General features: G+C 41.9%; 1 protein-coding gene across 1 annotated transcript; it reads right to left on the bottom strand.

Annotated features, from left to right (window-relative positions):
- Nucleotides 1–13183: 13183 nt before the first annotated feature.
- On the bottom strand, nucleotides 13184–62166 carry LOC129859632 (secreted frizzled-related protein 5-like). Its single transcript, XM_055929669.1, has 3 exons — nucleotides 61026–62166; nucleotides 44423–44500; nucleotides 13184–22430 (listed from the first exon to the last, which is right to left on the bottom strand). Exons 1-3 carry the CDS (start codon nucleotides 61612–61614, stop codon nucleotides 22102–22104), a joined length of 996 nt encoding a protein of 331 aa, XP_055785644.1. The 5' UTR covers nucleotides 61615–62166; the 3' UTR covers nucleotides 13184–22101.
- Nucleotides 62167–72089: the final 9923 nt, after the last annotated feature.

Genomic DNA, 72089 nt, shown 5'->3' with positions numbered 1-72089 from the left:
TGACTGAGAGGTAGCTCATTACTGAGGGGTAGCCCCGTGTACCCCCCCCAAGACATTTTTGGGGTTTCCTCTCAGGCTTCCTTGCCAGCCGTGTTCGCTCGTAACACCGGTTCCCTTTCGCAGCTGCCTCCGCTCTCCTAGCTGCCTCCACCTGTTCCCATGGAAGGCGATCCCTTCCAGCCAGGATCTCCTCCCATGTGTAGCAACCCTTTCCGTCCAACACGTCGTCCCAAGTCCATTCCTCCTGACATCGCTGCTGCTGCTGCTGCCGCTGCTGCCGCTGCTGCCCGTTACCACGCTGCTTGGTCCGAGTTTGGTGGGTGATTCTGTAACGGCTTTCATCCGTAGAAGGAGAGGAGGACCAAAGAGCAGCATGGTATGTATCCATATTTATTAGAATACTTCTTCAAGACGAACAAAACAATAGACAGACGAAAACCCAACGAAGCTACAGTCCCGAACTAGAGATCACAAAAACAGATGAACGCAAGAACAGGAACAATCACCCACAAACCAACAGTGAAAACAGGCTACCTTAATATGGTTCCCAATCAGAGACAACATAAAACACCTGCCTCTGATTGAGAACCATATCAGGCCAATAAGACAAACCTAAACAAAGAAACACATAACATAGACTACACCCACCCAGCTCACGTCCTGACCAACTAAACAAAGACTAAACAAAGGAAATAAGGTCAGGAATGTGACACATACCTAATCTCATGCTCTTCTACAAATTTTGCCACGAGGCAGAGAGAGAATTGTGCAGACTTAAAGCTAATTCACTGCAATTCTAAAATATTTGCCATGGTTTATGTGATCATATGATGTCTGGGTGGGAGTGGTACGCCAGTCCATACGTCCCCTGACCACACAGTCATAAAAAATCAGTTTCTGCTGAACAATTTATTTTCAAACTCTCCTTTACACAAGTCCTTTTCCTATGCCAAACATGTGTTGCTGTTTTATATTGTTGGATCATTAGGACCCATAAAAATATGTGAAAGATTGTATTCTTTAGTTTAAAGATGTATTGTAAGACCTTCAGTTTAGGGGGATTTTAAATATTTGATTCATAACAGAGGAAAACTGACAAGAGTCGTCGGCCAAAATCTGTCTGAAAGGACTCCTTAGTCTAATGTCATGTCTTCTGATAACACACAAACAACCCCCCCCCCCAACCCACCCCACACACACACAAAAATCCTCCCGTCCCCACGCACACAACACCACCAAACTCACCAAACCCTGGGGACGTTGGGTCTCGGAAACAATCAAATAAAATATATATGGTTCCTTACGTTCCCAACGATGCAGGTTTAATAATAATAATAAGAGTACAAATAAAAGAGTAACACAAGTGGCATAAAATAAAATACACAAGAGTGGAGCTGTATACAGGAAGTACCAGTACCAGAGGTACGAGGTATGTGAGGTAAATATGTACATGAAGGCATGGTAAAGTGACTAGGCATCAAGATAGATAATAATAAGATTAAAATAAACACAGTAGCCACAGAGTCATCACCAGTGGAAAATCTGAAGTATACAGAGGCCAGAGAGCATCTGTTGAGTCTATCAGTAAATTCCCAGTCCTGCTGTTCCTCTACAGAACAAACATGTCAGACAGGAGATTTACACTGGCATGGAAACCACACAGACATACCAGCTAGGTAGCTCAAGATCCGTTGTGAAATTAGACATCTGTCCAAGTAAGAAGGACGTTGGGAGATGACGTCAAAACCGGCCACTAGGGGCAAAGTTGAGTGCAATTACCATCAAGTAGGCTTGGGTTTTAATATGGCATTGTAGATGGGGATGGAGGATGGGTGTAAGCCGTGACCTCTGACTCCGAGGATTCCATGTTCAATCCCAATTAGAATTTTTTATTTGTTTACCCTATCCCAAACCTTAACTCTTAACTTAAGCGTTCGCAATTAATACCTCAATTTAACCTTAGAAATGTGATGTTTATGGATAGAGTTTGGACATTTGATTTTGCAGTGAGATCTGCACATCAAATCAAATTGTATTTATCACATGCTTAGTTAACATCAGGTGTAGGCTAACAGTGAAATGCTTACTGACAGGTCTTCCCCAATAAATGCAGAAAGAAAGAAAATAATAGAAAGTAATAACATGTAACAATAAATACACAATGAGTAACAGTAATTTGTCTATATACACGGTGTATACACCAGTGCCGAGTACCGAGTGCCGAGTCAATGTGCAGGGGTACAAGGTAGTTAGGGTAGATATGTACAGTTGAAGTCGGAAGTTTACATACACCTTAGCAAATACGTTTAAACTCAGTTTTCCCCAATTCCTGACATTTAATCCTAGTAAAAATTCCATGTCTTTGGTCAGTTAGGATCACCACTTTATTTTAAGAATGTGAAATGTCCGAATAATAGTAGAGAGAATGATTTATTCAGCTTTTATTTCTTTCATCACATTCCCAGTGGGTCAGAAGTTTACATACACTCAATTAGTGTTTGGTGGCATTCCCTTTAAATTATTTAACTTGGGTCAAACGTTTCAGGTAGCCTTCCACAGCTTCCCAAAATAAGTTGGCTGAATTTTGGCACATTACTCCTGACAGAGCTGGTGTAACAGAGTCAGGTTTGTAAGCCTCCTTCCTCGCACACGCTTTTTCAGCTATGTCCACACATTTTCTACAGGATTGAGGTCAGGGCTTTGTGATGGCCATTCCAATACCTTGACATTGTTGTCCTTAAGCCATTATGCCACAACTTTGGAAGTATGCTTGGGGAAATTGTCCATTTGGAAGACACATTTGCGACCAAGCTTTAACTTCCTGACTGATGTCTTGAAATGTTGCTTCAATATATCCACACCATTTTCCTGCCTCATGATGCCATCTATTTTATGAAGTGCACCAGTACCTCTTGCAGGAAAGCACCCCCACAACATGATGCTGCCACCCCCGTCCTTCACGGTTGGGATGGTGTTCTTCGGCTTGCAAGCCTCCCCCTTTTTCCTCCAAACATAACGATGGTCAATATGGCCAAAAATTTCATTTTTTGTTTCATCAGGCCAGAGGACATTTCTCCAAAAAATATGATCTTTGTCCCCATGTGCAGTTTCAAACCGTAGTCTGGCTTTTTATGGCGGTTTTGGAGCAGTGACTTCTTCCTTGCTGAGCGGTCTTTCAGGTTATGTCGATATAGGACTCGTTTTACTGTGGATATATATATTTTTATACCTGTTTCCTCCAGCATCTTCACAAGGTCCTTTGCTGTGGTTTTAGGATTGATTTGCACTTTTCGCACCAAAGTGCGTTCATCTCTAGGAGACAGAACGCATCTCCTTCCTGAGTGGTATGATGGCTGCGTGGTCCCATGGTGTTTATACTTGCATACTATTGTTTTTACAGATGAACGTGGTACCTTCAGGCATTTGGAAATTGCTCCTAGGGATGAACCACACTTGTGGAGTCTACAATTTTTTTTCTGAGGTCTTGGCTAATTTATTTTGATTTTCCTATATGGTCATGCACAGAGGCACTGAGTTTGTAGGCCTTGAAATACATCTGCAGGTACACCTCCAATTGACTCAAATTATGTAAATTAGCCTATCAGAAGCTTCTAAAGCCATGACATAATTTTCTGGATTTTCCAAGCTGTTTAAAGGTACAGTCAACTTAGTGTATGTAAACATCTGACCCACTGGAATTGTGATACAGTGAATTATAAGTGAAATAATCTGTCTGTAAACAATTGTTGAAAAGTGACACTTTGTGTCATGCACAAAGTAGATGTCCTAACCGGCTTGCCGAAACTATAGTTTGTTAACAAGACATTTGGGGAGTGGTTGAAAAACACTCCAACCTAAGTTCATGAAAACGTTCGACTTCACCTGTACATATCACCAGAAACAAAGTGACTAGGCAACAGAATAGACAATAAACAGTAGCAGCAGTGTATGTGATTAATCAAAAAAGTTAGTGCAAAAAGGTCAATCCAGACAGTCCCATTAGATATTTGGTTAAAACCTGTTTGGGATAGGAGGCAGCATTTTCACTTTTGCATGAAATGTGTGCCCAGAGTAAACTGCCTGCTACTCTGTCCCAGATGCTAATATATGCATATTATTAGTAGTATTGGATAAAAAACACTCTGAAGTTTCTAAAACTGTTTGAATGATGTCTGTGAGTATAACAGAACTCATATGGCAGGTGAAAACCTGAGAAAAATACAACCAAGAAGTGGAAAATCTGAGGTTTGTAGTTTTTCAAAGCTTGGCCTTCCGAATACACAGTGTCTATGGGGTTAATTTGCACTTCCTAAGGCTTCCACTCGATGTCAACCGTCTTTAGAAACTAGTTTCAGGCTTCTGCTATAAAGGAGGGGGGAATGGGAGCTGAATGAGTCATGGGTCTGGCAGAGTGTCTCAGGCTCGTGAAGTGCGCTCCCGACAGAGTTAGCTCTCGTTCCAATGCTTTGCTGCAGACAATGGAATTCTCCGTCTGGAAAATTATTGATGATTTATGATAAAAACATCCTAAAGATTGATTCCATACATCGTTTGATATGTTTCTACGACCTGTAACGGAACTTTTCGAGTTTTTGTCTGGACGCAGTGCTGTGTTCGCCTTAGCAATCTCACTAGGATAAAGACCTCCTCCATTCCTGCCATTATTGAAAGAGATCGTGATACCTCACATCTCAAAATAGGGCTACTTAATGTTAGATCCCTCACTTCAAAGGCAGTTATATGATCACTGATCATAATCTTGATGTGATTGCCCTGACTGAAACATGGCTTAAGCCTGATGAATTTACTGTGTTAAATGAGGCTTCACCTCCTGGTTACACTAGTGACCATATCTCCCGTGCATCCCGTAAAGGCGGAGGTGTTGCTAACATCTACGATAGCAAATTTCAATTTACAAAAAAAAAAAGAGGTTTTCGTCTTTTGAGCTTCTAGTCATGAAATCTATGCAGCCTACTCAATCACTTTTTATAGCTACTGTTTACAGGCCTCCTGGGACATATACAGCGTTCCTCACTGAGTTCCCTGAATTGTCTCTGGACCTACTAACTGTCATAGTCATACTCTGGACCTAGTTTTGTCACATGGAATAAATGTTGTAGATCTTAATGTTTTTCCTCATAATCCTGGACTATCGGACCACCATTTTATTATGTTTGCAATCGCAACAAATAAAATGCTCAGACCCCAATCAAGGAGCATCAAAAGTCGTGCTATAAATTCTCAGACAACACAAAGATTCCTTGATGCCCTTCCAGACGTCAGAGGATAAAAATCAGTTAAGAACCAGTGTATCTTTCATTTGCCATACAACAAGTATTTTTATGTAAAGTTTATGATGAGTTCTTTGGTCAGATTAGGTGAGTGCCCAAAATATCACCGGAGATTCTGGTGAATCGTTGCTACGTATTCACAATGTATAACTAGGATTTGTAGCTATAAATATGCACATTTTCGAACAAAACATAAATGTATTGTATAACATGATGTTATAAGACTGTCATCTGATGAAGTTGTCCAAAGGTTAGTGATTAATTTTATATCTTTTGCTGGTTTTTGCGAAAGTTACCTTTGCGGTGAATAAATGCGTTTGTGTGTTTGGCTATTGTGGTAAGCTAATATAATTCTATATTGGGTTTTCTCTGTAAAACACTTAAAAAATCGGAAATATTGGCTGGATTCACAAGATGTTTATCTTTCATTTGCTGTACACCATGTATTTTTCATAAATGTTTTATGATGAGTATTTATGTATTTCATATTGCTCTCTGTAATTATTCTGGCTGCTTTGGGGCTATTTTTGATGGTGGCTGCAATGTAAAACTATGATTTATACCTCAAATATGCACATTTTCGAACAAAACATAAATGTATTGTATAATATGCTATAAGACTGTCATCTGATGAAGTTGTTTCTTGGTTAGTGACTAATTTTATCTCTATTTTGTCGGTTTTGTGAAAGCGTCCTATGCGGTGGAAACATGGTGAAAATATGCGGTTGTGTGTTTGGCTATTGTGGTTAGCTAATAGAAATACATATTGTGTTTTCGCTGTAAAACGTTTTAAAAATCGGAAATGATGGCTGGATTCACAAGATGTTTATCTTTCATTTGCTGTATTGGACTTGTGATTTCATGAAAATTATATTATATGATATCCCTGTCCTGTTAGGCTAGGCTATGCTAGTTTGCTTTTTTGATGAGGAGGATCCTGGATCCGGGAGGGTGATGAAGTAGAGGTTAACCACCTAATTGAGGAACTCAATTTAACCTTGTGCAATACCCTAGATGCAGTTGCACCCCTAAAAACTAAAAACATTTGTTATAAGAAACTAGCTCCCTGGTATACAGAAAATACCCGAGCTCAGAAGCAAGCTTCCAGAAAATTGGAACGGAAATCGCGCCACACCAAACTAGAAGTATTCCGACTAGCTTGGAAAGACAGTACCGTGCAGTATCGAAGAGCCCTCACTGCTGCTCGATCATCCTATTTTTCCAACTTAATTGAGGAAAATAAGAACAATCCTACATTTATTTTTGATACGGTCGCAAAGCTAACTAAAAAGCAGCATTCCCCAAGTGAGGATGGCTTTCACTTCAGCAGTAATACATTCATGAACTTCTTTGAGGAAAAGATCATGATCATTAGAAAGCAAATTATGGACTCCTCTTTATATCTGCGTATCCCTCCTAGGATCGAGAGACAATTAAGTGTTTTAGTACTATATCTCTTGACACAATGATGAAAATAATCATGACCTCTAAACCTTCAAGCTGCATACTGGAACCTATTCGAACTAAACTACTGAAAGAGCTGCTTCCTGTGCTTGGCCTTCCTATGTTGAACATAATAAACGTCTGTCTATCCACCGGATGTGTACCAAACTCACTAAAAGTGGCAGTAATAAAGCCTCTCTTGAAAAAGCCAAACCTTGACCCAGAAAATGTAAAAAACTATCGGCCTATATTGAATCTCCCATTCCACTCAAGAAAAATGTGGAATGTTGTTGCGCAGCAACTCACTGCCTTTCTGAAGACAAACAATGTATACGAAATGCTTCAGTCTGGTTTTAGACCCCATCATAGCACTGAGACTGCACTTGTGAAGGTGGTAAATGACCTTTTAATGGCGTCAGACCGAGGCTCTGCATCCGTCCTCGTGCTCCTAGACCTTAGGGCTGCTTTTGATACCATCGATCACCACATTCTTTTGGAGAGATTGGAAACCCAAATTGGTCTACACGGACAAGTTCTGGCCTGGTTTAGATCTTATCTGTCGGAAAGATAGCGGTTTGTCTCTGTGAATGGTTTGTACTCTGACAAATCAACTGTACATTTCGGTGTTCCTCAAGGTTCCGTTTTAGGACCACTACTGTTTTCACTATATATTTTACCTCTTGAGGATGTCATTCGAAAACATAATGTTAACTTTCACTGCTATGCGGATGACACACAGCTGTACCTTTCAATGAAACATGGTGAAGCCCCAAAATTGCCCTCGCTAGAAGCCCGTGATTCAGACATAAGGAAGTGGATGGCTGCAAACATTCTGCTTTTAAACTCAGACAAAACAGAGATGCTTGTTCTAGGTCCCAAGAAACAAAGAGATCTTCTGTTGAATCTGAGAATGAATCTTGATGGTTGTAAAGTCGTCTCAAATAAAACTGTGAAGGACCTCAGTGTTACCCTGGACCCTGATCTCTCTTTTGACGAACATATCAAGACTGTTTCAAGGACAGCTTTTTTCCATCTACGTAACATTGCAAAAATCAGAAACTTTCTGTCCAAAAATGATGCAGAAAAATGTATCCATGCTTTTGGTACTTCTAGGTTAGACTACTGCAATGCTCTACTTTCCGGCTACCCGGATAAAGCACTAAATAAACTTCAGTTAGTGCTAAATACGGCTGCTAGAACCAAAAAATTTGATCATATTACTCCAGTGCTAGCCTCCCTACACTGGCTTCCTGTTAAGGCAAGGGCTGATTTCAAGGTTTTACTGCTAACCTACAAAGCATTACATGGGTTTGCTCCTACCTATCTTTACGATTTGGTCCTGCCGTACATACCTACACGTACGCTACGGTCACAAGACGCAGGCCTCCTAACTGTCCTTAGAATTTCTAAGAAAACAGCAAACAGCTGGAGGCAGGGCTTTCCCCTATAGAGCTCAATTTTTCTGGAATGGTCTGCCTACCCATGTGAGAGACGCAGACTCGGTCTCAACTTTTAAGTCTTTACTGAAGACTCATCTCTTCAGTGGGTCATATGATTGAGTGTATTCTGGCCCAGGAGTGTGAAGGTGAACGGAAAGGCTCTGGAGCAACGAACCGCCCTTTCTATCTCTGCCTGGCCGGTTCCTTTCTCTCCGCTGTGATTCTCTGCCTCTAACCCTATTACAGGGGCTGGCTTACTGGTGCTCTTTCATGCCGTCCCTAGGAGGGGTGCGTCACTTGAGTGGGTTGAGTCACAGACGTGATCTTCCTGTCTGGGTTGGCACCCCCTTGGGTTGTGCCGTGGCGGAGATCTTTGTGGGCTATATTCGGCCTTGTCTCAGGATGGTAAGTTGGTGGTTGAAGATATCCCTCTAGTGGTGTGGGGGCTGTGTTTTGGCAAAGTGGGTGGGGTTATATCCTTCCTGTTTGGCCCTGTCTGGGGGTATCATCGGATGGGGCCACAGTGTCTCCTGACCCCTCCTGTCTCAGCCTCCAGTATTTATGCTGCAGAAGTTTATGTGTCGGGGGGCTAGGGTCAGTTTGTTATATCTGGAGTACTTCTCCTGTCTTATCCGGTGTCCTGCGTGAATTTAAGTATGCTCTCTCTAATTCCCTCTTTCTCTCTTTTTTTTCTCTCTCTCGGAGGACCTGAGCCCTTGGACCATGCCGCAGGACTACCTGGCATGATGACTCCTTGCTGTCCCCAGTCCACCTGGCCGTGCTGTTGCTCCAGTTTCAACTGTTCAGCCTGCGGCTACGGAACCCTGACCTGTTCACCGGACATGCTACCTGTCCCAGACCTGCTGTTTTCAACTCTCTAGAGACAGCAGGAGCGGTAGAGATACTCCTAATGATTGGCTAAAAGCCAACTGACATTTACTCTTGAGGTGCTGACTTGCTGCACCCTCGACAACTACTGTGATTATTATTATTTGACCATGCTGGTCATTTATTTGAACATCTTGGCCATGTTCTGTTATAATCTCCACCCGGCACAGCCAGAAGAGGACTGGCCACCCCTCATAGCCTGGTTCCCCTCTAGGTTTATTCCTAGGTTTTGGCCTTTCTAGGGAGTTTTTCCAAGCCACTTGCTTCTACACCTGCATTGCTTGCTGTTTGGGGTTTTAGTGTGGTTTTCTGTACAGCACTTTGAGATATCAGCTGATGTAAGAAGGGCTATTTAAATACATTTGATTGAGTGTGGTCTTAGTGTCAGCATCTTTTTCTGGTGTTAAATAAACAGCTATGAAAAATATAGAAGAAAATACATGCATGCACACACATGCACACACATGCACACACATGCACACACATATAAACATGCACATGTGCACACACGCACATACACACACATAGACGGACACATCCACAGACGGACGTACGCACAAACACACACGGAAAATGACATATACACACACTAACATGTAGACAGATACACACACACACTCTCTCTCTCTCTCTCTCTCTCTCTCTCTCTCTCTCTCTCTCTCCATCTCTTTCTCTCCCCATCTCCATTGATTAGGGACTGAAAAGGGCCTGACAGGAAAGAGTACAGGCATTATATCAATTAGTGTTCTCACAGTGACACAACACCCCTTATGCTGTCATGGCCTTACGGGTCAAAGTTGACGACAATCACAGAGGTCACTCCTAATGACCTCCCACTGTGTTTCTTTGTGTGTTTGTGGGTGCATGTGTTTATTTGTGTGTGTGTGCGTGCGTTTGTGTGTGTGTGTTTGTTTCTGTGTGTGTTTATTTGTTTGTGTGTATATGTGTTTGTTTGTGTGTGTGTGTTTACAGCTTTTAACAATCACTTTGGCACTAATTTCAGAATCTTGCAGTCATCTTTCAAAACTCTAGACACAAAACTCAAAACGGTCATCCCTTGTAACACAGGCTGTCCAATGTTCAAAACATTGCATTGTGCATTCATATCTTTAAAGAAACCTTGCATTTGCAGATTCATTGGTTCAAATAACTCATTTATCATGAAATACCATAGGAACATTCATTTAGATCACCCACACACAAGATACCGATAGTTTCACTGTGTAAATGTTCATACAATCATTTAATATTGTAGTACAAAATATGTGATACATTTTTCATTATGCTACTACACGTAAATGCATCACTGTAAAATAACTAGTACAGAGAATACTACAGACACAGTGGAATCATTGAACAAAATATGAAATTTATTGATGAAATACAATAAAATCACAACATAGGTTTCTTTGAATCAAAGCAAAATGTATTAGCTACAAAAAAGACAAAACAGTTAAAGGTCAACTGCAGTGTTCCTCACCTGGCTTACTGTAAAACATCAACTGCAGTGTTCCTCACCTGGCTTACTGTAAAAAGCTGAACAAAAGATTGATTACTGTACTTCTATATTTCCATCAACCCTGTCTTGTGGACTTGGCCACAGGTTCTCATCCACATCACAATGGATGTTTTCATTAGCCAAACATCTTGGCAAGAATCTTCGGGCATGGCGAATCCAGGCCTGACACTGGTCTGCCGAGATGTCATTGCATGCGTCATCAATGGTCTGGAGAAGGGTGGCTTTTTTGCGAGGGCGCCTATCATATGCCTTCCACTTCCATGTGGATAAAAATGCCTCAATCGGGTTAAGGAAAGGAGAGTATGGGGGCAAGTACAGGGTGGTAAATTGTGGATGGGCCTGAAACCATGCTTGCACCATTTGAGCATGGTGGAACCTGACATTATCCCACACAATGACATAGGTCATGCCATCAGCTCTACAGACCTGATTTAGCTGATCAAGGAAGGTTACATTCGAACAGCGAATCATGTAATTGCCTGCAACTCAATATATAGAGTATATAGAGAAGAGAGTTTTAGTTGTTGTTCGACCAAACATTAGAACGGGCAAGATGCGTAATCTAAGCAACTTTGACTGTGATATGATTGTTGATGCCACACATGGTGATTCCAGCATCTCAGAAACAGCTGCCTTCCTGGGATTGTTATGCACTACAGTCTCTAGAGTTTACAGAGAATGGTGCGATAAACAAAAGACATTCAGTGAGCGGCAGTTCTGTGGGCAAAAAAAACCTTGTTAATGAGAGAGGTCAGAGGAGAATGTCCAGACTCATTCAAGCTAACAGAAAGGCCACAAATGCTCAAATAACAGCTGTTTAAAACAGTGGTGTGCAGAAGGAATCTCTTAACGTACAACACCGTGAATAATTCAGGCTGTTGTGGAGGCAAAAGGGGGTCTTACCCAGTACCAGATAGTTGTACCTAATAAAGTGGCCGGTGAGTGTACAGTAATGTCAAATCTGAAAACATGGTCTGGAAAAGTGGTACATGGGACCATAGAAACAGTGTCTGATAAAGAATGATGATGAAATATTACATCCATAGATAATGTAGTCCAATTGGTTCATGTTCCACGGTAATTGGTGTAAAAGGATCTCGTTATCCTGAAACTTTCATGATCTAAACATGGAATATTGTTTGTCAGTTTCCATAAAACTATGCATTAAGAGTAACGCAACAGTTACTTATCATTTTGAGCAGTTGTATCAATTGATAGTTAGATCATTGAAATTAAATTAATAGACAGTCATTTCAGATGTAATGAGTGAATTGCATTTTGAAATGGTAATACTTTGATGTTAAGTTGAATCATTTTGAACAGGTGATTTTAGTTCAATGAACAACTGATCTTAGCTTTTTGTGTATTGTATCCAAGCAATTGGAAAAAGTGTTGATCATTGGTTGTGAGTTTTGTGTCTAGAGTTTTGAAAAATGACATCAAGGTTCCCGAAATTAGTGCCAAAGTGATTGTATTTTTTTTTATTTGTGTGTGTGTGTGTGTGTGTTTATTTGTGAGTATTTCTCTCTCTAGATTGGACCTTTCAATCTCCCTTCTCTTCCTATCCACCTTGACATGGAATACGACTGTGTCTGCAGCCAGTGGCCCAAGCAGCAACCAAGCAGGAACATACCTGTGTGTGTGTGTTAGTGTATGTGTGTGTATACATGCGTGTGTGCTTGTTTTCTGACTCTTGTGTCTGGATTGGAATATATTACTATCCTTTCCCTAGGCCTTTCAAATTGGCTTTGTTATACATCCAGGACTCTATGCAATCACAGTCATCTCTCTCTAGATCAAGATGTAATACAAGTTTGCTGTGTGTGTGTGTGTGTGTGTGTGTGTGTGTGTGTGTGTGTGTGTGTGTGTGTGTGTGTGTGTGTGTGTGTGTGTGTGTGTGTGTGTGTGTGTGTGTGTGTGTGTGTGTGTGTGTGTGTGTGCGTGTGTGTGTATGTGTGCGTGAGGATTTGCGTGTGTGCGTGTATGTGTATCTGTGTGTGTGAGTGTGAGTGTCTGTGTGTGTGTGTGTGTGTGTGTGTGTGTGTGTGTGTGTGTGTGTGTGTGTGTGTGTGTGTGTGTGTGTGTGTGTGTGTGTGCGTGTGTGTGTGCATGTGTGTGTGTGTGTGTGTGTGTGTGTGTGTGTGTGTGTGTGTGTGTGTGTGTGTGTGTGTGTGTGTGTGTGCATGTGTGTGTGTGTGTGTGTCTGTGTGTGTGTGTGTGTGTGTGTGTGTTTGTAAACAGAGACAAGCAGACAGAAAGACTCTAATCAACTGTGAAAAATGTTACCCTTATCACTACACATCAATAAATAGACCTATTCTCATGCTGTGTGTATGTGTTTGTTTGTGTGGGTAGGTGTGTGCGTGCACATGTGTGTGTGTATGTGTTTGTTTGTGTGGGTAGGTGTGTGCGTGCACATGTGTGTGTGTGAGTTTGCGTGTGCTTCAGACCTGGGTAGAAAATATTTGTATTTTGTAGTTTATTTGAAAACATCACATTTTCAAATACTCAAGGTAGTCAAAGGGTAGTGGAACATGTAGAGAATCCACTGAAGGCAAGTATTTCCTTTGATATTCATAAACAGGTCTCAGAAAAAACAATAATATTTTAAAGCACAAATAATGGCATTTTAATGAATTTGTCCTCTTTTCTTTAAAATATTTGAACGTATTTTGAATACCTCTCTGAAAAAAAATTATATATTTATTTGATGGCTGCGAAATATTTGATGAAGAACCCAAAAACTACAACAATTAGTTTAGGTATTCTAGATACATGATCATTATTACATGGTTTGTACGTCTTTCAGGTATGAATCTTAATATATAGCCTATAATTAAATAGTTCATGATTGAATCAAATAAAACATGGCAAACATTCACATTTATCAATCTAAATAATAGAAAGGGATACAAATGTAAATCAATCAGGCATTTAGGTACATCTAGGCAATTGTTCGTGAGGGACATGGACTCATCTCAACATTGGAGTTGGAACGGTTGTCTAAAATATATTTTCTTAATGAGTTAAACATAAGGTACAGTAACACTTGACATCAAGTTCATATTACGTACATATACAATATACCATATATGTAGTAACCTTGTAATTACTACAATAGCAACATGGTTATTAAATAAGACTTTAGATATTGGTTTATAATTTAAAAAAAAGGGAGTTATTACACAAGTGGAATAAGGTACAATCACTAATCTTGTGCACAGTAATTTCAAAATCTCTCGGCTCATTGCTATGCAATTTAATTACCCAAGTATTATGTAACAACATACTAATAAAATTGTGCTCTAAAAGTAATTACAGTGTTATTTCACAGGCACAATAACTGTTATTGAGAATGTTAACAGTAACGGTTAAAATATAGCTATTAAGTGTCTAAGGGAACTAAATATAAAAAACTTGACAGCCAAGGTGGGTGGAAAATCATGTTAATAGCTTATTATACCATCCCTTTAAATATGGTTTACTGTGTGTTTGAAATAAGAACACTCAGATAGACAAAGAGGTTCTAAAATGTTTTTGTCTAGCATCCAACTCCCTGTCTGCAATGTTTTCACATTTCTTTGAATTTCTCTGCAGTATTTTCAGGTATCATAACATGTATTACAGCTTTCAACCTTTTCAGTGGCATGTTGAAAGTGGTATACTGTAGTTTAGTGTCACAACTAATTTATAGTTATCTGTAAAAATATCATTGGTTGATTGGTTTGACTTGATTATCTACACATGGGTTCTGTTCAGGAGAAAGGAAATATACAGAATAATCAGATAGAAATGTATTGTGTAGATCAAATTTGATCTCCTGTCAGATAGATTGGAATAGTACAGGAGATTGTGTTTGGTCTAGTCATTATATCTGCAACATGCAGTTCCTGAGTTTTTTGTTATGTTTGTTTTAACCCTATCCGAAACCTCAACCCTTATCGTAACCATTCAGAATTAATACCTAAACTTAACCGTCAAAATTGGATGATTATCCCCCGTCTGAACAAACGTTGAATACTGAAGTCAAACCATGTCAGTGTGAGATCTTGTTGGGAAAGCAGGGTGGAGGACACCAGCCAGGCTTGACAGTCTGACAGAAGCTGATGGAGGATCTGAATTAGTTTGATATTGGCCGTGTCTGTGTGTGTGTGCGTGTTTGTGTGTCTACGTGCGTGTGGATATGCATCCTTGTGAGTGTCTTTGTGTGTCTTTGTGTGTATACACGTGCACATGTGCTGGTGTGCATGTGTGTGTCAAGAGGACCAGGGGACAAAGCTGGCTCCTGTCTGTGTCCTGGGTCCCTCATCAGGCCCTCATTAGTCACGCTAAGTGACCTTTGAGGAGGTGAAGATAGACAGGAGATGGGACACAGCCAGAAAGTCTATCTCCCTCTCCTTCTCCTTCTCTCTCTTGTCCCTCTCCCTTGCTAGCTCTCTGTCTGTATGTCTGTCCCTCTCTCTCTCTTTCCCTTCTCTCTCTCTTTTCTCTATCCTGTCTGTCTGTCTCTCTCTCACTCTCACTCTTTCTCTCTCTCCCTCCCCCCTTCTCTCTCTTTATCGCTCTCTCCTCCTTCACTCTGTCTCTTCCTCCCCTCCTGGGTGGTTCAGTGGTTCCAGAGACGGTTCAACAGAGGAAGGTTTTTATATCTCATACAAATACAGTACAGCATTGTCTAAGAATGTATTTGGAGAAAGTGTGAACTATCAACTCATTTGAATGTTTGTTATTGGATGTTTATTTGTGTGTGTTCATTTTAGTGTGTCAGAAATGCAGCCTCTGTCTGTTGGAATCATCTTACTATTTTTATCCATCTTTCTTTCTCTTCTCTCTCTCTCTCTCTCTCTCTCTCTCTCTCTCTCTCTCTCTCTTCATCTCTCCCTTTTTTCTTTCCCTTGCTTTCCCTCTCTCTCTTTATTTATTTATTTCTCTCTCTCTATCTCGCTCTCTGTATCTCTCTCTCTCTGTCTCTCTCTCTCCCTCTCTCCCCTTGACCCGGGTAGCAGCTTCAGCCCGGGGGGACTAGTCTGTGTGTAGCCTGATTAGAGGCAGTGTGGGCTGGGGACAGCTGGGCGTTGTGCTGGGCTGTCTGGAGCTCCTCCAGACATATTCAGACCTGCTACTGAGGAGACAGGCTGGAACGTGGGAGGAAACGCACACACATACACACACACATACAAGGACCAGAGAAGGAGGACACCCACATAATCGCTAGTGCTGCCTGGAGAAAAGGCACTTAGAAAAGGTGACTTAGCCCTCTGAGACAGAGGCTGTTGTGTGTGCGCTCGTGTGTGTGGTCCCTTGTTTTACTATCTTATCCCTTCTTAGACTTGAGTTAGTATTAGAAATGTAGAAAGAGAAGCAAACAAAAATGCCTAAAAGTTCCATAAAGTAAACAACGTTAGATAGTGAATGACAAAATCACATATATCTTTTGGTTTGAAAATAAATGGCACCATTAAGATAGTTATCTTTATAAAAATGTCAACTATATTTGATTTATTTACTTTTGCAAAACAATAAAAAGTGTTTCAGTAACAGAACTACTTAAAGTTTTAAAGGGTTAAAAACATAACTGCGTAAGTTAAATTCATCTTTTCATGAATTCAGGTGCTATGTCTGTATTTATGATTACTGGTGTACCATACCATAAAGTATAATTCAAGCAAATTATAACAAATTCATTTTTTTCATTTTAAAGTTGAACGCTGTCACTTTACAGCCCTTTTACTACTGGAATTGTCATCTGGTATGTAATGTGACATTTCTTCTAACAAAAGGTACTCTCTGGTCTATATTACACTCAATTCCCAAATGAACCGATATGTTCTCACAATATATTTTAATACATAGGTAAATACCTGGTAACTAGAGAAATCAAGCGTTACTAAAAAGTGACATATTTCAATAGTGTTAGTGAAACATAGTGAGAACCAGAGAGTTCACCACCCAATGGGTAGTTTTATTCCATAATATGAGTCTCTCTCTGGCCTCTCCTCTTTTTCTTTCTGTTGTCAGATTTAGTATCCTTCTCTCTCTATCTCTTTCTGAGGAGTAGGCCTGTGGTCCCAATGCAGGCTGCTCTGTACGATAGTCAGTGGCAGCATCAATCCATCCATACATCCATCCATATCTTCTTCTTTCTACGAATCCATCCATCCATATCTTCTTCTTTCTAGGAATTCATACATCCATCTTCTTTTTGATATTTCTGATATCAACAACCAATTATTATAATTTTTTCATTTAATTAACTTGTTCATTCTTATCTACATAAAATGAGAAACATAACAAGGAATGGAAACACGTTATTTGAATATTCCATAATGTTTCTGTGTCGGCCTGAAAAATTCTGAAAAAGTTTTCTAGAAATCCTGGTTGAAATACTCCTGGAATCGGGAGGGAATAGAGAGGACATGTGGATATTCTCCAATAAGGTTTTCTGAAAAACCTTGGAATTTTGCATCGTCTGTGTTTTCAGGAAATACCTGATCCAGCTCATTCATGATTTTGAGCGTATGACAGAACATTCAAATAAGGTGTCATCAGTAGCTACCTAACTTTCTATATCCACTCTGGACAGACAGTTAACTTGTCTATTTCAGTGTCTACTGAACACACAAACGGCTTTGACAAGGGCACAACCTTTAACTCAAACTTTACACATGCATTTTCTCTTACCCCTTTTTCTCAAAAGCATAAACTCTCCCTTTTGACTATTAATAAATCTTGAAGCTTGCTTTACTCCAATGTCTGCATTCTTTCAAAGAATTATAAAATCATTCAAAGCACCAAAAGCACTGTCCTTACCGCAATCTGTGCAAGTCTTACCATACATTTTACTAACCCCCTCTGCTATCGTCATAATGATAAGGGGACATCTGTAAAATATACATGTGATTGTTTTATTTATAGGATCTAACAATCTAATAGTGTCTTGGAGGATCCCGTCACCTTGTGTCTGTGATAAACGTTGACTCCAAAATGGCAGGTTAGTAACACCACCACCTCTGTATCAAAAATCTGTAGTAACCATCTCAAACCCAGGACAGTCTGGGTTTCTTTGGGGCTCTCAGGTCAGGTATAAAATAGTGCTACTGTATGGTAGGGGCTAGGGTAGGGGCTAGAGAAAGTGCTACTGTAGGGTAGGGGCTAGGGAGTGAGTTATCAGAATAGTCTACAGGGGGTGGGTGGGTAGCAGAAAGGAGATTGGGCCACAAAAAGGTTAAATGTTTGGACTAGTGGTCTGGAGGGTCTGGAGGGTCTGGAGGGGTCTGGAGGGCTCTGGAGGGGTCTAGAGGGTCTGGAGGGGTCTAGAGGGGTCTGGAGGGGTCTAGAGGGTCTGGAGGGTCTGGAGGGGTCTGGAGGGGTCTAGAGGGGTCTGGATGGGTCTAGAGGGTCTGGAGGGGTCTAGAGGGTCTGGAGGGGTTTAGAGGGGTCTAGAGGGTCTGGAGGGGTCTGGAGGGTCTGGAGGGGTCTTGAGGGTCTGGAATGCTCTACAGGGGTCTGGAGGGGTCTAGAGGGTCTGGAGGGTCTGGAGGGGTCTGGAGGGGTCTAGAGGGGTCTGGATGGGTCTAGAGGGTCTGGAGGGGTCTAGAGGGTCTGGAGGGGTCTGGAGGGGTCTGGAGGGGTCTGGAGGGTCTGGAGGGGTCTAGAGGGTCTGGAGGGGTCTACAGGGGTCTAAAGGGGTCTGGAGGGTCTGGAGGGGTCTGGAGGGGTCTAGAGGGTCTGGAGGGGTCTAGAGGGGTCTGGAGGGTCTGGAGGGGTCTGGATGGGTCTAGAGGGTCTGGAGGGTCTGGAGGGGTCTGGAGGGGTCTAGAGGGGTCTGGATGGGTCTAGAGGGTCTGGAGGGGTCTAGAGGGTCTGGAGGGGTCTGGAGGGGTCTGGAGGGGTCTAGAGGGTCTGGAGGGGTCTAGAGGGTCTGGCGGGGTCTGGATGGGTCTAGAGGGGTCTGGATGGGTCTAGAGGGTCTGGAGGGTCTGGAGGGGTCTAGAGGGTCTGGATGGGTCTAGAGGGTCTGGAGTGGTCTAGAGGGGTCTAGAGGGTCTGGAGGGGTCTGGAGGGTCTGGAGGGGTCTGGAGGGTCTGGAGGGGTCTAGAGGGTCTGGAGGGGTCTACAGGGGTCTAAAGGGGTCTGGAGGGTCTGGATGGGTCTGGAGGGGTCTGGAGGGTCTAGAGGGTCTGGAGGGGTCTGGAGGGGTCTGGAGCCGAGGGGCATGGAGGGTGTTTTCTAGAGCATGGTGGGATATGTGGGAGACTGGTGTGAGACTGGGCGAGACTTGGGAGAGAGACTGGGGAGACTTGGGTGAGACTGAGGGATAGATAGCCAGGTGAGAACTAGCCCGAGTGCCAGTCTGTATGTGCTATCATACCCAACTCCCTGTCACTCATTGTCATTTTGGCTTGACAAGGACAGAAATGGAGTTCGCAAGAGCACAAAGAGATCTGCGACCAGACTAGATGGGAATACTAATCCGATACTAATAGGATATGAGAGGTATTTGTGAGATATGAACAGTGGCTTAGTGGAGAGTATACCCAGGTATACGCCGTATACCCCAAAAAATGTAAGTGGAAGTATACTCACTTCTTAATCCCCCGTGAGCACTGCATACCCTCACTTCTTTTTTTTACCCCTTTTTTCACCCCAATTTCATGGTATCCAATTGGTAGTAGTTACAGTCCTGTCTCATCGCTGCAACTCCTGTACCAACTCGGGAGAGGCAAAGGTTAAGAGCCATGTGTCCTCAACCATACTGCTTCTTGACACAACGCACATCCAACCCGGAAGCCAGCCGCACCAATGTGTCAGAGGAAACACCATACACCTGGCAACCTGGTCAGCGTGCACTGTACCCAGCCCGCCACAGGAGTCGCTAGTGCACAATGAGACAAGGATATCTCTGCCAGCCAAACCCTCCCTAACCCGGACAATTGTGCGTCACCCCATGGACCTCCCGGTCGCGGCCGGCTGCGACAGAGCCTGGGCTTGTACCCAGAATCTCTGGTGGCACAGCTAGCACTGCGATGCAGTGCCTTAGACCACTGCTCCACCCGGGAGGCCTCTACCTTCATTTCTTAATGAGTGTACTTCTAGCGCAATGGCGGTATACATCGGATCAATTATGTAGTACAATAAAGAAATAATGCACAAAGTATCCTACACAAATGCAAGGCACGTGAAATACATTACATTACCAAAAGTATGTGGACACCTGCTCGTCGAACATCTCATTCCAAAATCATGAGCATTAATATGGAGTTGATCCCCCTTTGCTGCTATAACAGCCACCACTCTTCTGGGAAGGCTTTCCACTAGATGTTGGAACATTGCTGCTGGGACTTCCCAGGGCACTGATGTTGGATGTTTAGGCCTGGCTCACAGCCATTCCAATTCCTCCCAAAGGTGTTTGATGGGGTTGAGGTCAGGGCTCTGTGCAGGCCAGTCAAGTTCTTCCACACCGATCTCGACAAACCATTTGCGTATGGACCTCGCTTTGTGCGTGGGGGCATAGTCATGTTGAAACAGAGAAGGGCTTTCCCCAAACTGTTGCCACAAAGTTGGAAGCACAGAGACGTCTAGAATGTCATTGTATGTTGTAGTGTTAAGATTTCCCTTCACTGGAACTAAGGGGCCTAGACCGAACCATGAAAAACAGCTTTAGACCTTTATTCATCCTCCACCAAAAATTACAGTTGGCACTATGCATTGGGGCAAGTAGCGTTCTCCTGGCATCCACCAAACCAAGATTAGTCCGTCGGACTGCCAGCTGGTGAAGCATGATTCATCACTCCAGAGAACGCATTCCCACTGCTCCAGAGCCCAATGGCTTCGAGCTTTACACCACTTTATTTATTTATTTATTTTATTCACTTCAGTCGACACTTGGAGCTTAGTCTTGTGTGCGGCTGCTGGGCCATGGAAACCCATTTCATGAAGCTCCCGAAGAACAATTATTGCGCTGATGTTGCTTCCAGAGGCAGTTTGGAACTCGGTAGTGAGTGTAGCAACAGAGGACAGACATTTTTTTAATGTGCTACACGCTTCAGCACTCAGCAGTCCCATTATGTGAGCTTGTGTGGCCACCACTTCGCGGCTGAGCCATTGTTGCTCCTAGATGTTTGCACTTCACAATTACAGCACTTACAGTTGACCAGGTTAGCTCGAGCAGGGCAGACATTTGACCAACTGACTTGTTGGAAAGGTAGCACCCTATGACCGTGCCACGTTGAAAGTCACTGAGCTCTTCAGTAAGGCCATTCTACTGCCAATGTTTGTCTATGGAGATTGCGTGGCTGTGTGCTCGATTTTATACACCTGTCAGCAATGGGTGTGGTTGAAATACCCAAATCCACTCATTTGAAGGGGTGTCCAAATACTTTTATAAATATGGTGTATATTCACATGCGAGCTGCACACATAGCCTAGTTTCAGAGTAGACAGCAAGAGCGCGCAGCTATCAACTGGCTGTTTCATGGAGCAGCTCACAGAAGAACGACATAGATTAGTAGGGTAGGTAGGAAAGACGTTTTAACTTTTGATATCTACCAGTAAATGCTAACTAAGGCAACAATGGGTATGCAAACCAGGTATTGAAAAAGTGTGGTCCGAAATCGGTGTGCAATTCAGTCATCATGGGCTGTTTGAATGAAAATGTCTGGCAAAAAACCTTTCCAATTAAATGTTGACTACAAAGTAGGCCTACCTGGTAATATGATATCATGATGATCCGTATCAATTGGGAGGGCATTTGTTTTACAAACTCTGCCATCACAAGTAGGACATTGTACAGTACAAAAACACCACTAGCCAAATTCCGCCCTACAAAGGCAAAATGCAGTAACTACGGATTTGTTCAAAAGTCTTTGGTCCATTCTAATGGCTAAGTATATTATCTGATTAATGTGGAATTAAGTTTCCTGACACAATAACAAACCAGTTGATCAGAGGATATCATTGAGTATCAGAGAATGTTGTCTGTCTAGACAGAAAAATACTTTGAAGACAGATCATGCAGTCAAAAAATATGTAGTTATTGTATTTTGCATTTGTAGTGCATAAATGGTATCTTGCTAGGTGCACAACTGAATTAATGGGCAACTACTACCTGCCAAAAATGTTTTATTACGATTTTTCCCAGGCCTCAAAAATGGTCCCCTGATGTGGTTTGAGCGTTATTGTGGACTTAGAACATACATTTGTTATCGTTTTTCTATATATAAAAAAGTGTGATTCTGAGAGTGAAAACCTGAAAAATCTATAGGAAAATACATAAAAACTATAGGAAAATATATATATTTTTTGCCTTTCCTTTGATGGGCGGGCCATTTGAGATTATTTTGGGCAGAATTAGAGTATACCCACTTCTACAGGCATCACAACACCACTGGATATGAAGGATACATCTCCACTGTGTCAAAGCAAAACAGTATGATAGGTAGGACAATGGAAGGATAGACGGGAGAGGGAGGGACAACTGGGGAAGACTGGGAGTAGGGTTGTGATTGTTGTATCACTAAGGTCACTGGAAGACAGTATGATAGGTGGGACACTGATGACTCTTCATGTACTTGATGGCGAACTTCAACTCCTTGCTCTTCTTCTCCCATTTATGGATGGACATGAGCAGCAGCTGCTGGTCCACCTTACGACCCATGATGAGGAAGTTACTGCCAAGACTGTCGAGCTGAGCACAGGGGCAGTTGGCTCCATTCTTTATGTACAGTGTCAGCTTCTTCAAGTCCTTCTTACGCAGGACACCCATCTTGAGCACCTTCTTCTTCTTCTGGGCAGCGATGAGTTTACGGTCGCCCTTCTCTTTCTTCACTTCTTTGATCTTCATCTTGATAGCTATGGGAGAAGGGAGAGAGAGAGAGGACGTAGAGAGGGAGTGAGGAGAGAAGCGGAGAGGGAGGGAGGAGGGAGAGAGAAAGCAGAGAGCGAGAAGGGAAAGTGACAGAGAGAGAGAGATGGAGAGGGAGGAAATATGGAGAGATATACAAAATTGGATCAATGACATCAATTTTATTTCAGATGATCATCCTAATGATTGTGTTGCCTTTAAACAACATATTTAACTTATTTGAATCTATGGTAGGGTAAACAGAGACAACTTAAATCCATGAGCTAAACAAACAAAACATACAATCCATTATTTTGCAAATCAAATCAGCCTAACATTGGACTTGATCATTCAAAGACTACAGTATATGAAAGCTAATCATGTGTTTTAGGTTGTGACTTGGCCATTGCTTTGACAGCACACAAATGCACGCACGCACACACACAGATGCACACACACACGGTTAGATCCCGCCCCAGGCACACCTTTACACCTCTCTAGATCAGGGTTTCCCAGTCCTGGGGCCCCTCCCATGGGTGCCTACACAGCTGATTCAAATAATCAAAGCTTGATGATGAGTTGCTTATGTTCTGAATTAGCTGTGTAGTGCTAGGGCAAAAACCAAAAGGTGCACCCACCGGGGGCCCCAGGACCGAGTTTGGGAAACCCTGCTCTAGAGGGTCATCATTTACCCCTGACACAACTAATCGCTATTACCTTGGGACTGCCTCAAGACTACATCCTCTGTGTGTGTGTGTGTGTGTGTGTGTGTGTGTGTGTGTGTGTGTGTGTGTGTGTGTGTGTGTGTGTGTGTGTGTGTGTGTGTGTGTGTGTGTGTGTGTGTGTGTGTGTGTGTGTGTGTGTGTGTGTGTGTGTGTGTTTGTGTCCGCCCTAATCGTTGTCCCTCTATTGAGCACCTAAACACTACAATGGAAAGTTACACTGGCGGATGTGTCCCAAAATGGCATACAAAGTAACATACTATAAAAGGAAAATGATGCCATTTGAAACGCAGCCCATGACAAACGTTTTTATTCTCTTACTTACTGAAACCCAGTTATAAAGCATTTATAATGTAAATATTCCTACATGTGGCACTGTATATTCCTCTATATGGTTGTTTACATTTTGGTGAATCACAAATAGAAAGCAACAGCGTAGATACGTATATGCTATGACAAACAGAGTATTAAGCTAGTGACTCCAATACATTCATTTATACAGCGTAATGTATACACGTGAAGGCGGGTTAAATGGGACTGCTCTGTGTGTGTGTGTGTGTGTGTGTGTGTGTGTGTGTGTGTGTGTGTGTGTGTGTGTGTGTGTGTGTGTGTGTGTGTGTGTGTGTGTGTGTGTGTGTGTGTGTGTGTGTGTGTGTGTGTGTGTAACAGAGAGGAATTCTCCATGCGAACACACCCTGACAGGCAAAATTAATCATGTTGAGGGTAAGGACCAATGTTGGTATGAAACATTGCTATGTTTCCAAACCGCCTGGAAGATTGCCATTTCACTTCTCGCCTGCTCTTTTATAAACATACATTTCATAAGTTTCATACACACATATACACACATGGTCTTAGTATGTTCAGGGGAATATGTGTCTGTTTAGTGTTTGTGTGTCCCACTGACTAGGATTTGACCTGAGACATTGCACAAAATAATGCAAGTAACATACAATAAAATGGCCATGGAAAGAGTTGTCTCTGCAGGTTGGATGGCTAGGTGGGCCTAGTTCACACACACACACACACACACACACACACACACACACACACACACACACACACACACACACACACACACACACACACACACACACACACACACACACACACACACACACACACACACACACACACACACACACACAATGATGAAAGCTTCAAAGGGGTCAGCTGTAAGTAAAATGCCCTGTGTGCCCACCTAGAGATATGTCATAAGTAATGTTCTCAGAGTCTGTGTGTGAGTGAGTCTGGCCTATGTCCTGATGACAAGCTCAACCTGCTTTATACAATGAAAATGAAAGGAGCGAGAGAACGAGGGGGACAGACATACAGAGACCTAGAGAGACCGAGAGAGACCGAGAGAGACCGAGAGAGACCGAGAGAGACCGAAAGAGACCGAGAGAGACCGAGAGAAACCAAGAGAGAGGCAAAGGAGGAGAAAGTGACGGAGAGAGAGAGAGAGAGAGAAAGAGAGGGCCTGTCATTTTGAGCAGAAACAGCACTTCCTGGGGCGAGAGCACGTCAGCCTCACTAACACACAGGTGTTGGGTATTTACAGGACCACACCTAAGAGGGTTATACCTAGCAGGTCCACAGCCAGGTCTCTCTGGGACTGCTTTGCTTGGTCAGCAGTTTAGTGCTAGTGACTGACCGAATATCCAGCTGCCCAGTGGGTAAAAACCTGACAACATCAAATCAACGTCCAATTTTGGTTGCCTGATTGACAAAAAACTTTCATTCAACTTGAAATCATGTCGAAGTTACTTTCTACGCAATAGCCGGAAGACGGCTAGTTTTCATCCTCCTCTGGGTAAATTAAATGCAATACCGGAACTAGGAGGTTCGTGGTTCTCACGCCCTTCCATAGACTTACACAGTAATTATTACAACTGCAAGAGCCAGACAATCTGACTGAGGCAAGACGCCTGTTGATCCTGCTGCAGCAATGGAGCCCAAAGATCCAGTGGAGAGTGACGTGGGATGGGAAGCCGCCGAGCCAACAGAGGCAAGGAAACCTCTCGAGCCAGCCAGGACGTGAAAGCCTGACGGGCTGGCTTAGGCACCCCCAGTTCCATCGGTTGCGGAATCCACCCCGACATCACCAACAAAACAAAAAACAAAACAAAAAAACTCCTGGACCGGTTAGGCGAACAAGACCTGATGATCCGGCTGAGGCCTGACGTGAGATGGGTGCCTTCCAAGTCAACCGGGGCAAGGAAACCTCTCAAGCCAGCTAGAGTGTGGAAGCCCAACAAGCTGGCTAGGCACCCCCGGTTCCATCGACGGCGACCCAGAGCCGACATCACAACCAACCGGAACGCCAGTACTCCCAGATGCTTCGTATGTCGGCAGATGCATTCTGTCACATGAATTGAAGCTGGAGAGATGAAGCAGGTATCGGGAGTAAAATATTTAATAAATAACGGACATGGAATGAGACAGTAACAGCGTCAGCAAACAGGTAACAGAGAGCGGGAGCAGACGTGACAGAGAAAGACAATAGTTGAACAGTTTTGAATAAATTAATTTCATAAAAAATTAAGGAGAGGAGAGAGAGAGATAGCTATAATTGATGTAATTTCTTTCTTTTTCACTTTCACTTAGTTAGGTAGCGAATGCAGCTAGTTAATTTAGCCTACTCAAACACCCGGCTCAAACAGAGAGGGATGCTATGTTAGCTAGCTGGCTATAACTATCCAACACGGGAACTCTTCCAAGTCAAGTTAAGCTTTTGGTTTTATTAATTTATTTCCACTGAGGCCGGTGTAACTGCCAAACTGCTTGCTGCTTGTTGCTGACTGTACACTGTACTTGTAACGGGTTTACTAACACGTTAGTTCTAGTATTTATGTTGACTATGCTGTTAACATGGTGACAATGATGTATGTTGTGTGTAGCAGTTAGCATTTATGATACGAAGGTTGGCTTGGAAAAGTTTTTTTGCCTGGTCACAGGAAGCTGATGTGTTGTGGCCAGGCACAACTCCAACACCATCATTAAGTTTGCTGATGACACAACAGTGGTAGGCTTGATCACCGACAACGATGAGACAGCCTATAAGGAGGTCAGAGACCTGGCCGTGTGTTGCCAGGACAACAACTTCTCCCTCAACGTGATCAAGACAAATGAAGATGATTGTGGACAACAGGAAAAGGAGGACCGAGCACGCCCCCATTCTCATCGACGGGGCTGTAGTGGAGCAGGTTGAGAGCTTCAAGTTCCTTGGTGTCCACTCCACCAACAAACTATCATGGTCCAAGCACACCAAGACAGTCGTGAAGAGGGCACGACAAAACTTATAGCTGCACCATCGAGAGAATCCTGACTGGTTGCATCACTGCCTGGTATGGAAACTGCTCGGCCTCTGACCGCAAGGGACTATAGAGAGTAATGCATACGGCCCAGTACATCACTGGAGCCAAGCTTCCTGCCATCCAGGACCTCTATGCCAGGCGGTGTCAAGCCCTAAAATTTGTCAAAAATTCCAGCCACCCAAGTCATAGACTGTTCTCTCTTCTACCGCACGGCAAGCGGTACCGGAGCGCCAAGTCTCGGTCCAAAAGGCTTCTCAACAGCTTCTACCCCCAAGCCATAAGACTCCTGAACAGCTAATCAAATGGCTACCCAGACTATTTGCATTGCCCCCCCCCTCTTTTACGCTGCTGCTATTCTCTGTTTATTAACTATGCATAGTCACTTCAACTCTACCTACATGTACATGTTACCTCAATTACCTCGACTAACCGGTCCCCCTGCACACTGACTCTGTACTGATGCCCCCTGTATATCAACTCGCTATTGTTATTTTACTGCTGCTCTACTTTTATTTCTTCTTTTTTACGTATCTATTTTTTTACTTAACACATATTTCTCTTAAAACTGCATTGTTGGTTAAAGGCTTGTAAGTAAGCATTGCACTCACTGTAAGGTCTACACCTGTTGTATTCGACGCATGGGACAAATAACATTTGATTTGTGGCAGTGAAGTCCACAAGCAAATGGAAGAGGTGAGAGGAGGAAAATGCATAGATGTGAGTAGGAATTATACAACAATCAATGCGATCATGCTGTTGTATGTTGGCTGCTATGAAAGTGAATTGTGTTTGTGTGTGTTCAGCGGTGTATTCATTCCGCCGATTCTGTTGAAAAACATTTCTTAAACTGAAGCAAACGGAATGAAACTGGGATAAACATACTTGAATTTGTCTAGTTTGCAAATGTTGCACTACTGATTACACCCTAGATCTGCTAGATGCAGGCAAGAGTGTGCAAGGTGGTATTGAATGTGTCAATGTCTGTCACCTTGATGACTCAAATTTCTCTTGACCTGTGCACCTAGGTTGTACACTTTCATTCACAGGTTAGGTTGTAGTTCTATTTGGGAAACCTCATGATGCTTATAGGGAAAATGTTAGTATCATGTAGTAGCCTAAACCTATTGATGTTACATTGAGCTGGGTGAATGGAATATGAATGACAGTCATCCAATATGCTGTAATTAAAATAAGGCCATGCTCATAAAAAAAGTATTGTCCTCCCTCATCTTAAACGGCACCGACCGCACCTTGTGTGTGTGCATTTGCATGTGTGTTTCTGTGTGTCTTCAAATTGCTATCTGCCATCATACGCAATCATATTACATTCTAATAAGAGAGTTATTGCGTCATGCTTTTTCAAGCTAACCCTATTATTCTCCTTCATTCCCCCTGGACTCCACAATTTACCATTATTCAATCTCACAAATAAAACAGACAAATAAATATATCTAGATGAGTTGCTGACCTCATGTTAGATGACAAGAGATGTGTGTGTGTGTGTGTGTGTGTGTGTGTGTGTGTGTGTGTGTGTGTGTGTGTGTGTGTGTGTGTGTGTGTGTGTGTGTGTGTGTGTGTGTGTGTGTGTGTGTGTGTGTGTGTGTGTGTGTGTGTGTGTGTGTGTGACCTCCTGCTAGATGACAGAGAATAGGACAGCAGTGTTGGCTGCTTCTCTAAATGGGAAAATTAAGACATTCGATGTGTCCTAAATTGCATCCTATTCCCTATATGTGACTGACCGCCTTAATTCGGTCTTATATAGCAACATTTGAAATTGTGTTTTTTACATTGGATAAAAGCAGAGACACAGAACTACAAAATGGTATATCATACACTACATTTGAGGAACAATGGGAAGTAATTCTGCTTTGAAAGTTGATAAGCTTGTAACCTCACTTTTGAGATAATTGCCTTTGAATCTTTTTGTACCCACTGGAGAGCTCTTCCTTGTCTACACCCATTCCGCATTGTTCACACCCTCTTAAGCTGTAGCCCCATCCATCTCTTTAAGGGTTGATCCGTTCTGTCCTAACAACAGCAGTCAAGCACCCAAGTTAACAGGCTAAGGTTGGCTAGCTTGCTTGCTACTTCCAGACACAAAGGAAAGAACAGCTCACTGACCATTTTACTCGCCCTAGCAGAGCTGGACTGGCTGTTTTTATGTTATCCAGAGCGTTGGTGACTACAACTGTGCTGCTGGCAATGCTTTGTTCGTCATCAGATACGTCATCAGAGCGCACAATAGAACACTGTACTGTCTACACTCGGTTTGTTGTTAATATAATTTTTTTTCTTCATTAAATCAATTTTAAACAGAACTAAAGTTTTGTTGCTAAGGATTTCACAACGTGGATAGCCTTTACAGCTGGGACTGCACATTTCTGTTCCATTTTTTCCCCCCGTGGATTCCGCGAGTGCTAGCTGGCTGTACTACGGACACCTGTCATCGTCATGGGAAAGACTCATTGTTATCTTTTCGTAGAACAACTGGTTGCAGTAAAGAGCCAGCCGGGATACTAAGGAGATCCTGAGGGAAATCGATGAGTACCAACAGCTTTACATTATGGAAGAACAACATACTCCATCATGGAAAGACTACCTCACAAAAGAACTTCAACCCGCCAAAGAAAAGAAAGACAGTGTCTACAGACACAAACGATTTACTTACCGTTGAAGTAGAGGCTAGTGCTCTGGCTGGAATCCATGCAACACTGGAAAAGTTGTGTGAGGAGGTAGCAGGGCTGAGGGGGAGTTTGGAGTTTAGCCAGAGTGAAATTCCCACTCTCCAAGGAGAAAACAAGGAACTCACAGCCAAGGTAAAAATCCACGATTTCAAAATGGATTGTCTACTCAGGAAAAACAGGGTGATGGAGGAGTCGCTACTAGACATACAAAGTTGTAGCATGCTTGAAAATCTATTTTTTTCTGGGATTCCTGAGGACACATCCAATAATCCAGACTTCGCGATCAGAGAATTCATGCAATCCGTCTTGAAACTTCCTCTAGAGACTGTAAACAAGGTGGCTTTCCACTGAGTACACAGACTTGGAGCTCAGAGCGACAAGACCAAGGGTCCCCGACCGATCATCGCAAAATTTGAATACTACCAACAAAAGGAGCTGATCAAAAGCAGGGAAAGGGAGCTAAAGGGACCAAATGTTTAGTCTCAATGACCAATTTCCAAGGGAGATAAACAAACGTCATAAGAGGCTGTATCCGGTACAAAGACAAAGGAAAGTATGGGAACTGTAAAAATATCTGAACATCATGAAGTAGATATGAACACACAAGTACTCAATTGCATGCTCGCTTACACATACGGACTTATACATGCAGTACACATACACACCTGATCTCGCTGTCTTCTCTCACGCTCTCTCTTTTCTCTTCTCTTCTCTCCCTCTCTCTATTGTCGAGAACTGTTTTATAATTTAATGTGTTTATTGTTGTCTATCTTTTTTTATGTATTTGTCTACAAGTTTATATATGTTTACAACAAGCAACGGGAAGATATCAGAATAGGGGTATTGGGGAATAATAACATATTGTACGGAATACATTTGTACTATAGTGAAGCTGTCTCTAGAGTAATGCAAGGTCTCTTTCATGATCATGTGAAACGTCAATTGCTATGGAAATGCTGGAATGTGTTGTTCAATGATGTTATAGGTAATTATGATGCAACTATGAGGGTGATACGTATGGATTACAATTATCATCATGAATATTAAGGCTATACGCACTACATGTCACACAAATAGACACTCAACCATGCAAATTGGTGGAGTTATTATTTATTTGGACATCACACATTATAATCTTACTCTTATACAGACATCGTACACACTCACTAAATCACATCCAATATCATACACATCAACCTACTCAGATTTACTACACACATAATATCTTGTCTCAATTTTCTAACATCTGTGGCATTGGCTCACAGGCAAACAGGCAAGGGAATAAAACAAATATTGCTAGAATCTATTTCTTGAATTCTAAATATCAGACATTTGAAAGCTCTAGTTTTGACCGTCATATAATACCTCTGATGGCAGTAACTTTACAAGCATTAATTATGGTCAATATAGACTGAGAATAGTATCTAGTTATGGTAAGGGGTGAAATAAGTATAGCCATTTATAATTGTAACGGTTCAGCAGATTATAAAAAAGATGATCAGTCTTTACATGGCTTAAAGAAAAGTAATATAACATATACTGTTCAAAGGAAACTCAAATATCAAAAGAGATCTGGCTCATTAATCTATATGGTCCAAATCAGAATGATCCATACTTCTTCTAAAACAATTATACCAATTTACTGAACTTACAGGCAACAAATGATCAAATCATTATAACACAGTGTTAAGTTCCTCAATGGGCCGTAAAGGTAATCACTCTACAAACTATCATCACCGTGCCCTTAAGGAAATCCCAAATATTATGGACACATTAGAAATAGTGGATATTTGGAGACTAAAAAAACCCGACCTAGTCAGATATACTGTACATGGAGGAGACTTAATCAAGCTAGTCGTCTTGACTACTTTGTTGTCTCTTTCTCGCTTGCATCAAAGATGAAAAAAGTTATAAAAGGGGACAGAATGTGATCGGATCATCATCTAATTGGCATTCACATAACTCTTGTAGATTTTCCACGTGGACGGGGAAATTGGAAATTTAATCAAAATTTACTGGAGGACAACTTATTTTTAACTAAGACAAAATAATTTATAACTGAATTTTTCCAGTATAATATAGGTTCATCAAATCCCCTTATTGTTTGGGATACCTTTAAATGTACCTTCAGGGGTCATTCACTTCAATATTCATCAATAATGAAAAAGAAGTTTCTGGCTAAAGAAACCAGACTAACAAGGGAAATCCATGAACTAATAGTACAGGTAGATAGCAAAAAAAACTATGTTACATAGACACAAAATAAGTTAGAGGAAAAACAAAAAGAACTTGAGGAACTTATTCAAGAATCTAATGTAATCTATTACAAAAATAAAGCAACCTGGATGGAATATGGAGAAAAATGCACAAAATTCTTCCTGATTCTCCAACACAGGAACGCTGACAATTTTTTTTTGCAGAAACCCATTACTGAAGAAGGAGTCATCTATGATTCTCCGAATTATATTTTAAAAGAGGAAGCTAATAATTTTTGTCAGACGTTCTCTTTTCCGTCTCATCCTGTCACGAATACTACCGAAGGTGGCTCCCCTTTCTGTTCGGGCGGTGCTCGGCGGTCGTCGTCGCCGGTCTACTAGCTGCCACCGATCCCTTTTTCCTTTTCGTTTATGTCTGTCTAATTGTTTTCACCTGTTCCTTGTTGGGGTTTTGGGATGGGTACTATTTACGTTCGTTTTGCCCGCTAGTGCTAGTGCGGGCTTATTAGTTGTTACGTGTGGTGATGTTGTCTGTTTTTTGTTTTTTTCCGCTGTCCAGTATTTGTAACAAGGTTTGGGGTTTGTGTAGCGCCAGTGTTTTGGGCATTCACCCATGTTTGGACCTGTTACGTTTTCGAAGGACATTAAAGCGTTTTCCCGTACATTTCGCTCTCTGCAGTTGACTCCTCATTCATTCCACTCACCCGCCGTTACACATCCTCTCCCACTGAATGAAGATTACGGTAAGGAATTCTTTCCAAATAACATAAAAAATGGAAAATTATTACATGTACAGAAAGATCAGTGTGAAGGCCAAATTACAGAGGGATAACTTTTTGAGGCTATTAAATCCTTTCAGTCTGGAAGGATACCGGTAGAGGTATATCAAGCCTTTTTTGATATACTAAAAGCTCCATTGTTAGATTGTTTTAACTACTCCTATAGAAATGGTAGTCTGTCCGGTACTCAGCAGGAAGGTCTGATTATTATTAAAACAAGACCCAGATGGCAAATATAAAGACACAGTCTATCTAATTAACTGGCGGCCCCTTACACTTCAATGTTGTGATGGAAAAATACTCGCGAAATTCATAGCATTCAGAATTAAAAGGGTTTTACCAGGTATTGTTCATCCTGATCAGACAGGTTTTTTACATGGACAATACATTGGAGATAATATACAACACTACTAGAAATAATAGCACATTATGAAACATCTAAGAAGCCAGGCCTGGTATTTATAGCGGATTTGGAATAGGCATTTTATAAAGTAAGACTGGATTTTATTTATAAATGCCAGAATTTTTTTCAATTTCGGTAATTCTCTTATAAAATGGATAAAAATTATGTATTACAACCCCGGGTGTTAAATAGTATATAACGGCTACTTCTCAGAGAGTTTTGAATTGTCAAGAGGAGTTAAACAAGGGTGTCCGCTTTCACCATATCTCTTCGTTATGGCCATCGAAATGCTAGTTATTAAAATCAAATCCAATAACAACAGTAGAGGATTAGAAATCCAAGGCTTAAAAACAAAGGTGTCCATGTATGCCGATGACTCAAGTTTTATATTAAGTCCACAAGCTAGATCCCTGCAATGTCTCATTGAAGATCTAGATAACTTTTGTGTACTCTCTGGACTAAAACCTAATTATGATATGTGTACAATTTTACAAATTGATTCTTAAAAAAATACAACTTTTACTTTACCCTGCAGTTTACCTACAGTCGTATGAAAAAGTTTGGGCACCTCTCTGAGGCTGCATAATAATTTACTCTGTCGTCACAGAAAATGATCACAGTGGCATGCCATTCATTTTCTAATAATAGCTGAGTACTGGGGTATCGTCCAGACAAAGATTTTTAGTGTAGCAATATTAAGTTGTATGAATTAAATCAGATGTGAAAAATAGGCTATGCAAAAATGTGGGGCCCCTTGTCATTCTGTTGATTTGAATACTTGTAAGCACTTAGCACTGATTAATTGGAACACACAATTGTTTTGGTGAGCTCATTAAGCCTTGAACTTCATAGACAAGTGCATCCAATGATGAGAAAAGGTATTTAAGGTGGCCAATTGCAAGTTGTTGTTCTCTTTGACTCTCCTCTGAAGAGTGGCAACATGGGGGCCTCAAAACAACTCTCAAATGACCTGAAAACAAAGATTGTTCAACATTATGGTTTAGAGGAAGGCTACAAAAAGCTATCGCAGAGATTTAAGCTGTCAGTGTCCACTGTGAGGAACATAGTGAGGAAATGGAAGACCACAGGCACAGTTCTTGTTAAGGCCAAGTAGAATATCGGAGAGGCAAAGGCGAAGGATGGTGAGAACGGTCAAAAACAGCCCACAGACCACCTCCAAAGACCTACAACATCATCTTGCTGCAGATGGTGTCACTGTTCATCGTTCAACAATTCAGCGCACTTTGCACAAGGAGAAGCTGTATGGGAAAGTGATGCGGAAGAAGCCTTTTCTGCACACACACCACAAACAGAGTCGCTTGAGGTATGCAAACGCACATTTGGACAAGCCAGCTTCATTTTGGAATAAGGTGCTGTGGACTGATGAAACAAGATTGAGGTATTTGGTCATAACAAGGGACGTTATGCATGGCGGCAAAAGAACACAGCGTTCCAAGAAAAACACTTGCTACCCACAGTAAAATTTGGTGGGGGTTCCATCATGCTGTGGGGCTGTGTGGCCAGTGTCGGTACTGGGAATCTTGTTAAAGTTGAGGGTCGCATGGATTCCACTCAATATCAGCAGATTCTTGGGAATAATGTTGAAGAATCAGTCACAAAGTTGAAGTTAGGCCGGCGCTGAATATTTCAACAAGACAACGACCTGCTCAAAATCTACCCGGGCATTTATGCAGAGGAACAAGTACAATGTCCTGGAATGGCCATTCCAGTCCCCAGACCTGAATATCATTGAGAATCTGTGGGACGATTTGAAGCGGGCTGTCCATGCTCGGCAACCATCAAACCTAACTGAACTGGAGATGTTTTGTAAGGAAGAGTGGTCCAAAATACCTTTATCCAGAATCCAGACACTCATTAGAGGCTATGGGAAGCGTCTAGGGGCTGTTATTTTAGCAAAAGGAGGCACTACTAAATATTGATGTGATTTTTCTATTGGGGTGCCCAAAATTATGCACCTGTCTAATTTTGTTTTGATGCATATTGCACATTTTCTGTTAATCCAATAAACCTCATTTCACTACTGAAATATTACTGTGTCCATCAGTTATTTGATAGCTCAAAATTAAATTGCTGATCCAAACACCAAATTATTTATGAATGGAAATCATGGAAATTGTCAGGGGTGCCCAAACCTTTTCATACGACTGTATAACATGGGCTGATGGTGAAGTAGACATACTTGGTATTCATATCACAAAATATATAAATAAGCTCTCCACAATGAATTTCAATAGGAAACTTGTAAAAATAGACAAGATCCTGCAAACATGGAGAAATAAATAACTGTCTATTTACGGAAATATAGCCCTGGTTAACTCCCTAGTCATAGCTCAGTTTATTTAGCTTTATCTGGGATGGTAAACCAGACAAAATAAAATGTGCCTATATATACACTGCTCAAAAAAATAAAGGGAACACTTAAACAACACAATGTAACTCCAAGTCAATCACACTTCTGTGAAATCAAACTGTCCACTTAGGAAGCAACACTGATTGACAATAAATGTCACATGCTGTTGTGCAAATGGAATAGACAAAAGGTGGAAATTATAGGCAATTAGCAAGACACCCCCAATAAAGGAGTGGTTCTGCAGGTGGTGACCACAGACCATTCTCAGTTCCTATGCTTCCTGGCTGATGTTTTGGTCCATTTTGAATGCTGGCGGTACTTTCACTCTAGTGGTAGCATGAGACGGAGTCTACAACCCACACAAGTGGCTCAGGTAGTGCAGCTCATCCAGGATGGCACATCAATGCGAGCTGTGGCAAGATGGTTTGCTGTGTCTGTCAGCGTAGTGTCCAGAGCATGGAGGCACTACCAGGAGACAGGCCAGTACATCAGGAGACGGGGAGGAGGCTGTAGGAGGGCAACAACCCAGCAGCAGGACCACTACCTCTGCCTTTGTGCAAGGAGGAGCACTGCCAGAGCCCTACAAAATGACCTCCAGCAGGCTACAAATGTGCATGTGTCTGCTCAAACGGCCAGAAACAAACTCCATTAGGGTGGTATGAGGGCCCGACGTCCACAGGTGGGGGTTGTGCTTACAGCCCAACACCGTGCAGGACGTTTGGCATTTGCCAGAGAACACCAAGATTGGCAAATTCGCCACTGGGGCCCTGTGCTCTTCACAGATGAAAGCAGGTTCACACGCACATGTGACAGACGTGACAGAGTCTGGAGACGCCGCGGAGAACGTTCGGCTGCCTGCAACATCCTCCAGCATGACCGGTTTGGCGGTGGGTCAGTCATGGTGTGGGGTGGCATTTCTTTGGGGGGCCGCACAGCCCTCCATGTGCTCGCCAGAGGTAGCCTGACTGCCATTAGGTACCGAGATGAGATCCTCAGACCCCTTGTGAGACCATATGCTGGTGCGGTTGGCCCTGGGTTCCTCCTAATGCAAGACAATGCTAGACCTCATGTGGCTGGAGTGTGTCAGCAGTTCCTGCAAGAGGAAGGCATTGATGCTATGGACTGGCCCGCCCATTCCCCAGACCTGAATCCAATTGAGCACATCTGGGACAACATGTCTCGCTCCATCCACCAACGCCACGTTGCACCACAGACTGTCCAGGAGTTGGCGGATGCTTTAGTCCAGGTCTGGGAGGAGATCCCTCAGGAGACCATCCGCCACCTCATCAGGAGCATGCCCAGGCATTGTAGAGAGGTCATACAGGCACGTGGAGGCCACACACACTACTGAGCCTCATTTTGACTTGTTTTAAGGACATTACATAAAAGTTGGATCAGCCTGTAGTGTGGTATTCCACTTTAATTTTGAGTGTGACTCCAAATCCAGACCTCCATGGGTTGATAAATTTGATTTCCATTGATAATTTTTGTGTGATTTTGTTGTCAGCACATTCAACTATGTAAAGAAAAAAGTATTTAATAAGAATCTTTCATTCATTCAGATCTAGGATGTGTTATTTTAGTGTTCCCTTTATTTTTTTAGCAGTGTATAATGAATATGAACTGAGTGGGTTGAGATGATTAATTATTAAAGCACTAAACCTCTCTCTAAAAGCTTCACTTATTCAAAGTTTTTTTTAACCCTAAATGGTTCTCAAGTAGATTACTAAGAAAAGCTCATCCATTGTTTAAAAATGGCCTATTTGCCTTTGTACATATTGCCATGTCACAATTTCGAATAATTGAAAATGATACCCTTTTCAAAGATTCTCTCTTTTTCAAACAAGCATTGCAGAGCTGGCTACAATTTCAACTTCATCCCCCTGAAAAGAAAGAACAAATATTATGGCTGAACTCAAATGTGCTTGTTGATAAAATACCTGTATTTGTGGGAAAGATGTTTGAAAAGGGTATTTTGTTCTTAAATTATATTGTAAATTGGAATGGTAGCGTTATGTCCTTCATGGAATTATCAGAATTATATGGGAAGGTCTGCTCAATCCAAGAGTACAACCAATTGATTACATTATTACCCCAAAAATGGAGGAGGCAGGTGGCAGCGAGAGGAGGTAGGGAACTGGTCTGTCTGCCCAATATAAAGGATCAAAACTGGCAGAGGAATACAAATAGCATAAATAGGAATGTATACCAGTTTCATTTGAGGACCAGGATGTTGACCACTGTAATCCATACAGATTGCAAAATAGTTGGGAAGAGATTTTTGATGTACCGATTCCATGGTATGAGTTGAAATATAAGACAACGCAAGATTCAAGACTTTGCAGCTAAAATTATTATATAAAATTCTTGCCACCAACAAAATTTTGAATATTTGGGGCATAAAATCATTGAATCTCTGCAGATTTTGTTGTGAGGATACAGAATCAATAGACCATTTATTTTTGTATTGCCCTGCATAGCATTGATCTAAAATTGACCCTAGAAATAGAACTGTTTGGAGATCTGGAGAGACTGGTCAGTCAGTTACTAATATACTAATACTCTTAATAAAAGTATTTATCTTCAACTCGAAATCTGTGGATTCTATTCAATTAGATAGATTGAAATTGTACGTTAAACATCACAGCATAGTTCAAAGATATGTGTTGCGTAGAAACCCGAAGTGGGTGGCCAGCAGAGATAGATGGGATGGGCTGAGGGAAGCTGAGGGTTGGGATGTGTAATAGGAGTCAAGTGGGAGTGGAGTTGCTGTGCGGGATATAGAATGATTATTAAAGATAAAAGTTGTTAAAAAGTACAAATAAACATAATAAAAAGTATGTTTGAATGACACAGAGGGGCAGTGTTTTTACAACTAATGCCGGTCTGCCTGAGGCTGAGTGCTCTGACATTGGCGTAGATAGCCAGAGCGAATTTAACCTGTCTAGGATCAGCGTGGCGCTAGCGGCACCCCCCCCCCCCCCCCACTGAAAAACCAGTGCCGCGAAATTCAAAAAAACTATTTTTTTAAAATATTTAACTTTCACACATTAAAGTCCAATACAGCTAATGAAAGACACAGATCTTGTGAATCCAGTCAACATGTCCGATTTTTTAAATGTTTTACAGGGAAGACATAATATGTAAAGATGTACATCTATTACCTAAAAACACATTAGCATAATCCACCATCTTTTATTTGTCCACCAACACCAGTAGCCATCACCAATTCGGCTAAACTAAGATATTTATAGCCCCTAACCAACAAAAAAACTCATCAGATGACAGTCTGATAACATATTTATGGTATGGGATAGGTTTTGTTAGAAAAAAGTGCATATTTCAGGTAGATGGCATAGGTTACAATTGCACCCACCGTCACAAATGGAATAGAAAAACTACATTGAGCAACGTGTTTACCTACTTACTAATCATCAAACATTTCGTAAAAATACACAGCATACACGAATCGAAAGACACAGATCCTGTGAATACAGACAATATTTCAGATTTTCTAAGTGTCTTACAGCGAAAACACAATAAATCGTTATATTAGCATAGCACATAGCAATTAGCAGCCCAGCATTGATTCTAGCCAAAGTGAGCGATAACGTCAACATCGCCAAAAATATATTAATTTTTTCACTAACCTTCTCAGAATTCTTCAGATGACACTCCTGTAACATCATATTACACAATCCATATAGAGTTTGATCGAAAACGTTTATATTTAGCCACCAAAATCATGGTTAGACAATGTGAAATGTAACTCAGCTGGTCAGAATATGTCCTTGCGCCACTTAGACAGTGATCTAGTCTTATACATAAATACTCATAAACTTGACTAAAAAATATAGGGTGGACAGGGATTGATAGACAATTTAATTCTTAATACAATCGCGGAATTACATTTTTTAATTTATCCTTACTTTTCAATACAGTTTGCGCCAAGCGAAGCTACGTCAAAAAACATGGCGTCCTAAGCCACTAACATTTTTCGAGAGAAACACGATTTATCATAATAAAAATGTCCTACTTTGAGCTGTTCTTCCATCAGTATCTTGGGCAAAGGATCCTTTCTTGGGAGTAATCGTCTTTTGGTGGAAAGCTGTCCTCTTGCCATGTGGAAATGCCAACTGCGTTCGGGATGAACTGGAAGCGTGCCCAGCAATTCACAGCGTTTCAGAAATAAATGTCCCAAAATCGCACTAAACGGATATAAATTGCTATAAAACGCTTTAAATTAACTACCTTATGATGTTTTTAACTCCCATAACGGGTAGAAACATGACCCGAGTAATATTACTCCCTCCACTAATGCTTGGAACAGGTGCGGGTCGGTGTCCTCTAGGCGCATGACGCAGCTCCAAAAGAGTGACTAGCCTCAGGGTTTTTTAATTTGTAGTGCCTGTGAACGCGCAATCGACCCCATTGGAATCGTCATCACGTAAAGGCATCCAGGGGAAGACGTAAGCAGTGTCCGTATACTCATAGCAATAACAGTGCCCTTTTAACTGACTCCAGATCAGGGGCCAAAATTTCTGAAATCTGACTCCATGTCAGGGAAATTGCTGTAGAATGGGCTCTGTTCCACTTAGAGACAAAGTTTCAACTCCTATAGAAACTATAGACTGTTTTCTATCCAACAATAATAATAATATGCATATTGTACGATCAAGGATTTTGTGGGAAGCCGTTTCAAAAATTACACGATTAGCATAAATAGTCACAACAGCGCCCCCATCCTCACCAGGTTAATGTTGTAAATGACTATTGTAGCTGGAAACTGATGATTTTTAATGGAATATCTACATATGCGTACAGAGGCCTATTATCAGCAACCATCACTCCTGTGTTCCAATGGCACGTTGTGTTAGCTAATCCAAGTTTATAATTTTAAAAGGCTAATTGATCATTAGAAAACCCTTTTGCAATTACGTTTGCACAGCTGAAAACTGTTGTCCTGATTAAAGAAGCAAAAAAACTGGCCTTCTTTAGACTAGTTGAGTATCTGGAGCATCAGCATTTGTGGATTCGATTACAGGCTCAAAATGGTCAGAAACAAAGACCTTTCTTCTGAAACTCGTCAGTCTTTTATTGTTCTGAGAAATTAAGGCTATTCCATGCGAGAAATTGTCAAGAAACTGAAGATCTCCTACAACGCTGTGTACTCCTCCCTTCACAGAACAGCGCAAACTGGCTCTAACCAGAATGGAAAGAGGAGTGGCCCCGATGCAAAACTGAGCAAGAGGACAAGTACATTAGAGTGTCTGGCAGCTTTATTAAATAGTACCCAGAAAACACCAGTCTCAACGTCAACAGTGAAGAGGCGACTCCGGGATGCTGGCCTTCTAGGCATAGTTGCAATGAAAAAGCACTATCTCAGACAGGCCTATAAAAATAAAAGATTAAGATGGGCAAAATAACACAGACACTGGACAGAGGAAGATTGGAAAAAAGTGTTATGGACAAACTAATCTAAGTTTGAGGTGTTCGAATCACAAAGAAGAACATTCGCGATATGCCGAAAAATTGAAAAGATGCTGGAGGAGTGCTTGACGCCATCTGTCAAGCATGGTGGAGGCAATGTGATTGTCTGGGGGTGCTTTGGTGGTGGTAAAGTGGGAGATTTGTACAGGGTAAAAGGGATCATAAAGAAGGAAGGCTATCACTCTATTATGCAATGCCATGCCATACCCTGTGGACGGCGCTAAATTGGAGCCAATTTCCTCCTACAACAGAACAATGACCCAAAGCACAGCTTCAAACTATGCAAGATCTATTTAGGGAAGAAGCAGTCAGCTGGTATTCTGTCTGTAATGGAGTGGCCAGGACAGTCACCGGATCTCCACCCTATTGAGCTGTTGTGGGAGCAGCTTTACCGTATGGTACGTAAGAACATCAAGCCAATCGAATTTGTGGGAGGTGCTTAGGAAGCATGGGGTGAAATCTCTTCAGATTACCTCAACAAATTGACAACTAGAATGCCAAAAGGTCTGTAAGGCACTAATTGCTGCAAATGGAGGATTCTTTGACGAAAGCAAAGACACAATTATTATTTCAATTAAAAATCACTATTTATAACCTTGTCAACGTCTTGACTATATTTCCTTTCATTTTGCAACTAATTTCATATATCGTTTCATGGATAACAAGGACATTTCTAAGTGACCCCTAACTTTTGAACGGTAGTGTATATGGATGTTACTATCAGGACATTGCCTGAAATGTACCATTTAAAATATGAAACGGATCAAAATGAGTAGATTCAATTGTTTCACAATTCACATTAAATTGTTGGGGAGGATCTGATTACATGTACAGTACCAGTCAAAGGTTTGCACACACCTACTCATTCAAGGGTTTTTCATTATTTGTGATAACATCAAAACTTTGAAATAACACATATGGAATTATGGAATAATGAAAAAAGTGTTATTTTAAATTTTAGATTCTTCAAAGTAGCCACCCTCGCCATGATGACATCTTTGCACACTCTTGGCATTCTCTCAACCAGATTCACCTGGAATGCTTTTCCAACAGTCTTGAAGGAGTTCCCACATATGCTGAGCACGTGTTGGCTGATTTTCCTTCACTCTGCAGTCCAACTCATCCCAAACCATCTCAATTGGGTTGAGGTCGGGTGATTGTGGAGGCCAGATAATCTGATGAAGCACTCCACACCTCTCCTTCTTGGTAAAATAGCCCTTACACAGCCTGGAGGCGTGTTGGGTCATTGTCCTGTTGAAACACAAATGATAGTCCCAGTAAGCGCAAACCAGATGGGTTGGCGTATCACTGCAGAATGCTGTGGTAGCCATGCTGGTTAAGTGTGCCTTGAATTCTGAAAAACTAATTGACAGTGTCACCAGGAAAGCACCCCCACACCATCACACCTCCTCCTCCATGCTTCACTGTGGGGACCACACATGCAGAGATAATCCGTTCATCTACTCTGCGTCTCACAAAGACATGGCGGTTGGAACCAAAAATATCAAATTTAGACTCATCAGACCAAAGGATAGATTTCCACTGGTCTAATGTCCATTGCTTGTGTTTCTTGGCCCAAGCAAGTCTCTTCTTGTTATTGGTGTCCTTTAGTCATGGTTTCTTTGCAGCAATTCGACCATGAAGGCCTGATTCATGCAGTCTCCTCTGAAGAGTTGATGTTGAGATATGTCTGTTACTTGAACTCTGTGAAGCATTTATTTGGGCTGCAATTTCTGAGGCTGGTAACTCTAATAAACGTATCCTCTGCAGCAGAGGTAACTCTGGGTCTTCCTGTCCTGTGGCGGTCCTCATGAGAGACAGTTTCATCGTAGCACTTCATGGTTTTTGTGACTGCACTTGAAGAAACGTTCAAAGTTCTTGAAATTTTCCAGATTGCCTGACCGTCATGTCTTAAAGTAATGATGTACTGTTGTTTCTCCTTGCTTATTTGAGCTGTTCTTGGACTTGGTCTTTTACCAAATAGGGAGTTCTATCTCCTGTATTCCCCCCACTTTGTCACAACACAATGTATTGGCTCAAACTCATTAAAAAGGAAAGAAGTTCCACAAATTAACTTTTATCAAGGCACACCTGTTAATTGAAATGCATTCCAGGTGACTACCTCATGAAGCTGGTTAAGAGAATGCCACGAGTGTGCAAAGCTGTCATCAAGGCAAAGGGTGGGTACTTTGAAGAATCTAAAATATATTTTGTTTTGTTTACCACTTTTTTGGTTACTACATGATTCCATATGTGTTATTTCATAGTTTTGATGTCTTCACTATTATTCTACAATGTAGAAAATAGTAAAAATAAAGAAAAACCCTGGAATGAGTAGGTGTGTCCAAAGTTTTGACTGGTACTGTATGTACACCTTCCTGTTTTTAATTCAAGTTTAACGCTGCAATATGTACGTTTTTGGGCGACCCGACCAAATTCACATAGAATGTGAGTCATAGATCTGTCATTCTCATTCTCAAGTAAGTCTAAGAAGTGGTATATCTGTTCTATGTGCGCTATTTATAAGCTTCCCGTTCATAATTTTTGTTTTTGCTTCTTTGACTTTCGGTTTTGTACACCAGCTTCAAACAGCTGAAAATACAATACTTTTGGTTATTGAAAATATATATTTTACAGCGGTTTAGATGGTACAATGATTATCTACACTTGTTTTGTCACATAAACAAAACTTTGATGTACAATTAGAATTTTAGCAACCAGGAAATGGCAGAGCGATTTCTGCACATTGCACCTTTAAGTTTATTCCACCTGAGCGAGTATATCTGTCTTCTAATGCCTCGTAAGGGGAAAGTAATCCAAAAGTAAGTCATGAGATTACGTTGCTGAATTTGGGTAAGCTAAAAAAGAAAACAACCATCATAATACATTTTTTCCTTCATATTCCAGTCGACAAATTTTACCCAATAGCAGCAAATGAAAAGTAAATCTGGTTAACATCTAAAAGCCTGAGAGACGAGTGAAGGCTAAACTAGCCTGTTTTAGAATTTTGTGTTGCGGAACGAAGAGTTGAACAGCAAGGTGTTGTAGCAAACAAGTCTTAGCTAGGAACTACCTCAGCAGCAGGAACACATGCAGTTTTATGTGTGGATTTTTTTTTTTTTTAATATTCATACTATGTGTTTCTCATTACTGTCATCGTCTCTGAAGTGAGATTTGTGTTTGTGTGTGTGTGTGTGTGTGTGTGTGTGTGTGTGTGTGTGTGTGTGTGTGTGTGTGTGTGTGTGTGTGTGTGTGTGTGTGTGTGTGTGTGTGTGTGTGTGTGTGTGTGTGTGTGTGTGTGTGTGTGTGTGTGTGTGTGTGTGTGTGTGTGTGTGTAAGAAGGCAATCTACAGTATTGAGTTGTCAAACTAAAACTGTCATGCCATTACCCATTCATGTTAACTGGGTCGTTCTACTTTTGCGTCCCTTTAAAATGAAAATATTCTGCACCAATATAGAATTTCAAGGCCTGTTATATTAAATTAATTGCCCTTTATTAAAGACAACATGGAGAATTAAATAAATCAGATGTTTTATATGTTCTGAAGATCATGATTTATTTCATGTGATTAGTGAATCATTTACGTCTGTCCCTCATTTAAGGTCAACCCTGTTACTGAACTCTCGTTATAATATGATGAAACTATTCCTTTTTTAATTATTTTTTTTCAAAAGAAACATGAAACATCTAATAGTGAAATAAATCATAGTGTAAAAGCAGGTGAGCTGGTTTTACTATTTTTGGCAATTTGACACCTTTTGCACACAACAAGCTTCCATTCCCCATGTCACAAGGGGATTTATGGCTGAATTAAGATGAAATTGTCAACAAACTTTTTTTCCGACCAAGTTACACTTCTCAAAAGGCACTGAATTGGTGGAATGACCCAACTACACACATCACACGTCACACTTCTGTGTGTGTGTGTGTGTGTTTGCATGTGTGTGTGTGTGTGTGTGTGTGTGTCTGCGTGTGTGTGTCTGCGTGTGTGAGTCTGTGTGTGTGTGTAGTACTTACCAAAGTCACTGGCACAGTAATGTTCCATAATGGTGTCAGCTTTCAGTTCGTTGTCACATGGAGGGCAGGCTTTAGATGCTGGGGAGAAATAGAGAGAGAGTGATTGATATTGTGGCAAAGGCAGAGGGTAGTCCCAACCTGAACTTGAACCTTGGATCCTTCCGACTTTCAGCCCAACACCTTGGATTTCACACCAAGACATTCAAACATCTTCACGACAAAGCTCTGTGTTGGGTTAAGGTCGCTACAATATAATGAATTATTACTGAAAATACATGTATTAATTTCAGCTAGTGTAGGCAGTTACTTATATACAACAGCCAGAGTACAGTATAGAAAGTAGAGTGGACTAAAGTAGAGTAGAAGGCTACAGTAGAGCAGAGAATCAGCTTGTTCATACAGTGCATTCGGGAAGTATTCCGGCCCCTTCACTTTTTCCACACTTTGTTACGTTACAGCCTTATTGTAAAATGGATTATTATAATAACAACACCACAAAATGACGAAAGCAGGTTTTTAGAATTGTTTGCTAATTCATTCAAAAAAAAAAAACAGAAATACCTTATTTACATAAGTATTCAGACCCTTTGCTATGAGATTTGAAATTGAGCTTAGGTGCATCTTGTTTCCATTGATCATCCTTGAGATGTTTCTACAATTTGAGTGTAGTCCACCTGTGGTAAATTCAATTAATAGGACATGATTTGGAAAGACACACACCTGTCTATATAAGGTCCCACAGTTGACAGTGTATGTCAGTGCAAAAACCAAGCAATGAGGTCGAAGGAATTGTCTCTAGAGATCCGAGACAGGATTGTGTCGAGGCACAGATCTGGGGAATTGTACAAAAACCTTTCTGAAGCATTGAAGGTCTCCAAGAACACAGTTGTTTCCATCATTCTTAAATGGAAGATGTTTGGAAACACCAAGACTCTTCCTAGAGCTGGCCACCTGGCCAAACTGAGCAACCGGGAGAGAAGGGCCTTGGTCAGGGAAGTGACCAAGAACCCGATGGTCACTCTGACAGAGTTCCAGAGTTCCTCTGTGAAGATGGGAGAACCTTCCAGAAGGACAACTATCTCTGCAGCATGCCACAAATCAGGCCTTTATGGTTGATTGGCCAGACGGAAGCTACTCCTCAGTAAAAGGTACATAACAGCCCGATTGGAGTTTGGCAAAAGGCACCTAAAGGTCTGATGAAATCAAGATTGAACTCTTTGGCCTGAATGCCAAGCGTCACGTCTGGAGGAAACCTGGCACCATCACCATCACCATGTGAAGCATGGTGGTGACAGCATCATGCTGTGGGGATGTTTTTCAGCGGCAGCAAATGGGAGACTAGTCTGGATCGAGGGAAAGATGAACAGAGCAAAGTACAGAGAGCTCCTTGATGAAAACCTGCACCAAGGTGCTCAGGACCTCAGACTGGGGTGAAGGTTCACCTTTCAACAGGACAACGATCCTAAGCACACAGCCAAGACAACGAAGAAGTGGCTTCGGATGTCCTTGAGTGGCCCAGCCAGAGCCCGGACTTGAACCCGATCGAACCTCTGGAGAGAGCTGAAAATAGGTGTATATGTCTCCCCATCTAACCTGAAAGAGCTTGAGAGGATCTGCAGAGAAGAATGGGTGAAACTCCCAAATACAGGTGTGCCATGCTTGTAGAGTACAACCCAAGATGACTCAAGGCTGTAATCGCTGCCAAAGGTGCTTCAACAAAGTTCTGAGTCTGAATACTTATGTAACCTGTTTTTGCTTTGTCATTATATGGTATTATTGTGTGTAGATTGATGAGGGAAATAAAACAATTTAATACATTTTAGAATAAGGTGTAACGTAATAAAATGTGGAAAAAGTCAAGGGTTCTAAATACTTTCTGAATGCACCATATATAGATCAGCCTGTGCTGTTTTATGCCCAAGTCTAGACTGAAGCTCTTGTTTAGAAGCAGCCTGTCAGAAGTTATTTGCTGAAGAAGGAATATATAGCGCAGGATCTTGAGTGATGTTTTCACTGCAATTACTCTGGAGAAAATGTTTTAATTTGAGAAGTTGTATATTTTGGTGTTGAGGCGTGGCATGTGTGTTCGTGTGTGTGTTTTCTCATTACTGTGTGTGTGTGTTGGGGGTGGGGGGTTAGATTGTGTGTGTGCGTGCGTGCATCTGTGTCTGTGTTCATGTTTGTGTGCGTGTGTGTGTGTGTGTGTGTGTCTGTGTGTGAAAGGTAAATGGCAACAGTAACAGCTAAGTTTAATGAACAGTGATTTTGTGTGTAGAAGCAGAGAACCAGTCATACAGTATGTCCAAACATGAAACACACATGTGTAGTCTGATAGGCTACAGTGGAAAATCAAGGGAAAAGCAAAGCAAATTACTAAAATTAGGCCTCTCGTCTCAATTTCACTAACTCTGATACCCCTGTGTGTGTGTGTGTGTGTGTGTGTGTGTGTGTGTGTGTGTGTGTGTGTGTGTGTGTGTGTGTGTGTGTGTGTGTGTGTGTGTGTGTGTGTGTGTGTGTGTGTGTGTGTGTGTGTGTGTGTGTGTCTGTGTGTGTGTGTGTGTGTGTGTGTGTGTGTGTGTGTGTGTGTGTGTGTGTGTGTGTGTGTGTGTGTGTGCACATGGGTGTGTTAAATCACATGGGTTTATTAAGAATGTCTATGCAGTTGTCTTATGCCATTTCCTATAGAGACCGAAATAAGTTAATTGATCCACACCCAAACGTTTAGGGAAGAGAGAAAGAGGGCAAGAGGGGAGACAGCGGGGGTAAGGATGTGGTTGCCGATAATTGTATGTTTACCACTGTAATACACACTGAGTGTACAAAACATTAGGAACACCTACCTAATATTGAGTTGCACCCACTTTTGCCCTCAGAACACCCTCAATTCGTCAGACATAGACTTTATAAGGTGTCGAAAGCATGCCACAGGGATGCTGGCCCATGTTGACTCCAATACTTCCCACAGTTGTGTGAAGTTGGCTGGATTTCCTTTGGGTGTTGGACAATTCTTGATGCACACAGGAAACGGTTGAGCATGAAAAACCCAGCAGCGTTGCAGTTCTTGACACACTCAAACCGGTACGCCTGGCACCTACTACCACACCCCGTTCAAAGGCACTTAAATATTTTGTCTTGCCCATGGCACACACAGAATCCATGTCTCAATTGTCTCAAAGCTTAAAAATCGTTCTTTAACCTGTCTTCTCTGATTCATCTACACCAGTGGTTCCCAAACTTTTTATAGTCCCGTACCCCTTCAACATTCAACCTCCAGCTGCATACCCCCTCTAGCACCAGGGTCAGCGCAATCTCAAATGTTGTTTTTGTAATCATTGTAAGCCTGCCACACACACACTGTACGATACATTTATTAAATATAAGAATGAGTGTGAGTTTCTGTCACAACCCAGCTCGTCAGAAGTCACAAAGAGTTCTTGTTGGACCAGAGCACAAATAATAATACAATAATAATCAATAATTTTGCTCTTTATCTAACCATCTTAAATATAAAACCTTATTTGTTAATTGAAAATGGTGAATAACTCACCACAGGTTAATGAGAAGGGTAGGCATGAAAGGATGCACATAACTCTGCAATGTTGGATTGTATTGGAGAGTGACTCAGTCTTAAATCATTTTCCACACAGTCTGTGCCTGTATTTAGTTTTCATGCTAGTGAGGGCCGAGAATCCACTCTCACATAGGTACGTGGTTGCAAAGGGCATCAGTGTCTTATCAGCGCAATTTGCCAAGGCAGGATACTCTGAGTGCACCCAATCTTGAAATCTGGCAGTGGCTTCTGATTAAATTAAATTTTCACAGAACTGCTTGTTGCAATTTCGATGAGGCTCTCTTGTTCAGATATCGATAAGTGGACTGGAGGCAGGGCATGAAAGTGTCATCCGTTTTGGGAAAGTACCTGTGTATTTGTGCACCCAACTCACTCAGGTGCTTCGACTATATCACATGTGAAATTGTCTGTTAGCTTGAGTTCATTTCCACACAAAAATCATACAATGATGGAAAGACCTGTGTGTTGTCCTTGTTAATGCAGACAGAGAAGAGCTCCAACTTCTTAATCACAGCCTCAATTTTGTCCCGCACATTGAATAAAGTTACGGAGAGTCCCTGTAAATCTAGATTCAGATCATTCAGGCGAGAAAAAACATCACCCAGATAGGCTAGTCGTGTGAGAAACTCGTCATCATGCAAGCAGTCTGACAAGTGAAAATTATGGTCAGTAAAGAAAACTTTAAGCTCCTCTCTCAATTAAAAAAAATGTGTCAATACTTTGCCCCTTGATAACCATCGCACTTCTGTAATTTGTAAAAGCGTTACATGGTCGGTGCCCATATCATTGCATAGTGCAGAAAATACATGAGACTTCAGGGGCCTTGCTATAATAAAGTTAACCAGTTTCACTGTGGTGTCCAAATCGTCTTTCAAGCTGTCAGGCATTCCCTTGGCAGCAAGAGCCTCTCAGTGGATGCTGCAGTGTACCCAAGTGGCGTCGGGAGCAACTGCTTGCACGCATGTTACCACTACCCTATGTCTCCCAGGCATGGCTTTAGCGCCATCAGCACAGATACCAACATGAGCAACAGCTATGTTTGGCTACATACGTTCCATTAGTGGAATTCCCATGAGAGAGTAACGGTTACTGTGATTGGATGTTAATTATTTGACTAGGCTATCTGTATTTGACATTGTGTTGTTATTTTACTAGATGGTTTAATTTTATTTTTGGCAGTAAAACGAGCCTACTCAGGTGAGAAAAAAACCTCACCCAAATGTATAACCCGTTGGAAAATATAAATGTACTGTTTGAAAATGTGAAGAAACACCCCCCAAAAAACCAAACCAAACATTTTTTTGTTTATTTGAATCACATTTTTATTTTGGGTACCTCCGACGGCATTGTGCATACCCCTGGGGGTTGCATCGCGCTTACCCCAGTTTGGGGATACCTGATCTACACTGATTGAAGTGGATTTAACAGGTGACATCAATAAGGGATCATAGCTTTCATTTGGATTCACCTGGTCAAACTTTGCCATGGAAAAAGGTGTTCCTAATGTTTAGTACACTCAGTGTTTATACCTGTGGGTTAGTGTGAGTAAGCTTGCTATGATCAGGTATAGCACGTCATTGGGAAAATCTGTTGACTGTACTTTTCAAACAAAGCTGGGTCTTTGCTTACAGTTGTAGTAAATACTTCTTTGTTATGATTCTCTCCCCATACAACATCCCACTAGCCTCCCTCACTATAATACCGAAGCATTTGGAAATGTTGAATTTAGACAAGGGACTTAGAAGCAGATATGCTGACATACAGTAACTTAATTTTTCTGTTTTTTCCACATTTGATTATGTTACAGTCTTATTCTAAAACGAATTAAATTGTTTTTTTCCCTCATCAATCTACACACAACACCCCACAATGACAATCTAAAAGCAGGTTTTTAAATGTTTTTGCTAATAAATAAAAAAACAAATAAAAGAAATATGACATTTACATACTGTATGTATTCAGATCCTTAACGCAGTACTTTTTTGAAGCACCTTTGGCAGTGATTACAGCATAGAGTCTTCTTGGGTATGATTCTACAAGCTTGGCACACCTGTATTTGGGGAGTTGCTCCTATTCTTCTCTGCAGATCCTCTCAAGCGCTGTCAGGTTAGATCGGGAGCGTTGTTGCACAGCTAATTTCAGGTCTCTTCTGAGATTTTTGATCGGGTTCAAGTCCGGGATCTGGGGCTGGGGCAGTCAAGGACATTCAGAGACTCGTCCCACTCCTGCCTTGTCTTGACTGTGTGGTTAGGTTTGTTATCCTGTTGGAAGGTGAACCTTCACCCCAGTCTGAGGTCCTGAGCACTCTGGAGCAGGTTTTCATCAAGGATCTCTCTGTACTTCGCTCTGTTCATTTTTTCCCTTGATCTTGACTTGTCTCCCAGACCATGCCACAAAAAAAACTCCCCACAGCATGATGCCTCCACCACCGTGGGGATGGTGCCAGGTGTCCTCTAGATGTGACGCTTGGCAATCAGGCCAAAGAGTCACACCAGAGAATCTTGTTTCTCATGGTCTGAGAGTCTTTAGGTGCCTCTTGGCAAACTCCAAACAGGCTGTCATGTGCCTTTTACTGAGGAGCGGCTTCCGTCTGGCCACTCTACCATAAAGGCCTGATTGGTGGAATGCTGCAAAGATGTTTTTCCTTCTGGAAGGTTCTCCCATCTCCACAGAGGAACTCTAGAGCTCGAGTTCTTGGTCACCTCCCTGACCAAGGCCCTTCTCCCCAAAATTGCTCAGTTTGGCCGGGTGGCCAGATCTAGGAAGAGTCTTGGTGGTTCCAAACTTCTTCCATTTAAGAATGATAGAGGCCCCTGTGTTCTTTGGGACCTTCAATGCTGCAAACATTTTTTGGTACTCTTACCCAGATCTGTGCCTCAACACAATCCTGTCTGGGAGCTCTACGGACAATTTCTTCCAACTCATGGCTTGGTTTTTGCTCTGACATGAACTGTCAACTGTGGGACCTTATATAGACAGGTGTGTGCCTTTCCAAATCATGTCCATTCAATTTAATGTACCACAGGTGGACTCCAATCAAGTTGTAGAAACCTCTCAAGGATGATCAATGGAAGCAGGATGTACCTGAGATCAATTTCGTATCTCATAGCAAAGGGTCTGAATACTTATGTAAAAATTGCAAAAGTGTCTAAAAACCTGTTTAGCTTTGTCATTATAGGGTATTGTGTGTAGATTTAGGAGAGAAAACATTTATTTAATTCATTTTAGAATAAGGCTGTAATTTAACAAAATGTGGAAAAAGTCAAGAGGTCTAAATACTTTCACAATGGCACTGTATATTACCTGGTTGTTAATTTAAATGCATAATAACAGAGTATCTTTGGACAAGGGAAAAAATCACAAATCAAATGTCTTTAAATTCATGATTGCTAAGGGAATATCTAATTAAAAGTAACTTCTTCAATTCACTTACATCACAAGACAATATAGTATGGACCCTGGTCAAAAGTAGTGCACTATATAGTGATCAGGGTGCCATTTGGGACCTATTCACTGACTGCAGCCAGCCCAGTCTAATTGATTTCCCCTGTTAATGAATAAACAGGACAGAGCGTTGGTTGTGCTGTATAGAAGGAATGCATTCTCCTGACACAAACCCTGGCACTGAGACAACTGGGAAGCCAGCCAACACACCACAACCCCAGAGAAATCACAATCTATTACTCTATGGGATGAATAAGATGCAACAGCCTCCAAGTGAATCGTTCAAAACAGGCAGAGCAGAGAGGGAGAGAGAGAAGGCGGAAAGAGAGAGAGGCTGTTTGTGTGTGTGTGTGTGTATGTGTGTGTGCGTGTGTGTGCGCGCGTGCGTGTGCGAGAGAGAGAGAGAGAGAGAGCGAGAGAGAGAGAGAGAAAGAGAGAGAGAGAGAGAGAGAGAGACAGAGAGAGAGAGAGAGAGAGAGAAACTGTCTTTCCACCGTGAGAGTTCCCATGCATTAACACAGTGAGGCCGGCTATACAGAGGGGGTCAGGACTTTAATTGTGTGTTGCTGACAATAAGACAAGGGTACGCACACACACACACACACACACACACACACACACACACACACACACACACACACACACACACACACACACACACACACACACACACACACACACACACACACACACACACACACACACACACACACACACACACACACACTGAGGGTTTCTGTGTGACTAAGGAGTTCACCTCGATGCGACCCAGTGCAGTGAGGCATGTTGAACTCTGACTTCTGTCATTATCAGGCCAGACGGCTAGTTAGGACCAGGTGATAACCTCCAACCTTTGACTTTTAACCTTTGGAGTAGAATGGGCTGGCCTGATAATGAATGGGCTCTCTCACTCCCTCTTACGTTCTCTCTCCTCCCTCTCTCTCTTTATTTAGTTCTATGAGTACATGTTTGCATGCATAAGTATCTGTACATGGTAGTACAAACTGGGCAGGGGTCATGTAAATACACTAGCCGCTAATAATTTTGTTAAAGTGGTCAGTGTATGTTCTAAACATTGACAGACAGTCAGCACTGTCATAGCCAGTTCCCAGATCTATTTGTGTTGTATAGGTCCTAAGGTTGCTGTCTGACCAGTGACCATAGGAGTTGGCAGGAAAGATCTGGGACCAGTCTAACACTGTCAGGTCACCAATAGCACAATGACCACTAGTCATACTGCTGGGCTGATGTTAAAAGGGAACATCTGATCCAACGCTCTGTACACGGAACACTGGCCATGCCTTTGGAGAATATTATTTCTGTTCTGTAGAGGACACACACTCACACACACACATACACAATGTGGGTATAGGATTCCTACAGATGCGAGAAGCGTGCTGTATTTTAGTGGTCCCAGGGGTCGGCCTGCGGGGCGATGTTTAAACTCTTCTCTGTCTGTGAGCATGGTGCATTTAACCAGATGTTAGCCTCACTGACATAAATCACATGCTGTATTTCATGTGTGTGTGTATTTCATCCCCGCCACAGCAGCGTTTTATGTCAGAAGTGTCTCTGCTCGTAAGTTAAACGGCCCAAATGAGCCGTGAGATTGTGACCTGTGCATAGTTTATTCATAAAAGCCCCTCTGATACATGGGCGTGTGTGAGTGTGTGTGCAAATATGAGTGTGTGTCTATGAGTGTGTGTCTATGTGTGTGTGTGTGTGCGTGTGTATGCATGTGTGTTCATATGTGTACGTCTGTGCGTGTTTGTGCGGGTGCGTGTGTGTATGCATGGGTTTGTGTGTGTGTGTGTGATACTGCACACTCTGTTTAGGATCAGTGTTATTCAATCTGACAGTAGACAGCAGGCCAGTCATCACACACTCAGTGACCAACAAGATGTCACTGTCTCAAATTTTGACTGGTTAAGGTAACTGTTAAGGTTGGGGATAGGTTTAAAACAGGAAAAACTTGACGGTTAAGTTTAGGCATTAATTCCAACTGGCTAAGACAAGGGTTAAGGGTTGGAACAGGTTAGGGTCAAAACAGAAAAAAGTTGATGGTTAAGTTTAGGCATTGGGCCTCTCGAGTGGCACAGCGGTCTAAGGCACAGCATCGCAGTGCTTGAAGCGTCACTATAGAAGCTGGTTTGATCACAGGCTGTGTCACAGCCAGCCGTGATCAGGAGACCCATAAGGCGGCGTACAATTGGCCCAGTGTCGTCCGGGTTAGGTGAGGGTTTGGCCGGCCGGGATTTCCTTATCCAATCGCACTCTTGCGACTCCTTGTGGCGGTCCAGGTGCCTGGAAGCTGACTTCGGTCGCCAGCTGGACGGTGGTTCCTCCAACACATTGTGTCAAGAAGCAGTGCAGCTTGGCAGGATCGTGTTTCGGAGGACGCCTCTCCCGAGTACATAGGGCAGTTTCAGTGATGGGACAATTGGAAATTACGAAATTGGGGCGAAAAGGGGTTAAAAATACATATATAATAATACGTTTAGTCATTAGTTCCCGACTGGCTAACGTAAAAGGGTTAAGGTTTGGGATTGGGTTAAAAAAGAAAATAATAACAACTAGTGTCCTAGCCTACCATCTCTCACAGCCTCATGTCAGAGTTAGACGTTCATTTATGTTTCTCAACACAGTACACATAACACCCTACAACACAGTACACATACACACTTGCACTGTCAGTCCAATCCTCTTCTGCTTGTTATTTCATACACTCCAGCCTCCCTGTTCCGCTCTCTCCTATAACAACCCCAAAACCCATGGTCCCGCCAGGTACCGCTGCTTGTTTGTGTTGCCTTGCAATCTCTAGGTGTCAGTTTCATGTAATCGCACACCCAGTGCCCAAACACACACACACACGTACATGGACATGTGCACACACATAGCACACAAACACCACAAGCACACAGACACACAGTTGGACATTGGTAGTGCTCCTCTCGCTCTATCTCTCTTGCACTCTCTCTCTCTGAAACAAGAGGTGGAAAGTGAATCTAACTCTGTTGTGCTAGTTTCTACACCAGCTCCCTAACCGTGTTCTCTTCTCCCTTTCCCTCTTTCTCTTGCTCCCTCACGCTCTCTCTTTCCTCTATCTATCTATCTTTCCTCTCTCTCTTTGTCTCTCTCTCTCTGTCTTTCCTCACTCTTCCTTTTTCGCTTGTGTATGTGTGTGTACGTGTGTGTTTGTGTGTGCGCGTCTGTGAATGAACGTGCACATGTGTGTGTGAATGAACATGCATGTGTGTGTGTGTGTGTGTGTGCGTGCGTGCGTGTGTGCGTGTGTGCGTGCGTGCGTGCGTGCGTGTGTGTGTGTGTGTGTAGCTGTGCTATATCATGTAATTGCAGAATAGCTAGTATCTGGTTCTTGCAGACAGACAGGAGAGATCCCTCTGAGTGATAAAAAGTCAGAAAGACTATACAGGGAAGAATGATCTAGAGGTTTCTAAAGACCAACCATTCATTACACTTTGAAGTGATTTTAGAGCTGTGAGTAGAGGCACAGAGGCTATGAAAAAAAAGTTTAACAAATAATCACAACCTAAAAAAATAAATAATGTGCTTTGATTTGTTCCATTAAGGCCACCTGTTTATGTGCTTATATTTTAAAACTCTGAAGTTCCCCCTCAGTTCTCCAGATACTATCCGCGACATCGCTAGACCAGACCAAGCAGTGTATGTGAGATACCTCTAGGCTGGTACTCTACCATGTGGAAAAAATGTGTCTTCACCAGTGGGCAAAACATTTCAAAGATTTTACTGAGTTTTACAGTTCATAAATGAAATCAGAAATAAAATCATTAGGCCCAAATCTACGAATTTCACATGACTGGGAATACAGAAACTGTATGCAGCTGTTGGTCACAGATACCTTAAAAAAAGGTAGGGGCGTGGATCAGAAAACCAGTCAGTATCTGTTCTGACCACCATTTGCCTCATGTAGCACAACACATCTCCTTCGCATAGAGTTGATCAGGCTGTTGATTGTGGCATGTGGAATGTTTTCCTACTCCTCTTCAATGGCTGTGCGAAGTTGCTAGATATTGGCAGGAACTGGAACACACTGTCGAATATGTCTATCCAGAGCATCCCAAACATGCTCAATGGGTGACATGTCTGGTGAGCATGCAGGCCATGAAAGAACTGTGACATTTTCAGCTTCCAGGAATTGTGTACAGATCCTTGAGACATGGGGCCGTGCATTATCATGCAGAAACATGAGGTGACGGAGGAGGATGAATGGTACGACATTGGGCCTCAGGATCTCGGCACGGTATCTCTGTGCATTCAAATGGCCCTCGATAAAATGCTATTTTTTCCGTTTTCAGTAGCTTATTCCTGCCAATACCCTGACCCCACCAACCACCATGGGGCACTCTGTTCACAATGTTGACATCGGCAAACCACGCGCCCACACTTGCCAAATACGTGGTCTGCAGTTGTGAGGCCGATTGAACATAATGCTAAATTCTCTAAAACGATGTTGGAGGTGGCTTATGTTAGAGAATGGCACATTTAATTCTCTGGCAACAGCTCTGGTGGACATTCCTGCAGTCAGCATGCCAAATGTACATTCCCTCAAAACTTGAGACATATGTGGCTTTGTGTTGTTTGACAAAACTGCACATTTTGAGTGGCCTTTTATTGCCCTCAGCACGAGGTGTGTAATGAGGTGTGTAATGATCATGCTGTTTAATCAGCTTCTTGACATGCCACACCTGTCAGGTGGATGGATTAACTTGTCAAAGTAGAAATGCTCACTAACAGGGATGTAAACAAATTTGTGCACAATATTTGCGAGAAATAAGCTTTTTGTGCTTATGGAACATTTCTGGAATATTTTTTTCAGCTCATGAAACATGGGACCAACACTTTACATGTTGCGTTTATACTGTATGATTTTTCAGTGTTGATTGCGTCTTTAGAGGAGTTTGGTAGCAGTTGTGTGTTAGAAGGATTATTATGGTCTGTCTGAAACGTTGCAGGGTTAGGTATAGTATCAGACTAAGAGACATGGAGCCGGTACATCAGAGAAGCTCTGGATCTTAACAGCATGTCAGCAGCCTCTAACCCGCCAGGCTAGAACTGATAAGGGTTCAATCTGTTTCACACACACAGACGCACGCACGCACACACACACACACACACACACACACACACACACACACACACACACACACACACACACACACACACACACACACACACACACACACACACACACACACACACACACACACACACACACACACACACACACACACACACACACACACACACACACACACACAGACAGACACACGCACGTTTGCCAAGCGTAAATCTCAAATGCTCCACTCTAACAAGATGGAGACACACACCGGGAGCCATATTCAATCAAAAGCTGTAACCAGGTTTCCAGAAAAAAGTCAAAAATGTATTTTGTTCTTGAAATCGTTTTTTTTTATAACACTGACCCTGTGATCAGTGTTTTAAAAAATGCAGTAATCCGAACATAAGAGAGTAAATATTTAAATAATGCATTTATTTTATTTGTACCAACATTTGGGTATTTCAAAGCAGCATATGTTGTAATATCACAGTGTGTGCTTGGACTTTGCAACTTTATTGTAACTATTTGACCATGAACCAGTCATTGAAATGAAATGTACACTCTGAAGTAGCCTATATATTATAATTTGAATAGATAAACATGTGGTTTTCCATATAAAAAGATAAAGTTCAGGTACAATTCATGCCGTCTACTTTCCAAGGACCATGTAAAAGAGTGAGTTATGGCTCAGGAAAGTGAATATGTCACATAGTTGATTCTAGTCCTATAAAAACACAACATATATTTTCATAATGGAATATGATCTGCATCCGAAATGGCACCCTATTCTCCATATCATGCACTGTTTTTCAAAAGCAGTGCACTACATATGGAATAGGGTGCTATTTGGGACACACTTTCTCTCCTCTGCATGAGCTCAATGAAACAGCTTCTATGAATATCTGTCTTCCAATACTATCAACGTAGACATGTGCACACATGTTGAGTGTGTGTGTGTGTGTGTGTGTGTGTGTGTGTGTGTGTGTGTGTGTGTGTGTGCGTGCGTGCGTGCGTGCGTGCGTGCGTGCGTGCGTGCGTGTGTTCGTAGACACTTGCTGAATGAGTTTTCCCTGAACACTTCATATTTCCTGATGAAACATGAAAGGTTTGCAGACTTGTGTTATCATTCAGAGTGTCTGATTAAAACTGACACGTTTTCCTAGATTAAGTAGGCCATATGTCTCTTTCATCCTTCTCCTATCCACACTTTACATTGTCCTCCTGTCCTTCTCGGCCAAATTTGTCTGACTCTATTAAGCCAGTTTCTTGTCTTTGTACTCTTTTAAATAGAATGTTCAGTCTGAAGCATAGAACCAGAAGGATTCTAGTATTACATAGACCGATTCTATTCATACGCCTGAGATGGTGCACTGTAGATGAAAACCTGTGCCCAGATTCACAAAACCTTCTTAAGACATTTCTTCTTAACTGCCATTTTCTCCTTAACTATAGACTTAAGAAGAAAGATAAGCAATGTTGCTATTCCTCAAAAAGGTTCTTATGTTTATCCTTAAGCAAAAAGTAAAGAAGAAATTTGATTCTTGAAAATAAAGTTATTGGAAATGTTCTTAATTTCAAGATAGATAAACCCTTGTCTGAAACTCAGGGCAGTGATAAACAAATCTCATGAAAGCAAAGATGTTTAATTCACTCACAAACTTCAGCTGACAGTGTCAGTATTGACTATTTTAAACCCAATAACATGTTTTACAACAGTAATCTCAATAAGAAATATGCTAACATGATTGCCATTGCTAGCTAGATAGCTAATTAAAACGGTTGCCTAGCAATAACCATCTTAAGAAGATTTGTAAAAAGATATTTGAGAAGTTCGTAAGAAAATCATCAAATCTTAAGATATTGTTGAGGAATTGCACTTAAGAACTATCTTATGAACTTCTTATTATTTTTCTTAAGGTGTTTCTTAAGTTTTTGCGGAACAAGTGTTTTGTGAATCTGGGCCCTGGTTCTAAATTGACCAACCTGGGTAGTAGCAAAGTAAAAAATGAAACATAAATGAAGGAATGAATGAATGAAACGTTCTCTTTCCCATCCTCATTGAAACTGGAAGGGAACCACTCTCTTTTCTTTACTTTGTTCTTTCACTTTACTTCCCTCACAACCTCCCCTCTCTCACTTAACTCTCTTTCCCCTCTTTCTCCTTCCTCTTGTCCCAGACTTTTCATTCTCTCTCTAAAGCCCACTCGTTCTCTCCTTCTTTCCATCACTCACTCACCTCCCTCTTTTTCTTTCTCCTTTTCTCCCTCATTCTCTCTCTTACACCCCCTTCTCCCTCACCCCCTCTCTCTAACTGCCCCCCTCCCTCCCTCCCTCTCTCCTTTTCTCTCTGTAGACTAATTCGCCCTCAGTAATTAGTTGGCTAGTTAATTGGCTGTCTAACTGGCCGACCAGACAAAAGACAGAGTAGGCTTGGACAACAGAGACACAGAGGAGAGTGTCCCCTTCACATTCTATAGACTCTAGACTCACATTGACTGACTCTCTCTCTCTCTCTCTCTCTCTCTCTCACTCTCTCACTCTCTCACTCTCTCACTCTCTCACTCTTTCACGGTCTCACTCTCTCACGATCTCACTCTATCACTATCTCACCCTCTCACTCTCTCACCCTCTCACTCTCTCACGCTCTCACGCTCTCACGCTCTCACTCTCTCACTCTCTCACTCTCTCACTCACTCACTCACTCACTCACTCACTCACTCATTCACTCACTCACTCACTCACTCACTCACTCACTCACTCACTCACTCACTCACTCACTCACAGTCTTTCTCTCTCCTCTCTTCTTTCTCCTCTATCTATCTTTTTTTCTCTCGCTAGTTGCCATGCACACACACACACAAACACACACATCAGGGGTCATATAGTTGTTGATTTGGGAAAAGTGTGTATTTCTCTGTCCTGCACTCGAGTCGTAGCCGGAGAGCCCTCCACGCTGCTTGTCTCTCTGTGCTTAAACTACTCCTGGCTAGTTTCTCACTAGACTCACTGTCTGTTCAATCAATCAATCAAATTTATTTTATATAGCCCTTCGTACATCAGCTAATATCTCGAAGTGCTGTACAGAAACCCAGCCTAAAACCCCAAACAGCAAGCAATGCAGGTGTGCCATTTTCTGTTACATTAGCAAAAATATAACTAATATGTCACTGTCAGTAAAATATGTCTCAAATGGTTAAATATCACTATTTTTACATAGACTAATGAGACCATGTTGACATTAACGTTATGAATGATGATAATCTATTCATCACTTTCTGCATCTAAATGTAACGTTTTATATTTCATGTTATATCATTGTGAAGAAGACTTCATCCCTTTCCATGAATTCTACGGATATGTTACATAGTTTTTCTTATGATTTTCTTAAGATTTTGTTATAGAATAGCTCCCTGATCAGCCCAGTCACTAATAATGTTCAAGAAATGTGCTCGCTAAAATCAGTTAAAATATTAAAAGTCAAATATGGTTTCAATCAGCATCTGATTTTGATATTTTCTTATTTTTTAGTTTTAACTGAGAATTTGTTTGGAAGCACATTTAAGTTTAGGGTCGGTTTCCCTGACCCAGAATAAACCTACTCCTGGAGTTAAAAGCTGAATGCAGAATCTGTGAAAGTGTTTTCAGAGAATCAGGAATAGCCCTAGACTGTGCCTGGTATAAGGGTTTATCTGAAACGCTGTTGTCACTGAGATCAGTCTGAAACTGTCAACTTGTTCTTCATTTTATTTTTTTACACACACTAGCAGTTCTACTGTAGTCAGATACATGAACTGAAAATGTTTCCCTTGTCTACAGTAACTTTTATTTTCATCTCTGCCATTGCAATAACAATAAATCGTTGCAATATTTGACATGAAAACGTCCCCTTGGTCTTTCTTTAATGTCACTCTATTTTATAGTAGAAGTTATATTGAACACATGGACATTTCATTGTGGTCTATCTATTATTTCCAGCTTTCTCATACAGTAGAAGAAACACTGACTTGCATATTAGCTGACCTAACGGACTATAATACATTCTGATGTCTAACCTGAAACATTACTATACTTTCTTCCCTAGCTACAGAATATCTTATAGCACTTACATTGACTTAAAAGGTGTATATTTGTATCTATAACTATCAACATTGTTTCAGTGGTTTGTTCTTTCCTATCCAAAGATTATTCCTTCCATTACGTAAAATGAAACGTAAATCTTGTTCTACAATATCTTCTGTTCAAAGCTCTGAAGCAGGAGTAAGAGTTAACCTGCATTAGGGCTTGTGCTCTCTCCCATCTAGGGCCAGTGTGATGTGTGGAGGCACAAACAACATTCAACCTGACAAACAGTCAACTAAACAAGTTATTACTATAGGGAAGGGACAAGTACCATGTAATTTAGGGGCTATCTTTTACACAAGTTAGTATACAGTCTCTAAACATGCAAGAAAAAATAAGGTTGTGAATAAGTGTGTGTGTGATCTTACCTGGAGCTGGGGTGGCCTGGTTCCCAGCAAACTGCATGGGGATACACAGATCATTATCAATAGGAAACTTATCACAGGTCAACATCTCTGGCCAAGGGAACCCGTAGGTTTCCATAACGGGGGCACAGCTATCTCTCACGGCCTCACACAGCGAGCGACACGGGTAGATGGGCCTGTCCAGACACACCGGGGCGAAAAGGGAACACAGGAACACCTGTGTATCTGCGTGGCACCGCTTGGCGAGGAGCGGCACCCAGCTACCCGCCTGCTGTTTGACCTCCGGCATGGTCTCGTGGTCCAGCAGGTTGGGGAGGCGCATCTTCTTGTAGCCCACGTTGTGACAGAGGCGTAAATCGGCGGGGATGTCCACACACTGCGGCTGCTTCGTGTAGAAACGACCGTTGTGGAAGTTGTCTGATTGCCAGCTGTAGTAGTCGTATTCGTCGGCGGTCGAGGCAGGGGAGGTGAGGAAGAGGATGAGGAGGAAGAAGGACATGGAGAGGGACAGTGCCATGGTGGAGAAGGGGTTAGTGAGTAGTTGTGCCCGCTGCTGCCTGCTGTCGCTGTGGTTCTGTTGTCCCTGTGCCATGTTGCTCCGAGCTCTTGGAGGGAGAAAGAAAAGAGGAACGTATCCAAATTGTCCAACGTGACTCGGGGATTTTGGAGAATAAAGACTGTGCTGAAGAAATAAACTGTAATCCTTTTTTTCCTGTCCAAGAACGAGAGCAGGAGCTGAGACAGAAAACAAAAAGAAAGTGTGTATTCTGGTCTTCTTTCAACAGAGAGAAAATGTGTGTGTTAGTGTGTGTCCAGTCATCTCATCTCTGCGCTGGTAGAGCTGTGTGTCTCTGCCTCAGGTTGTTGTAAGTGGGGAGATAAGGGTGAGTCGAGGGTAAGACGAGGGGTCAGTGGAGGGTGAGTGCTGTGTGTGCCTCCTTTCCCTCTGTCTAATTCTGTGTCAAATTCTAAATCTCTCTATCTCTTTCTTGCTCTCTTCCTGCAGTTCTCTCTATCTCACTCCACAGCTGTCTCTTCCGCTGTCTCTGCCTCCACCTCTATCCTTCTCTCTCTGTCTGTGTCTAGCAGTGTGTGTGGAGCAGCCTCAGTATATCAGTTAGTGGGATAGTTTCTCCCTGTATTCTGTCAGGTCCCCTAGCATACTCCAAGAAAACTCTCCCTCCCACTGGCCCCACACAGCTCTGCCTCAGCCTATCACAGGCCTCACACAGTGCTACCTCAACCAATCAGAGACCAGGGGGAGGTCCTGAGGGGGGATGAGATTCTCCACCCTCATCACCCTCTCTGGTAGACACTCCCTGAGGCAGAGAGAGGCAGGCTGAGGAGAGAGAGAGAGAGAGAGAGAGTAGCACTACCAATGTCCAAGTGTGTGTGTGTGTCTGTGTGCTGTGGAGAGAGAGAGAGACAGATAAAGAAGGAGAGTTAGAGAAGGAGAGCGAGAGGGAGAACGAGAGAAAGCGGGAGAGATAGGAGAGGGAGAGTAAGAAGTGAGAGAGGAAAGCCCAATGTGTCGAGACTGTTCTACTCTCCCTGCTCTCTCTCTCTCTCTCTCACACACACACACACACACACACACACACACACACACACACACACACACACGCACACACACACACACACACACACACACACACACACACACACACACACACACACATGCACAGAGTGGGGTGGCAGTGAAATGTTTGTGCACTATATTGAGAGTCAGGCAGGCTACAGCAGCTACAGGTGGCTAGATCGTTTGGTTACGCTCTGTGAGATATGCTAATGTCTATGGTGGTGTTGAATAGAGGCACGCTGCCTTTCTGTCTCTTTCCATCAGTAACACTGACACACACAACACACAGCAATAGCATCAAAATGAATCCAATTCTCATTCAATCTCATTCAAAGCACTCTAACTTAGTGGGTGGACTGGTGTGTTGGATTCATATGGATGCCCTCAATTAGGTGATTTCTCTTCTCAGTGTTCTACAGATTCTTCAAATTCTGTTGTGTCATCATATTGGGTGGACAAAGGAAGTACCAATGGATTTTAGAGCTATGTTCACTAATTAGGGGGGTCAAACACACACACAGCCTTTAACCCAGTGACCATGCAGCTTTGCTGAAACCTCCCCGCTGCCAAAACATCACTGTCCAGACATTCACATCAATACCACAATAAAGCAGGACTAGAGATTGGGAATTTGTCAATTGATTTACTTATTCCCTTTAGCTTCATGTGGAGCAAAGGGGCCTCAATCAGACACATTTTAGTGGATTTGTGATTGCATGTTCTTTGCATGCTAAAGCTGGTGAAAATATTATAAATAGGGGTTCACAGCGAAGCTTACCTTTCAATCAGTCAACTTCGGTATAACATACTATGGGGAGTTGCACTCTTGCGACTTCAGTTGAAGGATCTACAATCACACCTGAAAAGGCGAATTAATTCCGTGGCTCGCTGGAAGCCCCGCCTTCCACAGGTGATAAGTCTAAGACTCAGATTCATTCATTCAATTATTCTGCTCTTCACCTTGGTGTGAAGAGGAACAATTCCCGCTACTTAAACAATCAATTATGTTGTGCTAACTAAACTGTCTCTTAGTGCTAGAGTGTGCTCACCCCCACAACATTGTGTGTTGAAGGTTGTGCTAACTAAACTGTCTCTTAGTGCTAGAGTGTGCTCACCCCCACAACATTGTGTGTTGAAGATTGTGCTTGCTCATAAGTTTTCTAATCACAAACAATTAGTTATTCTTCAATTTGCTGGTGCAATAGGTAAGATGCTAAGAAAACAACCGAGACAACGATGGCTGAGCCGGTTTCGGGGTCGAGATCATGCCGCCAGTCATGTGGTTATAGCATTTCTCTGAAAGATACTCACAGTCTATGCTATATGTAGTGTGTCTTGGCTTGTAGCATGCTTCGGCGGCCCTTGCTCGAACCAGTCCATGTGCGCATTGCCACGTACTGTGTACAAATGTCCTGGAAAGACGTGTAGCATTCTTGAGGAAGCTTGGAATTATCGATGACGACTTCCCCTTCCCGGATGCCAGTATTGGCTGGGCCCGAGGTGCTGGAAGCGGAGATGGATTGGGTGGTCGGAGCAAATGTCTTGTCTGCCTTGTCTGCCTGCGCTCAACCCGACTCCTGTGCGCTCTGTCGCTGGTTACAGGAGGCTACTCAAATAGAGAGGGCGGCCAGGTTTGGTGGGTACACCCCGCTGCCTGTGTCAGCCTCGGTCAAGCACTGCTTGCCTCTCTTCCCAGACTTATTGATGAAGGGTCTGGTCCCACCTGATCCGGTCCAATGTGAAGTTTTGAGACCGGGCTAGCTAAATGAGCACTGCATAGTGTTTTAACCAGGTTGGCTTACTTACTGAGGCAAGCTAGTTATTACTAGCTATTCCTGCATCCCCTCGGTGGAGTTTCTGAGGTAGCTCTCTTGTTTAGCCTATGTTCAGTCCCTGGGGTAGCTCCCGGAACAAGGGGCCTTGGCAAGGGTCTGAGTGACCAGTGTGCCTCTCCACAAAAACATTACTGTGATTCCTGCCTGTAGCTCACTAGTCCATATGATGTACAGATTATGGGCTCTATAGGCGATTAGTTGTTGGCAGCAGAGTCGTGCTGTCCAGCGCTGGGTGCCAACCGGTTCCCGGAACCCATCTTACCGCCTAAACCTAAACCGAGGGAGACTCGTTGTGACAACAGTACCCCCAAGTGGCACTGCCAATTGGAATACGTCACTGATCGCCGGAGCCAGTGTACCCAGAGTGGGCCGGGCTTTAGGGAAACCTTGGCACATAAACACTGTTTTTTTCAACTGAGTTCGTGTTCACTGGTGAAAAAAGTGTTGTCTCCTGCATGTGAGTTCGATAAAGAGTGTTCCCCATGTTCAGACACACAGTTGTTAAAGGTGGTGGAAATGGAAGTAGAACCAATTGCTCCCAGTTCACAAGGCGGTGTCCAGCCCCTTCAGATGGCACTTCACGGGAGTCTCGCTATCTGCTCCAACCAATGGTGTGCATGCGCAGTGTCTCCCTGCGAACATTGACGTCAGGGTACAGGATACAATATGTTGTGCATCCCACACGCTTCTGCAGCTTCATCACGTTGACTGGTTCCGTGGCCTCAGTGCCCATTTTGAGGGAGAAAATATCCTCTCGATTCCAGAAGCATGCAATCCAAGTGGTTCCTATGTCGAAGACACGGAACAGCCGGTGTTCCTTGTTTACGAAAAGGGAAGGGACTTTATGTCGCATTCTACACCAAGCACCTCAGAGTCTACAAACTCATGAGTCGCTGACTATTACAGCTATTGGCTTTTGGCGGGGGTGTCGAGGGGCCAAGCAGTGTTACACACATCCATGCTACCATATTCAGTCTCTAGGCTTCATAAGAAACCAGAAAAAGAGCTGTCTGACTCCATCCCAGCGCATTCCGTTTCTGAGTCTCAAGCCAGTATCATGCTTTTCTACCCTTTTACTAATTTGGGACCCTCTCTCCTTCCGCCCCGTGGAAATCTAATTAGCGTAAATAAAAAATCCCCATAAAAATCTGTCAGTTTAAGCAAGAGATATTTTTTTGCATTGGATGCATCTCAATCTACGCCATCCGCCTATGTCGCACTTCCGCATCTGCGGTGAACAGTATCAGACTTTCTCACAAAATCGTATGTAGCGTCCGAATGGTTTGGCCTACAAACTATTACTATTACAAACCACCCCTCTATGGAAAGATGAGACTCACACAAACATGATAGTGTTCTCCGTACTGCTCTACAACCCCCACAAGCGTCTTAGAACTCTTCTGAAGGACCCCAGCACCAGTTGAAAACATGAATGTAAGTACAATATATATGGGCACTGTGAAGTGTCAAAAATAAGGGGTTAAATACATTTAAAAAATAAATAAAATGTTTCCTGATCTTTCTTATATCTGTCCGATATAGGACCGACACTTCAGAACAAACTTCCTTTGTTTTTTGTAGTGAATCTGTTATTCACTGTGTTTGTATGTGCTAATAGCACCAAGGATGTCACGTTCCTGACCTTATTTCCTTTATTTTGTCTTTGTTTAGTATAGTCAGGACGTGAGCTGGGTGGGCATTCTATGTTATGTGTTTCTATGTTGGGTTCTTTTCAATTAGCCTGATATGGTTCTCAATCAGGGGCAGGTGTTTCCTCTGATTGAGAACCATATTAAGGTAGGCTGTTCACACTGTTTGTTTGTGGGTGATTGTTCCTGTGTTAGTGTTTATGCCACACGGGACTGTTTCGTTTGTGAGTTTGTTCCTGTTCGTGCGTTCTTCGTTGTCTATGTCTAAACGTTAGTAGCTTGTGTCTGTACTTTCGTTTTGTAGCTTCACGGTCGTTTTTTTTTTTTTGTTAGTTTGTAAAAGTGTTTAGTTTCGTATTCATCTTCTCTCAATAAAAAGGAAGATGTATTCGTATCACGCTGCGCCTTGGTCCACTCTTTCACCAGAAGACGATCATGACAAAGGACAAATATACATTTTCATCAAATCATTTAGAATAAAACAAATTAATAGTTCACGGGGTCTGAATTTTTTTAATGAAATAGTAAAACAATCCTTGGTATGACCTTTTATTTATTAATTAATATATTTGATTTATTTAGGTGTGGAAAAGCTATACTACTGCAAATAGATTGTGGCTTCTATCTATATAATTGTCTGCATCATTTCCAATCCCCCATATATTTGTTTTGTAAATATATATATATTTTTAAAATATATACAGTACCTGTCAAAAGTTTGTAAACACCGACTCACATCTTTATTTTTTACTATTTTCTACATTGTAGAATAATAGTGAAGACATCATAACTATGAAATAACACAACAACCCAAAAAGTGTGTTGTATATTTAAAAACCATTCTCAACATCAACAGTGAAGAGGCGACTCCGGGATGCTGGCTTTCCAGGCAGAGTTGCGAAGAAAAAGCCATATCTCAGACTGGCCTATAAAAAGAAAAGATTAAGATGTGCAAAAGAACACAGACACTGGACAGAGGAACTCTAGTAGGCCAGCAGCCCGTAGTCGCCTCTTCACTGTTGACGTTGAGACTGTTGATTTGCGAGTTTTGCAGGTACTATTTAATGCCAGTTGAGGACTTGTGAGGCGTCTGTTTTTCAAACTAGACACTCTAATGTACTTGTCTTCTTGCTCAGTTGTGCACCAGGGCCACTCCTCTTTCTATTCTGGTTAGAGACAGTTTGCTCTGTGCTATGAAGGGAGTAGTACACAGCGTTGTAGGATATCTTCAGTTTCAATGTCTTGCATGGAATAACCTTAATTTCTCAGAATAAGTATAGGCTGATGAGTTTCAGAAGAAACTTCTTTGTTTCTGGCCATTTTGAGCCTGTAATCGAACCCACAAATGCTGATGCTCCAGATACTCAACTAGTCTAAAGAAGGCCAGTTTTATTGCTTCTTTAATCAGACAACAGTTTTCAGTTATGCAAACATAATTGCAAAAGGGTTTTCTAATGATCAATTAGCCTTTTAAAATGATAAACTTGGATTAGCTAACACAACGTGCCATTGTAACACAGGAGTGATGGTTGCTGATAATGGGCCTCTGTATGCCTATGTATATATTCCATAAAAGATCAGCCGTTTCCAGCTACAATAGTCATTTACAACATTAACAATGTCTACATTGTATGTCTGATCAATTTTATGTTATTTTAATGCACATAAAATGTGCTATTCTTTCAGAAACAAGGACATTTCTAAGTGACCCCAAACTTTTGAAGGGTAGTGTATTTATATATAATATATAGTCCGGCCATTCCTCGTTCTAATATTTCTTAAATCCTCTAACGAGTCACCCTCCTGGATCCGGGATCCGGCCTCATCAAAAAAGCTGACTAGCATAGCCTAGCCTAGCGCCACAGGGAGATCATATAATATAATTTCATGAAATCACAAGTCCAATACAGCAAATGAAAGATAAACATCTTGTGAATCCAGCCATCATTTCCGATTTTTAAAATCTTTTACAGCGAAAACACAATATATATTTATATTAGCTCACCACAATAGCCAAACACACAACGCTATGTTTTCACCATGTTTTCACCGCCAACATAGCTTTCACAAAACACACAAATAGAGATAAAATGAATCACTAACCTTTGAACAACTTCATCAGATGACAGTCTTATAACATCATGTTATACAATACATTTATGTTTTGTTCGATAATGTGCATATTTAGAGGTACAAATCGTGGTTTTACATTGTGAATACGTAGCCATAATGCACCAAATTGTCCGGAGATATTTTGGACAGTCACGTAATCTAACCAAAAAACTCTTCATAAACTTTACTAAAAAATACATGTTGTACAGCAAATGAAAGATACACTGGTTCTTAATGCAACCGCTGTGTTAGATTTCAAAAAATAACTTTAGTACAACGTACAGCATGCAATATTGTGAGACAGCGCCCAACAATTCTCCGCCTTGTTGGAGCCAACACAAACCACAAAAATACGAAATAACATCATAAATATTCTCTTACTTTTGATGATCTTCCATCAGAATGTTGTGCAAGGAGTCCTAGTTCCAGAATAAATCGTTGTTTTGTTTTAGAATGTCCATTTCTTCTGTCGAATTAGCAACTTTGGCTAGCCATGTGGAGCGCACATGTCCAAGAACTCTTGGCACATGGAATGAAAAATTCCAAAATTCACAATAAACGTCGAATAAACTGGTTCAAACTCGGTTGAAAATCCATCTTTATGATGTTTTTCTCATATGTATCCAATAAAGTCCGAGCCGGAGCATTTCGTTGTGTATACCTAACGCATTCCAGAAGACAATGTGGGGTTCTGTCATTCCAAAAGCTCTCATTCGGTCTCACATCAAGCTAGACACCCCATTCAACATTCTACTGCCTGTTGACATCTAGTGGAAAGCGTATGAAGTGCATACAGATCCATAAATATAAGCCAGTTGAATAGGCAGGCCCTGACACAGAGCCCCATTTTCAGAATTTTCACTTCCTGTTTGGAAGTTTGCTGCAAAATGAGTTCTGTTTTACTCACAGATATAATTCAAAACTTCAAAGTGTTTTCTATCCAATAGTAATAATAATTTGCATATTGTATGATCTAGAACAGGCCGTTTAACGAGGCCGTTTAATTTGGGCACAATTTTTTCCCAAACTGAAAATAGCGCCCCCTATTAAGAAGAAGTTAATAAAACATTTAATTTGAGATTTGTGTGTATTGTTGGGAATTACTGCACTGTTGAAGGTAGGCACACAAGCATTTCGCTACACCCACAATAACATCTGCTATATATGTGTATGCAACCAATAAAATGTAATTTGATTTGATTTGCTACTGAGTTAACCTCCAATTGTTCTGTACTAGTCCACCCGCTAAAACCAATGACTGGCAGACCACCCCTGTCCACTAGCATGATCGGGCCTTTTTGAGATTGGGACCCATTTAAAAAGAGCACACAGTGCCACGTACAGAACACATCAAATTGTATTTGTCACATACACCAAATACAACAGGTGTATATCTTACTGGAAAATGCGTACATACAAGTCCTTAACCAACAATGCAGTTCAAGAAATAGAGTTAAGAAAATATTTACTAAATAAAGTAAAAAATGTACTTAAAAGTAACACAATAAAATAACATTAACGAGGCTATATACAGGGGGTACCGGTACCGAGTCAATGTGCGGGGGTACAGGTTAGTCGAGGTAATTTGTACATGTAGGTAGTTGTAAAGTGACTATGTATATGTAATAAACAGCGAGTAGCAGCAGCATAAAAACCAAGGGGGTGGGGGGGGGTGTAAATGTAAATAGTCCGGGTGTCCATTTGATGAATTGTTCAGCAGTCTTATGGCCTGGGGGTAGAAGCTGTTAACTTCTTGCGACTATAGGGGGTGCTGTTTTCTCATTAGCATAATTTGCATTACAGATTAAACGGCTTCCTACTCAATTCTTGCTCGTACAATATGCATATTATTACTATTATTGGATAGAAAACACTCTCTAGTTTCTATAGCCGTTGGAATTTTGTCTCTGAGTGAAACAGAACTCAATCTACAGCACTTTTCATGACAGGGAGTCAGATTTCAAACATTTTGGCCACTGATCTGGAGTCAGTTTAAAGCTCACTGTAAATGCTATGGAGAAACAGACACTGCTTACATCTTCCCCTGGATGTCAGTGCGTGATGACGCTTTGAATGGTGTCGATTGCGCAATCAGTTTCTCTATAAGACACCAAATAGCGGAAGTAGCTTCCCTTTGCTGCCTGCGCCTTGCGCGCGAAGGACATCGGACTCGCCTCCTTCCAAGCATTAGTTTAGCCAGTAATATTTCTCCGGTCATGTTTTTACACGTTATAGGTGTTAACAGCATCATAAGGTAGTTAATTTGAACCGTTGTATAGCAATTTATATCCTTTTAGTGCGATTTTGAGGCATTGCTTTGTTGTGCACTTTGAAGCGCTGGGCACATTTCGGGGTCCCGGTAGTACGTTAGTGGGCATTTCGACGGACAAGTGGACATCTTTCGACCAAAAGAAGATTAGACCCAAGAAAGGATTCTTTGCCCAAGATTCTGATGGAAGAACAGCTCACAGTAAGAACAATTTATGATGATAAATCGTGTTTCTGTCGAAAAATGTTAAACGCTTACGCCGCCATTTTGTTTTGTATAGCTTCGCTTGGCGCAACCTGTATTGAAAAGTAAGGATAATTTAAAAAATGTAAATCAGCGATTGCATTAAGAACTAATTTGTCTTTCGATTCCTGTCAACCCTGTATTTTTTAGTCAAGTATATGATTAGCTATTGATTAAACTAGATCACTCAAAGATGGCGACCGACATTTCCAGGCTTGTTTTGCTACTATTTTCATTGTATAACCACGTTTTGTTATGGCTAAATATGCACATTTTCGAACAAACGGTATATGTATGTTGTAATATGATGTTACAGGAGTGTCATCTGAAGAATTCTGAGAAGGTTAGTGAAAAAATTAATATATTTTGGCGATGATTCCGTTATCGCTCTCTTTGGCTAGAATCAATGCTCTGGTAACGTTTGCATATGTGGTATGCTAATATAACGATTTATTGTGTTTTCGCCGTAAAACACTTAGAAAATCTGAAATGTTGTCTGAATTCACAAGATCTGTGTCTTTCCATTGCTATGTGCTGTGTATTTTTAAGAAATGTTTTATGATGAGTAAATTGGTAATACACGTTGCTCTGTGTAGTAATTCTAGGAGCTTTGGTGAGATTTGTGATGCTGGCTGCAATGGCAAACTATGATTTATACCTGAAATATGCACATTTTTCTAACAAAACCTATCCTATACCATAAATATGTTATCAGACTGTCATTTGATGAGGTTTTTTCTTGGTTAGTGGCTATCAATATCTTAGTTTAGCCGAATTGGTGATAGCTACTAGTGTTGAGAGGAAATGGTGGACAAAGAAAAATGGTGATTTTTGCTAACGTGTTTAGCTAATAGATTTACATATTGTGTCTTCCCTGTAAAACATTTAAAAAATCTGAAATGGTGGCTTTATTCACAAGATCTGTATCTTTCATTAGGTGTCTTGGACTTGTGATTTAATGATATTTAGATGCTACTATTTAATTGTGACACTATGCTAGCGATGCTAATCAGTGTGGGGGGGGGTGCTGGGGGGTGCTCCCGGATCCGGGGTTGAGGCTCGTTAGAGGTTAAGGAGCCTTTTGGACCTAGACTTAGTTCTCCGGGACCTTTTTCCGTGCGATAGCAGAGAGAACAGTCTATGACCTGGGTGACTTGAGTCTAAAAATTTTTGGGGCCTTCCTCTGACACCACCTACTTTATAAGTCCTGGATGGTAGGAAGCTTGGCCGTACGCACTACCCCCTCTAGCGCCTTACGGTCAGATGACGAGCAGTTGCCATACCTGGTGGTGATACAACCGGTCAGGATGCTCTCGATGGTGTAGCTGTATAGGTTTTTGAGGATCTGGGGACCCATGCCAAGTCTTTTCAATCTACTGA

Source organism: Salvelinus fontinalis, chromosome 1 (genome assembly GCF_029448725.1).
Source record: "Salvelinus fontinalis isolate EN_2023a chromosome 1, ASM2944872v1, whole genome shotgun sequence".
NCBI classification, from domain to species: Eukaryota; Metazoa; Chordata; class Actinopteri; order Salmoniformes; family Salmonidae; genus Salvelinus; species Salvelinus fontinalis.
The sequence above is the reverse complement of the archived record's forward strand: the minus strand, read 5'-3'. Positions and strand labels throughout refer to the sequence as shown.

Excerpts from the sequence above, each read along its gene's own strand:
- LOC129859632 (XM_055929669.1), bottom strand. The coding sequence starts at position 61,614 with ATGGCACAGGGACAACAGAACCACAGCGACAGCAGGCAGCAGCGGGCA. Across the intron at positions 44,501-61,025 it reads CCAGGCCACCCCAGCTCCAG|CATCTAAAGCCTGCCCTCCA; the intron begins GTAAGATCACAC and ends ATTTCTCCCCAG. Across the intron at positions 22,431-44,422 it reads TTACTGTGCCAGTGACTTTG|CTATCAAGATGAAGATCAAA; the intron begins GTAAGTACTACA and ends CTTCTCCCATAG.